Here is a 70953-nt window from a genome sequence, read left to right on the forward strand (position 1 = left end):
GACGCCTGTTCGCAGACTCACCCTGCTCCCATTTGACAGCGAAGGTTAAAGGAGGCGGCGGCCTTCGCATCTACAAGAGGAACCGTATGATTGTGACCAATCCGGTGGTGTCGCGCAAAGACCCCACCTTCAACACCACGACGTACGTCTGGGCGCCGGCCGGCCTCAACCAGACACTGGTGAGGGTCAGCGTGGAGTACAGGAGGTTGGTGGTTGGTGTGAAGCTGCAGTAGGTTGGTCTGCAAAGGCTTGCGGAGTCACATTTTACTCGCCAGTTACCGTTTTGTTGCTGATATGAGGACACCATGACTCTGCTGGATAGAGCTTCGACAAAAATGTACAAAATAATCCCAAAAAATAATCAGGTTTTAAACAGACTCATAATGTAATGCCCTGGGGCAGACCATGTTGCATACGATAGCAAACTTTCTACTGGGATTTACCAGAATACTCATTTTATTTCTTTTTTACTATTTTAGTTTAGTTTCTACAGCCCCCTCTGCATGTGGGACAGTCTAGACCGCCCGGTTTCCATTAAAAACAAGTATGTTTCAGGTTTCACAACCTATAATTATAAGGATGACTAGTGATTATTGTGCACTGCAGTGTGGTGGGGGAGTTACAGGGGACATTACTGTGGTTCAACTTGTAGAGACAGATCCAGATCCAACACTGGGACCACTCTCCAGATCGGTCTCCAAAACTTTTCAGCATGTTGTTTGCTGTGAAATGAACGCTGCAGCACGTAGAGTCTGCTGGTACAGCTCTAGACTTCTCGTACTCTGGTGCAGTCATCTGACAACACACAGATGTGTCACTGACCACACCGGGACAGTGAGATGACAGCTGAAACACAGACTCAGAAAGTCTCCTGAACATTCCCTCTATGCTGAAGTATGGCATCCAACCACGTTAGCGAGAGGTAGCGTGGTCATATGTCTTCAGCATGTTTTCCACGCTACAATGTGAGACCAGTGTTTTCTGATTTATTTACTACAGAGTAGGGCAGGATGATTAATCGAAAAATAATCAAAACCGAAATTCGAGCCTATAACCGACATCATTTTACCTCTTTTAATTCTATTAATATTTCCGTGGCCGCCCACTGTGTGTTAATGTACTTTCCATTTAAAACATATTACGGCCGCTGCGTGTGTAGTCACGTGACTCCGCCCCGTTTACATTAAAACTTAAATTACTTTTTTATTTTTATTTTATTGTAAAATCTACAGTTGTAGATTTAAATTCAGTTGTTTGAAATATTTAATAAATAAGCATTAATTGCTATCTGTGTGTTGTTTCCTTATTTTAGAATCACAAAGATAGGATTATGCACTCTTTCATTAGAAAAAATAACCGTGAACATATTTACAGTATAAGAAAAGAAAACATTTTTTTAAATAATCGTTCAATAATCGTAATCGAGGTAACTTCTTCGATTAATCGTGATTATGATTTTAGCCAAAATCGTCCAGCCCTACTACAGAGTGTTAAACAAGGTGACATGTCAGTGGTGAGAAATGTCAGCAAAAGTGCCGAACTGAAGAGAAAAAAATAAAAAAGTGAATTGATCATGCAGTGTCATGAATATATAAAGACACATGTAGTGTATATTTCCAATATAAACTTAGCTAAAAAGGCAAAGAAAAGAAAGGCTGAAGCTGAAAAAGCATTGACTAAAAAGGCTGCAAAGGCAAGGCTGAACCACGACAGCAGGGGGAGCCCCGAGGAGATGAAACTTTCAAATCCTGCTAGCTTTTCAACATTACCAACCCTGCCTTTAATTTGGTTTCTGTTTTTTTTCAGCTTTTATCCACTCTGTCTTGATCTTAATGGTCCCATGACATGGTGCTCTTTGGATTTTTTTTATATAGACCTTAGTGGTCCCCTAATACTGTATCTGAAGTCTTGTTCTACAAAATTCATCCTTGGTGCAGAATTACAGCCACTAAAGCCAGTCCCACAATTAGCTTTACTTAGTATGTACCATTTCTGTGTCTGTAGCTGTTGAGGAGGAGAGAGGGGGGGGGGCAAGGTGGAGGGTGGGGGTGTGGCCTTGACCAACTGCCACTTTGCTCGTTTGAAAGCCATGATGTCTCTGTCTCTCTCATGGGTGGGCCAAATTCTCTGGGTGGGCAAAGCAGAGAAAGGGGAGGTAACCTTGCTCCTTATGACCTCATAAGGAGCAAGATTCCAGATTGGCCCATTTTTGCCATTTGCCCCAGTTACTTTCTGTATATTTCTCAATATACAGACTCTGGAGACATGAGTATTACAAATGGTTGTTCGAGCTGATGAGGTGGAGGTCTGTACTTTACGTATAACCATTTTATTCTATTCTTTATTTCTACTTTACTACATTTCAGAGTATTGTACTTTTAATCAAACCTGGGGTCCAAAGTCCTGCAGTCATTTAACTCTCTTGTGGGTGGTGCAGGTTGGCAGTTGCAGAACTGATCTCATAATGACAACAGCTTGTGTTGAATCTGCAGCCTGATAAATGTGAATGAATGTGAATTATATCTCAATATAACTAATGCTGTAGAAATAAAGGTAACCAGAATTAAAATGCCCCTGACGCCCTTCAGGCCATGCAGTACATGGAGCTCATCCCAGACAGTCTACGTCCCATCTCGGGGACAGATGGAGCATTGGAGCGACGCAGGCAGCTCTTCAGTCAGCTCCCTGCCTACGATCAGGACCCCATGAAGTGTCAGAGCCTTGCCAGTGAGGACGAGGTACAGTACTCTGCCAGGACCCAACATTGATTATTATTTAAACAGTATGTTAGCTAACCAATATCACTTAAATCAGTTTTTATGGCTGGAAAACAACTTCCACATAATGGAAAAGTCTGATAAAACAATGTTACATGATGACTCGTATCTCTTACTTCTCCTACATTCTCTTGTAGATGTGTTCCATGCTGCTGTTTGTGAAGAGCTACAAACAGGAGGTGCTGGGAGTTGGGGAGGTGGCCTTACCTGGTGAGGGCGGAGCTCTGAGGGAAGCAGCCAATCAGAGGACAGCAAAGGAAGCCAAGGAACGCAGCAACATTGAGACAAAGGATGCTCTGCAGCACCAGGACCACGGCTCGACCAGCAGCAGCACTGCCTCTGCTACTGGCTCCACTAACGGGACAGATGACAGCACTAAGACTGGATATGTAAGTAAATAAGGTGTCTGGCATCTTCACAGTTTAAATCCTGCTAATGTCGATTGCGCCCTCGAGAAAAAAAACATTTTGCTCTGAAAAGCATCAGGCAGATAGGAAACATCAGCAGAGGCACTTCCATTCCAATCTAGTTATTCTGGTCCAGTTTTTTCGTAGGTTTCACTCTCTTATTAAATATTTGTATTTTGGTTGTTGCACTGCTAAAAGACTGTGCAAAGCCTGAAGTCAGTTGAATTTACAACCACAGCATTTGGTTCAGTATTTCTGAAAAAGTTTTCTGTTCTTATCACTTCAATGGCCCAAAACACTTGCATTAGGAGATATGTGCCGCAATTACAGAAACGACAAAATGTAACTTATGTATCAGAAGTTAAAGTACGCATAATGCAAGGTGTTTACTGTCAGTGATACTACTATATGATTGGATCATTATCAATGATGTATTATTTTGTAAGCGGTACTTTGATGTTGTAGTTGTAACTCCTTCATGTACTTTCGGTAGTTTAATCTGTGAAAATGGATCATATTTTATAATCTGATTTCATGTTTTGTAAGTAAAATACGTAATGTAAAATAAATGTGGAAAAGTAACTTATAGCTATAGCTCTTAAATGACACATGTAATAAAGTAAAAAGTACAATATTTCCCTCTTAAATATAGTGAAGTAGAAGAATAAAGTTGCATAAAATGGAAATACCCAAGTTAAGTACAAGTCCTAAAATGTCCACCTAGTTTCTTTCCACCACTGGAACTAGATCCAGGTAACTTATTTTTTTCAAGTGCACTTTTAAAAGATTATGGACCTCTTAATGTTACCCCACATAGATTAACGACCCCACCCAGCTCGCCCTCTTTTAGTCACTAAATGTTGCACACTGAAGGTTCCCCCAGAATGCCTCACTGTAATGTTTCTGACACCACTCATTTTAAACATAAAGTTTGTTGCAGTAGTTTGGTTCACGGCCTTCTCTCACTTTCATATTCCGTCTTCTAGCGGTGCACTGGTTGCCATGGTGATGTTGCCAAAGAGAGTCCAGCTGTTTATGCTGAGCGTGCAGGTTACCATAGTGCCCTGTGGCACCCAACCTGCTTCGTATGTTCAGAGTGTGGCCAGGGATTGGTGGACCTCGTCTACTTCTGGTCCAATCAGAAGCTGTTCTGCGGACGACACTACTGTCAGACGGTGTGGCCGCGGTGCTCAGGCTGCGATGAGGTGAGATGACACGGAAGACTTTTAATAGACACTGTTGATATCAGACAGAGGAACATTGTGATCTGTTAGGGAGATAGACTGTGAGGGGATGGTTTGCTCCCCACAGGATAAAGCCTAATGACTTTGTGATCATCTGACTTTTCCTCTACCGCCACTCGGATTTTCATTTTGTCTTTCACTTTGGTTAAGGACTAATAATATCTGTAAAACTAATGACACTCTGAATCAGCTTTTTTTTGCAGTGGACATTTTGACTGGTCATAGTACAGTAGGAAAAGCACAGGTGTATTTAACATAAATGATGGCTGCATTCCACTTAGGTCCTGGTATTGTGCATGCTGGCTCACTGGAATAGCTTAATGGAACTGGGCCATTATTAATGTTATCAATTTCACCTCTGCATGTCCTACAATGACATGACAAAATGTCTGCTGTGAAAAAGGTCTATAATTCAAGTATGTGTTTGCATACCATGTACATACACAGAAATATACATACAGCTAAAAACATACAGTACTTGATTCACATCAGTACAAAGTAGGTTAATGGTTTTTTTATTACCTTTGTCTAGCTTTGCTGTCCTTGTTTCAGACAGAATATATATATATATATATATATATATATATATATATACACACACACACACACACACACACACACACAATTGGTCAAAAGTTTGGGGTCACTTAGAAATTTCCATTCCACTCCATTATAGACAGAATACCAGCTGATCTGAGTGGGTGGCTGATCTCTAATGCAATATCTACGTTGCCCATTATCAGCAACCATTCATCCAATGTTCCAAAGGCCCATTCTGTTTACTAATCTGATATCATTTTAAAAGGCTAACTAAGAAAACATTCGAGAACCCTTTTGCAATTATGTAAGCACATAATGTAATCTGAAATCTGCTGCCCTGCTTAAAAAAACAATGCTGAGCTGCTCAGCTGGTATTCTGTCTATAATGGAATGGAATGGAAATTTCTAAGTGACCCCAAACTTTTGACCGGTAGTGTATATCAGAGGTGGGAGTAAGTCACACGATTTGCAAGTCACAAGCAAGTCATAAGTCACTGTGGTCACAATCAAGCAAGTCAAGTTAAGGCCTAAGGCCTAGTCCACACGTACACAAGTATTTTTATAAACCGTTTTTCCTCCTTCGATTAAGAAAATAATCTTGTCAACACAAGGTTTAAAAATACCTCCGTCCACATGAAAACATAAAAACACTCTATCAAGTGCTGTATGGAGCATGCCAAACCAACAGCATGCCAAACCAACAGGTGGCGATTTAACCCTAACCGTTAAGCCATATTGGCCAATCAGAAGCCTGAAGTTTCCGTAGAGGTCCGACCGGGTCTCGTCCAAAACCAGCGATGATGGCAGCGAGTTCTGTGTCATTGGAGTGTTTTCATAAGCAGTGACTATTGTATTCTGACACCTCTGTTTCCGCAATATAATGGGAGAACTGTGTGCATGTATCTGTATAAATGTAACAAGCCTTGTTAGCACAGTTGTTAGCAGCAATATCTTAGCTACGTCCACTACGTTAGCTATTGCAGAGATTTGTCTCATGTAAACAAAGGTGATAGCAACGCACAATCTGATGTCAAACTAAGGAGACAGTGCGCACTCCAACGTCACAAAACAAAATCACGGTTTCACCGGCTACACGATAACAATGCAACCGGAGTTTCTAAAAATCTTCAACCTGGCAAGAGTTTTCCGGTTTCAGTAACCTTTTGGACGAACGGCCTAACCTTGTAGAAAAAGCTGCAGTTTTGAAAATATCTGTGTTCGTGTGGACAGGGCCTAAAGTAGATTAAAAAGGAATGTTTGCTTTCCAGCTACCATTTAACCAGCCAATTAATTAGCTAAAAAGATGCATTCATGCAGCTTTCTTGACGGATGAAGTTAGATGTTGAGGTGGTCGTGATTTTTAACTTTCAGACCTTGCATACCGCTGTTCTCTTTTTTAAACAGTCCACTACATAGTACTTGAATACAAATTGTACTGTTTTTGGCATACCCCCCTCTATGATGGCTGCCTCCTGCGTTAGCTTCTGCTGGTCTGCCGAGCTCTGGAAGGTTGCCAGGTCGGCGCACATTACACAAAACAAATCACCCAATTCTGAAATCATCAAAAACAAAAATGTAACACAATATCTCAAAAAAAAGCAAATATTACATTGTTTTACATTATTAAAAAGTCCTTTTGAGTCATCTGTCTCAAGTCAGTCAAGTCTCAAGTGTTGAATACCTAGTCATAGTCGAGTCGTTTATCAATGTAAGCCAAGCTTGTCTCAAGTCCTCAAATTTACGACTTGAGTCTGACTCAAGTCAAGTCGTGCGACTCGAGTTCCCCACCTCATATATACAGTATGTATAGCCTATATATTAAAAAACCTAACAATGAAATATGTATACAGTAAGACAATTTTATAAACCTCCTCAGCTATATTTTGTGTTTACTGCTAATACGCAAATACTAGCATGCTTACAGGCTAAACTAACATTGTGAACATGGTAAACAGTATAGCTGCTAATGTTGTGAGCATGTTGGCATGCTGATGTTTTATTGAGCTTGAAGCACTGCTGTGGTTAAGTAAGCTACAGCTTTACAGAGTTGCTAGCAGTGCTGTAGACTTGTAGTTTACGGAGTATACAATATTAGCGTTTACCCACTGCTAGTACCAGCTCTGCTCGGCTCGGCTTGACTCAACTCGGCCGCGGTGCCCCATCCGTTTTCTATTGCAGATTCAGTACCGCCTCATGGGTGAGGCGAGCATAGCTGGTCGTCATAGCGACGCCGCAGGAAACTGCCGTGACCTAATGCGACACACACACACAGGACGTCGAAGGTGTTTTTGATTCTCCGCTGTTGCCACAGCCAGAAGACACATTTAGTTTCAAAAGAAGCTGGAGGCAGCAAAAAAACCCACCGCTGGCTAAACTATTTAAAATTGGCGGGTTTTGTTCAGGACACCCCCAATGATGACGCAGTGATTAGTGACGATTTGGAGGTGATACTAAAAAAAGTATCTGTTAGCTCGTGCCAGGTACTTTTTTTCATAATGGAAAAACAAAAATGACGAGTAGAGTCGAGTCAAGCAGGTACCATGTAATGGAGAAACACCATAGTTATTCAAGTCATTGAAACATTATAAGCCAAAAAACTATATTTATTTAGGCTATAATTATTTATTTAATAATCTCTTCTCCCCATCCTGTTCTCCTTCCTCAGTTGATCTTCTGTCAGTCTTTTCACACGGCAAAAGATGGACGCACGTGGCATCATCATCATTACTGAGGCTGGAGGTGTGGACAAGACCTCCATGCACCTTGTCAGCACTAAGACACTCACTCTATATAGTGTCCGACACAATATGGTGTTCAGTTTTAAGACGGTTTAGTACTAAAACAGAATTACAAGGATGGGACAAGACAAAATAAAAACAGTAAATCTAATATGGGATGGCCTCTAGCTCACCCAGTAAGAGCGTGCGCCCCATGTAGGCCAAGTCCTTTGCAGCGGCCTGGGTTAGAGTCTGACCTGCGGCCCTTTGCTGTGTGTCATCCCCCATCCCCCAATCTCTCTCCCACCTTTCCTTTCACTATCAGATAAATGGAAAAGACCTAAAAAAAGAAATTTATATTAACTGTGGTTGGTCAGCTTTTTTTATATGAATAAAAGAAAGACGTAAGGATTAAATAATACCAAGTAAGTAGCGCTTAAAGTCTTTCAATGACATGTTTAGTTGACATTAAGAATTACTCTAGTGGGCTGACAGAGATGTTATTCTCTGTTTTCTGTCCAGGGACTACAGATAAAAAATTAGCTTATAGCTAGCTCTGGTACTGCTAAGGAGCTGTGCATTGTCTCTGTCGAGTAGATAAATAAATAATTGAAAATTATAGAAATAGTCCAAGTCTACATTTTGTTCTGTCCAAGGCCCTTTCTCAAGACACGTAGTAGTGGGACATAGAACGGACATTACTTATCAAAACAATATAGCAGGATGGACAGCGGCGGCCATTTTAATGTGTAGCGTTGCTATTGCAAACAAACTCATTCTATTTCTATGGTCAATGCACAGTGCTGAGCGCCAATTTCTTTTGAACTAGTCAAATGACCATGGCAAACAGTTCCGTGTCCATTCTACACTGATTCTATTTCTATGTTTAAAATATTGCATCCCACAAGTCCAGTTGATATTTTCAATATTTTAAATACTTAACACATCTTGCTGACGTTGAAGTACTCAAAGACTTCTTCACTTGAGCCTACTGGTGTTTCAAGTACTTAAGGAGATGTTTTGTTGACACAAAAGTGTTTAAAGTACTTAAAGAAACATTTGGTGGATTTATTAGCACTTAAAGTGCTGACAGTGACTGGAGCCAGATGTGCTGGTTTCAGATACAAACAGCAGCTTCCAGGATGAAGGATCGGACCTGACAGTTAAGAAAACAAATGAATAAATGAAATGGTCAAATAAAATGAGAAATAAATATATTTTGTTAACGCAAATAGAAAAAGGTTGACTTTCTGGTTCCAGCGCTTTCAACCACGTCACACAGTCTTCACCAGCAGATGGAATACACTCAGTTATCATGAAACTGGTGATGTTTAAAGTTTTTCTGAGCACTGTTGGGGTTTTCTTTCCCCTGTTGGCTCAAAAGTTGAGTTTAAAAGTTCACTTTTGACTATGGAAAGAGCAGTTTGAGGAAACAGTCTCAACTCATGATCCACTTACTTTCTCTGGAGTTTTTGACTGTTATTACACACCGTCTTCTTCATCATCATGATTCTATGACAAATAAGTAAACTCCATCTGCTAAACTAAACTAAATTTGATTTGATTTATTTCACAGGATTTATTTTGCCCTGCACAATGTAACTAAGAGTTTCTCAACTTGTAGGATAATTCAATGTTGGGTCACTTGAATGAAATACAGTATAATGTATTTGGGACTCTCTTATGGCTTTTTAAAACCAGATACATTTGTATAAATTCCCTTGACGACAGTTAAACTGTGCGGCTCATGAAAGTATTGGTTCTTAAAAAAAAAGGTTCAAGGACCAGAAAAGGTAAAGAAAACCTGATTCAACCCTGAAAGGCCTGCTTCATAATGTCATGGATTGTACATTGAAGGGGCATGCTGCAAAAAATCTCTTTGCTGTAATTGAACCTTTAAATTAAACATATTTTCAATAGAAATCAACTCATGTTTAAAAACTTAAGTCAATATACAGGAAATTGTAATTAAAGGTGCAGTAGGTAAGACTTATAAAACTAACTATTTGTCATATTTGCTGAAACTGACCGTATGTTGGAGTAGAACTACATGAAGCAGGTAATTAAAAAACAAATCCAGCTCCTCTGGCACCACCTACAGCCTGTAGGGTGGGTGTCTACCTGCGTGTCAATCACTGCTCATGCACACGCATTCATTCTCTCTTGTGGGGTGAGGGGCTTAGGAGACCATTTTGGGCTTTAGCGGAAAGGGGGGGAGGGACTGAGAAGTTGTTGATGTTCAAATTTTTTCGGCTATGTCCTGGATCTTCACAATCCTACCTACTGCACCTTCAATTGAATCTGTTCATATTTGTGTTTCACTTTTATTTCAGACAGAAATAATCTAATTGTTTGTATTAACCTTAGAGAACTGGACAGGCAGAAGACTAGAAAAGGCATATAACTAATTAGTCATTAATCATAGTTTGCTGGATTCTTTTTTAGTGTTTTTACTAGAGTAGATTTCGACCCTCTGCCTTATAATATCCCCCCACTGAAGTTGGGTCGTGTGTTTGTTGTAATTATTCAAATAGAAAGTATGGATTTTGCTTTTATTATGCCTTTTTTTTCTCTCTCTTTCTGTTTGATGTGTTATTTTAGTCAAACTACAGATCCATGTTCATTAGCATGGATCTCTGCTGCTGCTAAACACTATAATGTGTTTTAAGTTTTTTTTATTTTGCTACTAAGTTTTCTGGCTGCAAATTTAGTATTTTACAAAGTGCTAAAATCCCTAAAAAGAAGTCAGCCAGAAATAAAAATGTGCGCTAGACAGAAGCAAATTAGCTTTACTTTTGTTCCATGAAATACAATTTGAAAATACAAGCAGCTAGCATAACATCAGCGAATATGCTCGTGTTTTTTTTTTTATCCTTTGATCACTTTTTAAATTGGATGCTGTTAGCAACGCTAATTGTTTAGAAGCGACGACAATATTTAAGCTAGCAATATAGTTTGACGCGATCAGCTAAATATGTAGCATATAGACAAGACTACTGTTCAGTACAATGTAATCTGTGAAAGACAAGATGGTATGTTTTCGTCAGTTTAAAATCTTCACAAGTCAGAGAAAGTGAAGAGTAAATAGATTCTCTGCTGATCATGTTTTGACAGCTTATTTGTTTGGAATTAAAGTCACTTCTGTTTGAACTCCACTTGTCTGTCATCTTTTTGGACACAGATTTCATCTGTAAATATAGATTTACTAATTCAAAGTTTATCACATCATTGACATGCACTTTGACTTTACAGTGAGTGGGCTTTGCCAATGCATGTTTAAGTCAAACAGTAGCCGCCAAACAATAGTGTTTGTTATACATGATGACATATGTTGCAATTATATTTTATTTTATTTTAAAATATTCGGTTACACTTTACTTGAAGGTATCTACATAAGAGTGACATGACACTGTCATGAATGTGTCATAAAAGTTATGAACAAGTCATAAACGTTTATGTCATAACGCTTCTTTTAGGAAGTTCGGTTTTCATTCGGTTTTTGTCATGGTGTCTGGTTAGGGTTAGATTTGGGTTAGGGTTAGGGTTCATGTGTCATGACTGTGTCATGACAGTGTCATTCTTATGTAGATACCTTCAAGTTAAGTGTTACCAAATATTCAATAACCTGCACAACCCAACCTGACAGCACAAATGTGGATATGCTTTAATTGTGTAGAGAACTAACTCACCATATGAAGCCATGTCATTAGAAATAGAACACAAAATCAAATATTTTAGGTAATTTTTTTCATTCTTTCAAGTTCAGACAAATTAAACTTACTGAGGTTACTAAATACCTTGAAACTAATTGTTTAAACTTAATTGTGAAGTTATAAAGCCGGCCAAAGATTTAGATCCTAAAATCATTACTTAAATGTAAAATCTGTAGTTTCAGATCATGTTTTATCTGAATCCATTGAGCTGGAGCAAAACGTTTCACAGAAGCAGAGCTCTGTGTATGTGTGTGTGTGTGTGTGTGTGTGTGTGTGTGTGTGTGTGTGTGCGCGCTGACCTACTCCCAGCAGAAATGTTAAGTATTCCTGTGGTTTCTCGGCCAGCGTTCCTGTTCAGTTGCGTCACCCAGCTGACTGTCTGACAGCCGCTTCCTGAAGCATGAATAAACCCAGAAAAGGATATTTTTAGTCCCAAACTGAGACAAATGTATTTGGTTGCAGAGATTTATTGCCTTTAATAGCACCCAACGTGATCAGGTGGGGGGGTGGGGGTGGGGGGTGTACAGCGACTCTGTAAGACTTAATCAGCACTTCCTCTAATGCTATATGCAGATTATCCAAACAGACAAACACTAAGGATCATTACTTAATCATATATATTATCAATCATGTTTTATATCATGTATATGTTATATAAATGTACACGCCATTTACATATGCTAGACTTGCCGGCTCTGTAGCTATTATTCCCATCATATCACTGTTGCTTTTACCTTGTAAATTTGTCTTGTATCTATGTATTTATTTATTTATTTTTTACTTCTATTCTATTTCAGTCTTATAAACTTTATATTTGATCATTTATGGTTTAACTGATCTGTTTATCTTTATTTATGTATGACCTTGTGGTGCTGCAACAACAAAATGTCTCCTCTGGGCATCAATAAAGGTTTATGTTAACTCTTTGATATCGTTTGTATTGTTGATCTATTTGCAATTGAGACATACAGATGTTGCCAGTGGTGGAGGAGGTACTCAGATCTTTTACTTAAGTAAAAGTAGCAATACCACACTGTAGAAATACAGTGTTGTACTAAAAGTTCTTTATTCGACATTTTACTTAAGTGAAAGTACAAAAGAATCAGCATCAGAATACACTTACAGCATAAAATGTAATGCTGCTGTACTCATAATGCAGAATGGCACATTTTACAATTATAAACATATAATGTACATACAGTATATGTATATATATCATTGCATTATAATTGTATATCCATTAATGTCATTATTTCAATGTTGTGGCTGGTACAGGTGGAGCTAACTAGGCCTATTACTGTCGGGTATCACATCATAATTCATTAGTTGATTGTTGTATTAATCTGAATCTGTAAAAAAATAACTCAAATAAAAGGAGTGCAGTAAAAAGTACAATAATTTGCTCTTTAATTTAGTGAAGTAGAAGAACAAAGTAGCATAAAATGGAAATACTCAACTAAAGTGGTGGTACCTCCAAACTGTACTCAATACTGTATTTAAGAACAGAGTAAATGTAGGCTATTTATTTATTTTCCACAACTGGATGTGTCCACCTAAAATGTAAATGTGTAGGCTAGTGTGTAAAAAAAATAATTGTAAAACAGACGTGAGATGGTGGCGCCCTCATGTGGAGGTTGACACACACACACACACACACACACACACACACACACACACACACACACACACACACACAAACGACTTTGTGATATTTCCGACAGTGCCTGAACGCAGCACGGTCCTCTTGCACTTTACCTTTAAGTGCAGATGAAAGGCTGTTGTGTTATTTGGGTGAAAGAGGAGGAGGCGGTTGAACGGAGGAAGGCGCGCAGTGACAGTTTGCAGAGGACTCGAACAGGTACAGTGCTACTTATGTGCAGGCAGTTATAAACATGCTATAATGAAAATGAATATGTATTCACTTCTGCGGCTGAGTTGTGGAATTCAGCCAATGTGTTTATATCTAGGCTAACCTACAGTGGCCATGTTGTGATCATGTTGAGATGTGATGTCTTCAAAGGGGCACGTAGAAAGTCATAACTATGGGGTAACGTTAGCTAGCCAACATGTATGTCTGAAATGTAATATTGTTATCTGCTGGTTCTCAAAGCCTTCTCTCTACCGTTAAACTTTCAGTAGGCTATAGGCTAACACAGCGGTGATCTGGTTAAAGGGAACTACCGTTTTCCACTACTTTACTCCTCTTTTACACAACGTTATACTGACTACTCACTTTGTGTTATGGAGCTTTACCTTTTCTTCTACTTCTTCCTTCTTTTGCTAAACAATAGTAACTCAATGTCCACTTACTTTCTGGAGCTTTCAACCGTGTGTCACCGTTGTCAGACACCTGTGCCTGCGTTAGTTTACATTAAAGGATCAAAGGTCAGCTTTAACAATTTGGCAAAAACATTCTCACCTTATAGTGTACATGTCCACATATTTACATTATTATCACATTATTGATTTGTGCAGCAAAATGTACACTTTGACAAACTGACCATCACAACATTCATTTACAGAAAACAAATAACTTAAAAGTAATATATAATACCAAATCATGAAGGTAGTCATATTACACGTTTCTTACATTGTTTTACCAAAACTTCATTTTATCAATTCATACCTGCAATATTTATGAAAACAAACTACACACGCCTACTGTGTAAAGCAGAGTTCTATTTTTTTTGTGTGAAAAACTGCGAATCATGTGGATTGTAGCTAAGGGTTAGCCTTCTTAAAGGGGTAGTCCAGTGATTTAGTAGGCTATTGCACTGGGAAAGACATAAATCAGCAACAGAAAATTAAACCATGTAAAACCTATTATGATATAACCTCTAAATACAATTATGAACCTGAAAATGAGCATAATACGAGCACTTTAAATGAAACGTTGTCGATGTAGACTATCAACAATATTACCGCAATCGGCAAGAAACAGTGCCGTTTGCTTTAAAAAAAATTATAATGAAAATTATCTTCTGTGTGGAAGATTCAACCTGACAAACACTGGTCAAGCATCCACAATTCAGAAACTAATCTGACAGCAAATGATAATGTCTGCTTGTGTGTTTTATTTTGAAAGTCGTGTGCAGCGATGGAGCTGATAATGCTATCAGGAGGTATTCTGGCTCTCCCTGTCCTCGCCTTCATCACCTCCTTCCTCTTCTGGCCTGGAGTCCTCCTTAAGGCCTACAACTGGTACACAAACACACTCATACAGACCCGTTAGACTGCTAATTGGTTAGTGTTTACTGGTATTTAAAAAAAAAGAAAAATTAAGTGAGAGACTTTATCCCATTACATCAATTGAGTCAGACTACACAATAGCTGATGCTTTGTTTTAAAAATATATTTTTTTAAGTTTACTAATAATTTCCCCTTTGACAAAACATTTTATATTTCATTAACTTACAAAACACACACACACACACACACACACACACACACACAAAGGTTTGTGGCACTATCTTTCTGGGGACCCAGAACTTACCTAACCCTAACCCTAGCCAATTACCCTAACCTTAACCATCACAACTAAATGCCTAACCTTAACCATTACCCTCACCCTAACCATAACCTAATTCTATCCTACAACCAAGTCTTAACCCTCAAACTGCCTTTTAAACTTGTGGGGTCCAGCATTTTGGCCCCACAAAGCTGTCGAGACCCCACAAGTATACTGGACTCCTGGTTTTTGGACCCCACAAATATAGTTAAACAAGCCCACCCACACACACACACACACACACAGTGCTGAGTCACAGTGATGTAATAGTGGTTTTATCAGCAGCTTTGTGACGTGAATGAAATGTTGTTAGGAAACACTGAAACATGACATGCTATGTGAACAGGGTTAGGGTTATAAAAGAGACACATCACACTTCATGGACAGACTGCCATATGCAGCGTCATCATCACTTTAAACTTATACTTAACTTTCTTAACTTACTTCAAATATCAGCATGTTAACACAGTGTTTCCTTTAGGATTTTTGTTAGCAGTGGGGGCAGATCTGTTGGCCCCCTGGGGCCTGTTCCTTAACACTAGAACGGCCAGGACGGTCATTTTTGACCGTTTTGAAATTGATATGTGTAATAACTTTGCTAAATAAAAAAATACAATCCTGCTGGTACCTGACTTTTCCTAAAAGAGTCTGTATTCTCATTTCAAATTGTTTTTATATACATTACACAAAAGGCAAAGAAAATACAATCACTTCTACCTATTTTGGCCATACACGGTATTGACCGCCCGGATTTTCGCGGTTTTGTTTTTAATCTTTTGCGTGGTTGAAAATGCATCTTGGTTGCTTAGTAATAATCCTAGTCTCTGTCAGAGAAACGTAACTAGCGGTCTCGAGCAACAAGTGTGGGCATCACCGATGGGCCGAAGGCAAAGCCAGAGTCGGTAACGTAGGCTACAGCGTGGATGTGTTCGGTTCTGAATCAGAAGAAAAGCACCGGGCGCTCGCTCTGTGAGAGGCGCGGTGTACACGTAGATGGCCGGTAGCTGTCTACGTGTCTTTATACATGCTACAACTGGCTGGAATCATTGCACACATCCTCTCTAAGGAGTGCACCGGCTGTAAAATGTCCCGGAGGAAGTTCATGCAGCAACTGGCAAAGTAGCTGAGAGCGGCGTTTTATGGAGGAAAAAAAGGGAAGTGGCGCAGAGTCCGAGCAGCGCTGCACACCACAGCAGACACCAAAACGGAGGCAGTGCCAGGTTAGGTTAGGTTATAACATAGCTGCCAACACTCCCGTTTTTCCCGGGTTTCTCCCGTTTTTTAGCCCTATCTCCCGGACCCCTCCCGGTTTGTTATTTCTCCCGGGAAACTCCCGTAATTTGCAGCATGGCCCAAACTCCTTTTAGAAATTATCAGACCAATATGTTTGTTTAATGTTGACCAGTTGCCAGATCTTGTATGAAACGCATCCTATTCACACAATCCACACACCATACACAATTTTCGACCCGTCTGTCACCTCAACCTGGCAACCTATAACCCAGTTGCGCAGTTGATCTCTGCGCAAGCTTCGCGGAAAGTTCAGACCCGACAGCGAGCAGATAAAAAAATGGCAGGTGAAGGTGGTGTTTCCGCAAAGAAATCGTAAATATAGCTGTAAATTTCAACATGTTGGGCGCAACAATTTACATGCATCTTACCTAATCATATCGACAACCTCCGTGCTTTTTGTAAGGTGTGTCGCATTGATTTTAATGCAGTGTACAGCGGAGAAAATGACATTACCCAGCAACTCAGCGGCACCATGTGATTTCATCCTTCATCATGAAAGGACAGACAGTAGCAGAAAACGTGAAGCAAGCTGAACTCAAGATGGCAATGTTGGTAGCACAGACTTACAGTACACTTATCACCCCACAATGGATTAGCGGTCCATCACCTCGTCTGACTTTTTATTACATAGCATGACATACAATATCATTGATTTTTTGAATACTTTTTTTCAACATAATATAATATGACTTTTGTGACATGCTTTACTATGGCTCTTTTCAACATATAACAACATTTTTATCACTTTTTTGACATACTATATAATAGCGTTTTTATCACTTTTTGTGACATACTAAACTATGACTTTTTTCGACATACAGTACAGGCCAAAAGTTTGGACACACCTTCTCATTCAATGTGTTTCTTTATTTTCACGACTATTTACTAGAGATGGCCCGATACCATTTTTTTGCTTCCCGATACCGATTCCGACACCTGAACTTGTGTATCGCCCGATACCGAATACCAATCCGATACCAGTGTGGCATATGTTTTATTATATTTACTAACTGTATACTACTATCCCTGTATGGATGTGATATGATTTCTATCTTTGTGAAACATGAACAAACACAAACAATGAACGCCACAGAACTTTCTTTTATTCTCCAGTTTGACAGTCCGTTATAACGGAAAAAGAACATAAATAATCTACTTTAACATAGATTTTCTTTAGGGCTTTATTACGTGGTATCGGATCGGTGCATAAACTCCAGTACTTCCCGATACCAGCGTTTTAGGCAGTATCGGAGCCGATAGAACATCTCTACTATTTACATTGTAGATTCTCACTGAAGGCATCAAAACTATGAATGAACACATATGGAATTATGTACTTAAGAAAAAAGTGTGAAATAACTGAAAACATGTCTTATATTTTAGATTCTTCAAAGTAGCCACCCTTTGCTTTTTTTGATAACTCTGCAAACCCTTGGTGTTCTCTCAATGAGCTTCATGAGGTAGTCACCTGAAATGGTTTTCACTTCACAGGTGTGCCTTGTCAGGGTTAACTAGTGGAATTGTTTCCTTTTATTAATAAATAAAAGCAAAATGTGGCTACTTTCAATAATCTAAAATATAAGACATGTTTTCAGTTATTTCACACTTTTTTTGTTAAGTACATAATTCCATATGTGTTCATTCATAGTTTTGATGCCTTCAGTGAGAATCTACAATGTAAATAGTCATGAAAATAAAAAGGAAACGCAGTGAATGAGAAGGTGTGTCCAAACTTTTGGCCTCTACTGTATACTGTGACTTTTATTGACGTACTATATTATGACTTTTTTATAACTTTTTTGATATACTATATTATTGCTTCTTTACACTTTTTTCGACATACCATACTATGACTTTTCCAATATACTATATCAGGATCTTTTTATCACTTTATTCAACATAAACCCCCCCCACCCCCCCCCAAATGTTGGCAGGTATGGGCTATAAATGTTCAAATAACATACTTTTAATTGTTATTTGGCTGTGAATTATGTTGAATGAATTTCCCCCAATATGTTTCGGGACATGAATGTATGAAATAATCACGGTTTAGCCTTTTGCGCGGACGTTGTGACACATATCCTGTCCTTAACATAGAGGCACTGACTGCTTGTCTAGTTTTCAGAATTTTATCAGTGAAGAAGGAGGCAAATTGATTGCAGACCTTGGTGGATAGATGTTCCGATGCTACTGATACTGGAGGGTTTTTCAACCTACCGACAGTGGCGAACAAGGCACGTGCATTATTATTGTTTGTGGCGATAATGTCAGAGAAGAAGGATCGCCTTGCATTTCTCAGCTCCAAATTATAAATGCAAAGTCTCTCTTTATAGTGGACTTACCAGAGACAGTTTTCACCTTAATAGGAGCAATGGCATCAATTACATTTGTAATTTTAGAATTAAGATAAGATAAGATAGACTTTATTAATCCCACACTGGGGAAATTCCTGTGCTACAGTAGCTCAAAAGAAAACATGTACACACATCAGAATAACACGAATACACATTAAATACACATAGGACAAAAAATATACAGGAAGTATAAAGTGATGCTGCTGTAATCCTGCTCAGGTACTGGCGCTGCAGGCTGGGGCTGGTGGTCAGCTACGCTCACAGTGCAAGCTACCGCTTCTGTTATACCAGCAGAGGGACGCCAGGGGGCGCCACGCCATCACTGCTGCTGCTGCACGGCTTCTCCGCCACCAAGGACATGTGGCTGCCCGTCGTCAAGGTAACACACACACACACACACACACTTAGAAATGCGAGTGTGCACTGAGTATCTTCGTCAAAGACACTTCTTACTGTAGGAAGTTGTATGGAGCACATTCGGATTTCAGGGAGTCCTGGGTGTGTTTGTTTTCTGCTCCAGCATCTCCCCAGAGACCAGCATGTAGTGTGCGTGGACATGCCGGGACACGAGGGGACGAGTCGCACCGGCGCCGAGGACTACAGCATTCAGGGCCAGGTCCGCCGAATCCACCAGGTGGGTGGGTGTGTGTGTGTGTGTGTGTGTGTGTGTGTGCCTCATTGGATCATTGGGCATTGTCAGAATGACAGCACTCTAGTCCAATGGCAGGGGAATGCGATCAAGTTTCTGGGGATGCCACCTAGGGGTGGGGGTGGGGTGGGGGGATCGCAACGTAGTATTGTGATATTTTCCATGGCAATATTGTATCGATACACGGACACCAAGTATCAATCTTTTATTTTATCAATTGCACATGAAAATGTATCGTTTTGTTATTCGATTAATAAAATCTAATGCTTTTTCAGTCCTCAAGAGGGTGCAGTTAAAGTGAGATGAAAAAACAGAGAAATGTATCTTTTTAGATAAAATATATATATATATAAAATATATATTTTTATCCCCTTTTGGGGACATAATATGAAGTTGGAAAAAAGATAACAAATTGCAGAATATCGTAATATATAATATCGTGACATAAGTATGGTGATAATATCGGATTGTGACAAAGGTAGTAGTTTATTTGAACATGTAAAAAATAATATATATATATATACATACATACATACATACATACATACATATATAAAATTAAAATGACAGATAAATAAGGACATGTACTTCTCAGCCCAATCTACCAAAATTATTATAAGTAATTCAAATAAGAAATTCCCATGTTCAAAAAGTAGGAAGAAGTTCATAAACAAACTTTTCTAGTACCGTGATAATATCGTATGGTGGGGTCCACCCCTACTGCCACTTACAACCCCTATAGACACGCTCCTGCACAGAAGCACTGAACACGTCTCTCTCTCTTTGTCTCTCTGTGTACAGTTTGTGCAGAGTATCGGTCTGGACAAAAGACCCTTCCACCTGGTTGGGACATCGATGGGTGGGAACGTGGCTGGAGTGTACGCTGCCCATTACCCTGCTTGCCTGTCCAGTGTCACCTTGGTGTGTCCGGCAGGTAAGCTCGGGCGGACTTCTGAAGCGGTGTTCAAACCTCAAGACTGTTTGACGAAGCAGAATGACAGCTGCTCTCCTCCTCTCTGTCCTCCAGGTCTGGTTTATCCCACAGAATCGGATTTCATCACTCGTCTGAGGAAGATGGAGGAATCTGAGCAGGAGGAGGCGATCCCTCTGATCCCCTCCACTATCCAGGAGCTGGAGGACATGTTGAAACTCTGCTGCTACGCCCCCCCCAACCTCCCCCGACAGGTACACAGCTGTGCCACCTGCTGTGAAATCTTCACACAACAACAGTATAAATATAGCAGTGCAGCCACTGTTGGTATGCACACTAGTTTTGTTGCTGCTATTTCTGCTGCCGCTGTATAGTACGTAGGGAATACCCATTGACGTGTGTGTGTGTGTGTGTGTGTGTGTGTGTGTGTGTGTGCGCGCGCGCGTGTGCGTGTGTTGCCAGGCCCTGCGGGGTCTCCTTGACAACAGGACCCCCAACAATGGTTTCTACAAAGAAGGTCAGTCTGCTCACATACATCACGAATAGTTTTTCTCCCTCCACTGCCCCTCCCACATTATAGAGCCACCATCTTGAGGTGTGCTAAACGCTTAGGCCGGTTACACACTGGAAGCGTCACGCGACCTTGTCAGCCGCGTGGCGTGTCCGTTTATATTTGGGCTCCCATGTTAACAGGTTAGAGCTTACACGCTGCCTGCGTGAGACGCGTGCCTGCTAGAAATAGGGCCGACGCCTATTTTTCACAAGGCAAAATAGAATAGGAAAATATGTGTATATGTCATTTAGACACGAATGCATATTAATAAATGACATGTTGATGTTTGAAAGCCTCTAGGTTTTGATATAAATGCAGATATATGAATGTAATAAAAAAAAAAATTCTAATATTGCACCTGTCAATACAAAACAAAATATTCTGTAGCCTATTTTGCCGTCAATACTGCTGACGTTGTCTTTGCTGTAATCAAATCAGTATATATTTATGTTTCACATGGTATTTCATTTATTCAATGGGAAACATACATGTGTACAGACAAGGCCAGCAGCAGCAGCGCCGCGTCAGACACGTTTCTGTTTGTTTCTGTGGTGAGCATCTTGAGCTACAGCCCCTCCGTTCCTGCTGAGACCACATGTGTTGGAGCAGCAGGATATTGTCAGACATACTGTACCTTTCCTGTGGTTTCAGTATCCTGTGATCAGGCATAAAGCCCAGTTCAGAACAAAGATTCACGACGGGACGAATTGAAACTTGGCAACTACTCGCAACGCGCCGCTCTGCAACATTCTAAAACGCTTTTTGTCTCGTCGCAAATCTTGGGTCCGAACTGGGCTTAAAGCCGCCTACCCGTGATCGGCGGGCAAAACCGCGAGGGAGGGCGCAGAGCAAACAGGCGCAACTCAGGAACGTTCTGGAATTGGTTGCGCCTTGAAAAGTCAGCAGCGCACGGCGGCAATTTCCGAGCACACCAAGGAGTAGCGCTGCACCTAGTTGGGCGGCACCGCTCGCCGCATAGGAAAACAATGGAGCGGCCAGCGCAGATCTTGTGTAGGCGGCTTGACACACACGTGTTACTTTAAATGTAAACATCAGGGTATTTAGGATCTAGATGAGAATCTCCAGTTGTGTCCTCTGATGCAGTTTAAAGAGAAGAAAAAGTATTAGCAGGTCACAACGCATTGAGGGTAAAGGGGTCCTTCAGTGACGTGTGTGTGTGTGTGTGTGTGTGTGTGTGTGTGTGTGTGTGTGTGTGTGTGTGTGTGTGTGTGTGTGTGTGTGTGTGTGTGTGTGTGTGTGTTCAGTGTTCATGGAGATTGTCGGGGAGAAGTCTCGCCACTCGCTGCAGGAAAACTTGCATCTGATCACATCACCGGTGCAGGTCATCTGGGGGACGGAGGACCAGGTATACATTAATCACAGTTAATACAAAAAAATGTACTGTATTTTCCGGAGTATAAGTTGGGTCCATCAAAAAATTCGTCATGAAGAGGAAAAAAACATATATAAGTCGCACCGGACTATAAGTCGCATTTATTTAGAATTTTTTATTTTTTTTTTAATCTGTCAACTACACAATAGCCCACAGAACAACAGGCTGAATACGGTAGGTGTCCGGTATGTTAACGTAACACATTAACAGTTATTGAACTATACAATAGCACACAGAACAACTAGCTATCCGGGCGTGGAGCATGGATGTATTAAAAGGCGTGGAGACGTAGCTGCACCGTTGACAAGCCCCTCCTGACTCATTCCTCCAGCTCTGGCCATCTTGCTTTCAGCCCGCGATTAGCCAATTAGCTTTCTTTGTTTTCTTCATTGCAGTAAGAGTAACCTTTTCGCCAGTCCCTCACAAGTCTCTCCCTCATTTCAAACTTTCTTTCTGCTGCTCGATTACCGTTTTCATATTTTACTACCTGCAGTTTATCTCTTTTCTTTCTCAGTTTTTAGGAGCAGCATTCTAGTTGTCACAAGCCTAGAGCGCCCTCTCGCTGTAGACGGTAATGTTTTCAGTATGAATTAACATTTAAAAACATGTTAAATTATTACCAGCTGGTGGCGCTGAATGAAAAGTCAGGAGATCAGTCATCAGGATGTATCCTCTGAGGGAACAAACATCTCTGTGCAACATTTATTTGTTGAAAACTTTCAGTCTGCACCAACGTGGTGGACCAACCAACCGACCAACATATTTTATATCTATGCAGCCGTCCTGCTAGCGTAGCTTATAAAAAATTAATCTAACTAATCCACACAGCCATGTCTGCTTAGAACCAAAGGTGTTGCCAAAGACATAAAGCTATCTCCTCTCTCTTAGGTGGTGGACGTGTCGGGCGCGGCAGTGCTGCAGGCGGCGCTGCCAAACTGCCAGGTGGCGCTGTTGGACAACTGTGGTCACTCTGTGGCTTTGGAGAGGCCCAGGAAAGCCGCCAAGCTCATCGTTGACTTCCTGTCTGCGCAGGAAGTCAGTGACGAGAGCGCTAAGAAACTCTCCTGAAGAAACGTTTTGAAGCGTATGAACTCGTTTGTAAATGACGAGGGAACCGAAGTTGATTGTGGGGATGATTGAAGAGTTTTTGTATGACAGCGGTTACGTCCGTGAAAATTCAATAACAAAACAAAAAGTGGCACAGTCAAATATTCCTGAAGTCTTTGTTTTGGATGTTAATGTTGAATGACAACATTCCACGTTGGGGATTTTGCACATTTCTCTTTGAGAAAAACTGTATTTTAGTCTCTTGTTTCATGTGAATGAAAGGTGTTTGATTTTGTGTGAAGTTTCCTGCTGTGAACTGACTGCATATCTACCCTCACAAAAGCACATTCAGAATAGAAAATGTAGGTGAATAAAGTTTGATAAATGAGGTGATTTAATAATGCAGATATACAAAGAGTGTCTCAGGACTACAGAAATAAATAATGGAGTAATACACCAACTTTGTTTTTGTTTTGTTTTAGTAATACACCAATGTCACCATGTCATCAATACAAAAGTTGCATGACAAAAACAAACTGGATCTACTGGTAGTTTAATTTTTTGTTTAATTTCTCCTGTATAGTTTCAGTTTTTATTTCTATTCTTATTCTTTTTATACTTTTCTCAATCTATTTGTACTATTACTGTCCTTGTATACCTGGGTGTCCATTTATTTTATCTTAACTCCGTTTGTCATTCCTGTATGTTCGATATTGTGACAGAGTGAGCCATCTTACTATTTTGCACCTCTTTGACATATCTGGCAGCGATGACTGCGCATGCGTTGTTGTACAGGCATCCCACATGACGCCTGTTTACAACACGCCGTTATGCCTTGAGTTGGTGAGTTAAATGCTGGAAAGCTCTAGTTTTTGGAATATATATATATTATCTTTATTAATAACAAACGGAAGTGCATTTACTGTTAGCTGTTTTAGCTTCAGTGTAGCAGTTGCGAGCTAACTTAGCGTAGCTTAATTTAGCTACTGTTTGACCTGTTAGCTAGTCGCAGGTTGTGCAGCCATGTATTTGACATTTCCACGAGGAAAGGTTAGTCCGTCAGACGTGGCCAGCCTGTAAATGAAATGCGTAATATTGTAGCTGTTCAACCGCTGACTGTAACAGCAAGTTATCAGATTTAGCCTTATGGTTAGCTAGCTAGCTAGCTAGGTATCTCTAGCTAAATTTATTATTTGTTTGAGTGTCTAAACCAGACTGTATTTAAAGAGGTCTAAACAACGTTCGGCTATCATGTGTGCGAACCAAATATTAATGCTTTCCAAAGAATATATTTCACCGCTTTGTTTAAAATGTAAGTCAGACCAAAGGTGCTTTTATTCATCTGTTTTGGTCATGTGACCTTCATATCCAAAAATACTGTAATAATAGCTTTATTTATATAACACATTTTACAAACAAAGTCACAAAGTGATTTGCAGTAAAAAAAAAAAAAGATTGAAGTTAAATGCGTTCCAGAACTTAAAATATAACTATATACAATAATATACATAGTTACAATAAATACCATCGGTTAAGAAAAAAGCCATAATATAAAAGAAGAGAATACATTTTATTATTTTTTTATTTGAATAATGAAAGATTACATTAAAAATGGTCCAGCACAATTTCCCATAGTTCAAAGTGTGATGTGTTAATTAAATGTAACTGATTGTAGAAACACTGGATCTTGTGGCATTGATAAAGAAACTGTATTTGATGTGGCTCGCTTACGATCATAGCGACACCCAGTCCGTTTAAAAAGGTCAATATTGAGCATCAATGACGACATCATAATTGGATCAGATCATCCTTACAAGCAACAGTCCCAAACACAAAGATATTCAGTTTACAGTGATATTAAACAGGAAAAGGCAACACATCCTCAGCTGGAACCACAGAATATTTGACATAAGGCTTAAAATACCAATTATCAGGAATGTTGAATTCTTTCTAATAATCAACTTACTGGTTAATTGTTTTGGCACAGAACATTACTCCTGAGTTTAGTATAGGCAATGCACTGATTTGACTTTTCGCCTTGATACAGATACCCAAACTCAGGGTACCGGCCGATACCAAGTATTGGTCCTATACCAGTGATCTTTCTATCACGCATTCAAAGTCTGGTGTTATTCTGTATTTTTTGTATTGCCAACAAATTTGATTGAAAAATATAGGTTTCTTTTTAACCAAATTACCCAAAAATAACAACGCTCTTTGCAAGTACAATTAATGATCACTATACTTTTTGTGTAGTGTTTTCTTCAAATTTATAGCATTTGAAAAAAACTTAAACGGTATTCTGACTTAACTAACCTTACTTAACTTTGACATACATCAGTCTGTTTTTAGTCAAAATAATTCCTAATTTCTGCTTTTTTGACTCAAAACGTAGGTAGAATTTCCTATAAACAAGGTTTTTGATGGTGAATTCCAAAGATACAGTGGGGGAAATAAGTATTTGACCCCTTGCTGATTTTGCAGGTTTGCCCACTTACAAAGAATGCAAAAATCTACAATTTTAATCATATGTACATTCTAACAGTGAAAGACAGAATCCCAAAGAAAATTCCAGAAAATCACATCATATGAATTTATTAAAATTGATAACCATCTGATGAGGAAAAACAAGTATTTGACCCCCTGGACAAACGGCATGTTAATATTTTGTAGAAAAGCCATTATTGGCCAGCACAGATGTCAAACGGTTTTTATAGTTGGTGACAAGGTTTGTGCACATTTCGGCAGGGATGTTGGCCCACCTCCCTGCAGACAGCCTCCAAATCATTCAGGTTCCGAGGTTGTCGCCTGGCAACTCGAATTTTAAGCTCCCTCTAAAGATTTTCAATCAGATTCAGGTCTGGAGACTGGCTAGGCCACTCCAGAACCTTGATGTGCTTCTTCTTCAGCCACTCTTTTGTTGCTTTGGCGGTGTGCTTAGGGTCGTTGTCGTGCTTGAAACACCCATCCTCGACCCATCTTCAGCTCTCTCACTGAGGGAAGGAGATGTCGGTCCAGAATTCCACGATACATGGCCCCGTCCATCCTCCCCTCAATACGATGGAGTTGTCCCGTCCCCTTGGCTGAAAAGCACCCCCAAAGCATGATGTTGCCACCACCATGCTTGACGGTGGGGATGGTGTTCTTTGGGTTGTACTCGGTGTTCTTTGCCCTCCAAACACGACGAGTTGAGTTGAGGCCAAAAAGTTCTATTTTGGTCTCATCTGACCACATCACCTTCTTCCAGGCCTCTTCTGAGTCGTCCAGGTGGTGAATGCCGAACTTCCTGCGGGCCTGTACATGTTTCTTCTTGAGCAGGGGGACCTTGCGTGCGCTGCAGGATTTCAATCCATGACGGCGTGTGTGTTACCAACCGTTTCTTTTGTAACTGTGGTCCCAGCTGCCTTCAGTTGATTCATCAGTTCCCCCCTTGTGGTTTTGGGATGATTCCTCACCGTTCGCATGATCAGGGACACCCCACGAGGCAAGATCTTGTGTGGAGGCCCAGACCGAGGGAGGTTGGCGGTGGTGTGGTGCTTCTTCCATTTCCTGATAACTGCACCGACAGTTGATCTTTTCTCTCCAAGTTGCTTTCCGATTCTCTTGTAGCCCATCCCAGCCTTGTGCAGATCAACAATCTTGTCCCTGATGTCCGTAGAAAGCTCTTTGGTCTTGCCCATGGTGGTGATGTTGGATGCTGGTTGTTTGGGTGTTGACAGGTGTCTTTTATACAGGTAACGAGGTGAGGCAGGTGTATTTGATGTAGACAATTGGTTTGGATTGGGGCTGTGTCTTAAAGAAAGACTAACTGGCTTGTAGGAGCCAGAATACTTGCTGTTTGTCCAGGGGGTCAAATACTTGTTTTTCCTCATCAGATGGTTATCAATTTTAATAAATTCATATGATGTGATTTTCTGGAATTTTCTTTGGGATTCTGTCTTTCACTGTTAGAATGTACATATGATTAAAATTGTAGATTTTTGCATTCTTTGTAAGTGGGCAAACCTGCAAAATCAGCAAGGGGTCAAATACTTATTTCCCCCACTGTAAGTATAACACTAGTGGTAATAATTCTTTTATTTTATGTCTGTTTAACCTTCAGCTGGGTTGTTTTTTCAGTCTGAAGTCAGCTAATCGGCCTGTTGGGAGTCTGAGTCACTGAGTTTTAATAGAATGAGACGCGCCGACAAGAAGGACGAACCTGCAGTTTACCAACGGGTGGTGTTGAAGAACGCCTCGCCGTACCACTACTTGAAGGTCTGCCTGTAAGTCACTGTGCCCTTTTTTTTTTTTTTTTTTTTATAAATACTGTGTTTATTAGGGATGTACTCAACTCCCGATTCAATACACGCTTTTAAGTTCACAATACAATTTTCTCACAATTTTTTTTAACAGAATGAGCTGCAAATAAATGAGTGAAAAATATTCTTTTACTTATATAAACTATGCAAAAGAACCCGACATGTCCTCTTATCAAAAGTGAAACTGAAATTGTATTTTATCTTAAAAACAGACTTATCTCATAAAGTGGCGTATGTATGACATGCCAATTTGTATGCCATTTTGGCGTGTTATCAAGACGCATAATCGCTTTTTAGCGTGTTTATCAACGCCGTTTGGCCTCGATTGACCTACATTATGTGTGAATTATCGCTGTAGTGAGTAGTATGAAAGGAGGGTTGGGGTGGCAGATGTGTAAAACACAGGACTTTCACCCAGGAGAGCCGGGATCACGCCCTGCGTGTGGCGTTTATCAACCGTTTTATTTTTTTTTAAGCCTTCCCCAATGTTTCTTTCCTAAACCCAACAGTTTATTGTTTTCCTAAGCGTGTGACGTTGGTCACGGTCATGTTTTTGTCGTTTGTTTTGTGTTACTAAAGCCTTTCCCAATGTAATTTTCCTAAACCCAACCTTTACGGCACGTTCTCGCAATAGCGCGATATGTTTACATCCGCTGTATACAGCGTAGACCTACACGTGGTAAGCTCAAAATGCGTACAGATAACACGCGCCATTTGGCTTTAGGAAAGTGCCGTGTATGTTTACGCAAAGTCATGATGCCATGTTGCTTGAAAACAAAAGTTAAATAATACAATTAGGCTTTTTTTATTTTTTTTATTCCACATCCAAAAAACTAATTAAATAGAAATAAATCACTACAAATAAATGAACTAAGAACACATAGTGACGTCTGAAGTGAAATCAAAAGTAGATTACGCCCTAGGATGTTTAAACATCGCATCACGATTCATTGTTTATCTCAGCCGGTTGTAATCTTTACACTTTTATATCGATTTTTAACGGATTCACGATGCATCATGACTTCATAGTATATCGTTTTTTCTTTTCTTTTTAATTGTCTTCATAAATTCTTATAACATGTTTTCTGTGTGTGTGTTCAGTGTCGTGGAGGATGACTCTACCAGACTGAGTGCAGTTGAACTGAAGCAGTTCATCATCACAGGCCTGAACAGCCTGTACGGAGAGGTGAGGTCATCAACGCGGCCGGGTGTCGACGGCACGATTCCCGCGGCGGGATCTGCTCTGATGCCGTGGGGACCCGTGAATGGCGGCCTCCCGAAAACGTCGAGCTGTTTCTGAAATGAACATCAATTCAATCGCCTATTTTGATAATCGCTCGATTTGGTGAAGTAGTTCTTACAAGTTGAAAACACCAGAAATTCCTTTGTTCCAGATTTTCTTCATCTTGTGATTGCAATCTGACTTTTCACTATTTCCTAACCTTTTAAAGCAAATTCTGCTTTATTAAAAAAAAAAAAAAAATGTGTCTGCAGATTACTCAGTGGTGGGAATAATCGACTTTGCAGCCGTTTTTAATGAGAATACAGAATACGGGAAACTTATTTTTTTCTCTCCATTTATTCATTTGAATGTGCTTCAGGTGGGAGCAGCGTTGACCTTTGACCTGTTGAAGTACGACGAAGACACCCTCACTGCTCTTCTGCGTGTTTACAGCAGGTGAGTTTAGCAGCAGCACGATGGGAAGACATTTTCACTTCTCTTACACTAGAGGGGTTTTTAAGTGTGTGTGTGTGTGTTTTGTGTGTGTTTTTTCAGGGGTTTGGTGAAGCTGTGGAGCTCCCTGACTCTGCTGGGCTCCTACCAGAACCAGGCCTGTGCCTTCAGAGTGCTGCAGGTCAGCAGACTTCACTTCAGTCTCCAAAAATGATCTTCTATAGACCTTTTTTCACGGCAGACATGTTGACATGTCCTAGTAGGAAAAGCACAGGCGTATTCAAAACCATCAGTGATGGCTGCATTCCACTTAGGAGAGGCCCTGGTATTGTACATGCTGACTCACTGAAATAGCTCACTGGCACACTGGATGGAACTGAGCCATCGTTGAGGTTATCACTTTCAGCTGTGCTTTTCCTACTATGACAAGTCAACATGTCTGCTGTGAAAAAGGTCCAAGGACAAAACAAGGGTTAATACAGCACCTTATTGCTTTTTTGTACAGCATTTTGGTCAGCTTAAACTGTGTTTAAATGTTCTCTAGAAATAAACTTTACTTACTTTACAAGAGACAGGGTTTAGAGAGCAACTCTCAACAAAGTAAACGGAAGTACTTAACCCTTGTGTTGTCCTTCGGGTCACCGGGACCCGAAGGACAACACAAGGGTTTTAATCGAGTAAGCGGATAAGAAATACTTTTGCTTTATTAAAGAGTAATAGTAACTATACAAAAGAGCGGCTTCCTTTTTTGAGAAAAAGCTCCTTTTTTGTTGCTTAAATTGCATACAATGATATTATCTGTCGAAAAAAAACGAAACCTATTTAGTGCATTTTAAGTGCCATTTCACATTCTTAAAAAACAATTTAAAAAACAATTCTGAAATGCTAAATCAACCTCAAACACAGGCATACATTTAGATACTAATACATAAACATTGCCTTTTAAGTTGTGCAACTTAATACAAGTTTCAACCGAGCTCCAGCTCAGCCATAACCTTAGTAAGCCTTTACTCTCTTCTTGAAAGGCTTTTGTAGGAGGCAAAACAATTGACCTCAGCTGCTCATCTGAACATGATCAATGCATCTGCCATCACTCCGACTCTGTTATTTACTGAAACAGAGGGGAAATGGTAATAATTATAGGTATGTCAACAGTAATAATCCTCCACACGGAAACTCAGCGAGTGGTACACCGTTAGTTACATTGATTACACAAAGCTTGGCGCTGATTTTAAGTAATCCAATTAGTGGAGTTACTGGAGGAATCGTGTCAGCCCTAGAGCTTTTTATGTTCCGTTACAGCTGCTGAGGGACATGTCAGTCGGTGTGTCAGTTCAGAGGCTTCTGCCTTTGAAGTACGCAGCCTAGGATTCACCTCTAGATTTATGGCTTTTGCTTAGAAATGCCCCATCACGTTTTTTTTATTTAATTTTTTTAAAGATTTATTTTTTGGGCTTTTCCGCCTTTAAATGACAGGACAGCTTGGCGAGAAAGGGGAGAGAGAGGGGGAAGACATGTAGGAAATCGTCACAGGTCTGACTCGAACCCTGGACCAAAGTATATGTGCGCCTGCTCTAACCACTGAACCAACCCGGCCACCATCATCACGTTTTTTTTGTTTGCTGCCGATACCAATGACGATTGTTGATGAGCCATATCAGCCGATAAATAGCTACCGATAGATGCCAATCATTTTCTTGTTGTTTAGTTTTAGCAGCTGGTATAGCTGTATTACAGAATATACCTAGGCAACAGTCATTGTTTGTTTGTTTCTTAAAGTGAAAACACACCGGGCGCGTAAGCGCCGCGTATAGCCGTGTAGCGCAGCCATTTTCACGAGACGCAAGGTAATATGTCAAGCCAGGCAGGTAATCACATACAGGAAGACCACAGTGCAGCCGGATACTTTACAAAAATAAAACACATTTCAAAATAAAACACCTAGGTTCATGGTGATTTTGGCTGTCTTGACTTCTCACAGCGAGACATGCTATCAGGCAAACGGAGAGAGACTGACGGACGGACACAGAGTGACACACACACACACACACACACACACACACACAGTCACATATAGGCTACACTTACCAGAGTTTTCCCCACTCATCCTGTCTCTCTCTATCGGAGAGAGAGAGCCGAGAGGAGAAGGATCGCTTTGTGACCGGCGCGGTGAAATACGCGTCTGGGTAAGTGGCCAGGCGCTCGATCAGGCGCGTATCTACGCTTACGCGACTTCTGAAGCGAGTCAACCAGCGGAGTTTAGCTGGCAGGTAAACCCGGGACCTCCGGGGTACTGGCGCCTTTCATCTCAATTCAATTTTATTTCAAGTGTAATATCACCATAAGACATGGTCTGAAAACACCGTACAACAGGGATAGGATCAAAAAAACATACGTTAAAATCATTGCGGATATATAGGTACATAAAAGTGAAATAAAAAGTGGTACAAGGGTAAAAACAAAAGCTAGAGGAAGTCATAATGATGGTCCATAATGTTTGGGAAAAAAAAGAAATGCTTTGAGTTTTGATTTGGAAGTGGTGACTCCGACGTACAACGGAAGGTCATTCCAGAGGCACGGTGCTCGATGGTGGCCTGCCCATATCTTTTTGACCCGAGGAATTTCTAAAAGATTGGAACCCAGGGAGCGGAGTGGTCGTGCGGGGGTGTAGGGGTTAATCAGTTCGGCTAGGTATGAGGGTGCAAGGCCATTCAGCGATTGGTAGGTTAAAAGGAATATTTTAAAATCTGTGTGGGTAGCCAGTGGGGTGAGGGTTAGAGCCCTATCTCCTGGCCCTCGCCAGTACCCTGGCTGCTGATCTGATCTCAATCGTCTCCATGCGTGTCGGTAGCTCTCACGCCACCTGCAGAGGCCCGCGCCACGGTGTCTTGCGCGAGTATTACACAAAGCTTGAGACAATGAAGACAATTCTTTCTCTTGTGTCGCCTTCAGGTTTCACCGTACCTGCTCGCGCTGACCGGGAACAGTCGAGAGCTGCAGCTGGACTGAAGGAGGATGAGAGTCTTCCGGACCAGTTTGATGTGGAGCGGCGTCTTGAATCACCGGCGGCCGTGGCTCCCTCCTCCGTCCCGCCGGCCGCTCCACGTCGGCCAGCGGGCCTCCCTCACCAAAGCCTTCTCGTCCCGCGACGTGGAGCTGTTCGCCGAGCTGACGGGCGACACCAACCCCCTCCACCTGGACCGGGCCTACGCCAGCACCACCTCCTTCGAGACGCCCATCGTCCACGGCGTCCTCATCAACGGCCTGATCTCGGCCGTGCTCGGCACCAGGATGCCCGGCCGCGGCTGCATCTTCCTGTACCAGGAGATCCGCTTCCCGGCGCCGCTCTACATCGGCGAGGAGGTGACGGCCGAAGCCGAGGTCCGCAAGATCAAGATGTCGTTCGCCTTCATCGCCGTGACGTGCTCCGTCCAGGACAAGGTGGTGATGGAGGGGGAGGTGATGGTGATGATGCCCGAGGAACAGCAGAAGAAGAAGGAGTGAGAGGAGGAGGAGGAGGAGGAGGAGGAGGAGGAGGAGGAGGAGGAGGTCAGACGCCACAGCCCCCTGATGTGACAGTTGTGGCAGTGATTTAAAAAATGGTCGCTGCAGCACCAATGTGTAGCTCGGCGTCTCCCAAGATGATTTGGTCGCAGCGGGTTTTTTCTACATGATGGAATTTGCTCCATATCGGCTTCATTCTGTGATTTTTGTTGGTTATTGATCACGTAGTTAAAGGCCGGCGAGAAGAAGTGCGTCGGCACAGAGCAGCTACCAGAGAGGATTTATTGTTTAGATGTTTGAATTTGTCAGATCTGCTCTGTATTTTGTTTAATGTGGAATATTGTTGAATAAAAACTTGAGAGTCTTTTTTTTTTTTAATGACCATTTATCTTTGAATTGATCAAATCCATTCTTACAGCAGTGTTCATTTTGTCTCTACTTTTGTCATGTTACCCACAGCAAGGTGGCAGTGGGTAACATGACAAAAATAGAGGCGAAGACAGCCAATTGAACGCTGCTGGACTTATTAGACTGAATGTGACTTTACTTAATCTGCTGTTTAAATTCACATGTCTGCAGGGATGTCCAACCGTGTGCCATGCAGAGCCTAAATAGGGCTAGGCGATATGGACCAAAAATCATGTCTGTGTTCTTCAGCCGAATGGCAATAATAGACCTGCACCTAGAACAAGCTTATTCATAGAACTAAAGTTAAAAAGTAGATGTACCTATGTATTAACTAATAGTAAACGTTTATCTTATCCTAGTATCGTCTTTACTGCTCACTGATAAAGTCCCTGCTTTTCTGAATGGCATTCGCTGTGCTGAAACGATGTTACTTTAATCAAAACAAATGTCTTAATGTATCCTGATTTAATTAAGTGTCTGCCTTTTCTAGCTTAGTGTTGCTGCGACGGAGCATCTACTTTGATCTCTATGTGTGAGGCCTTTTGTTGTGATGAGAGCCCAGGCTGGCTCGGAGAGAAAGACGCACCTTATCTAAAAAACTAAATCAAATCACGTGATGCTTTGTGGAACAGAAGTGCATTGAGCCTATGCAAATCCACTCAGACCAACTTGAGTTGAGTGTCTTCTCAGAGACTAATAGCTTAGCCCAGCCCACACCTTTTGTTTAGCCTGTTTCCTGTTAAGTCAGTATATATGCTTCTGGTCAGAGAGAGAATCCTAGAGGTTGTTGTGAACTTCTGTCTCCACTATGCATTGAATAAAACATATCTGAACCAGCCACAGAATTGGACCTAAGACAACTTTTTTTTTCTTCCACACTGCTCAGCCCTAGGCAAACAGTATGCTGGTCTTCAGTCCAACCGATCACCTAAACAGGTGATTTCACTGCTGACTTTGTCTCATCTTATTTCTTCTACTTGAAGGGCTGTTAGTCAGTATGTGGACTAATTTGGATGGCATATGTTTGGCCCTGAAATCACCTGTCCTGGGGAAAAAGTGTCAACATGTACAGTGTAAAGCTGCAGAACAATGAGCATATTATTACTTGATGTTGTCAAGTTCACACAGCTCAACTCTATCTGCTGAGGAAGACCATGAAACGTAGTTGAAGCTACAGAAACAAGAAATAATTTTCTCATCTAATGTAATTATTGTTTTTTAAAATTGTTTATTTCAACAACAACAACAACAAAAATCTCCAAAATCCATAATGGAGAGAGAGAGTCAATACTGATGTGACAGAACGGTTCCTGCTCTAGACCAGCAGGTGGCACTGACGCGCCGTGACGTGGTTTCCCAGCCTCTAATTATAACGACAAACTAGCCTGTTGACGTCCGATCGGAGCAGCGCTTCTTCCTGGTTACGAAAGCTAAAAGGTACCAGCTACTATAGTCTGCTTCTCCCGGGCTGTTGGTGTTCCTCCTCTGGTCAGCGGGGCTCCGCCCAAGTGTGCTCCCCGGCGGCTTCAGTCAGTGACAGACGGTCGCTCGCATCAGACTTCCACCGTAGATCCTCCCGGGATGTCTTTCCTGGAGAAGCCGGCCCCCGGCAGGCTGCTGCTGGATGACACCGTGCCCCTGACGGCGGTGATCGAAGCCAGCCAGAACCTGCAGTCCCACACGGTGAGTGTTTACTGGAAATAAACGACTATTTAGCCGTCAACAATCTGCGTGCTTACGGTGTCAACCTTTCATGTGGTTCGCTGCGGGCGGAACGATGTCTCGCAGCTGGTGCGTTTTCAAATATAGCCTAAGTTTTAAAGGGGGGCGTTTGAGTCGATCGCTGCGTCACCAGTTCCATTATCGGACACAGATTTAGAAGCTATAATTTAGTCTCCTTTCCTGTAAATTGTTATACTAACCACAAACCACGTCTGAATGCTAAAGTCAATATAGTTTAAAAAATATTACTATCATGATATCCCGTGAGTCAGTTGACAGTATCATTTTAAGCATCGGAGTTGCACCGTAACTCCAATATCGGACAGGCAGGCAGGCAGGCAGCTGACCCTGGCTCTGTAGTGCTGTCACTGATTAAGCAATTTCCTGGAAGCTGTACTACACACAGCAAAACAAACTGCTGATATAAAGGGATTTGAAATAGAGCATTGACGCTGACTGACTTAAGGGCCAGGTGGCGAAACTACGCTATATGCCTGTAAACCCCGACAACCGTCGTTATCTAGCTAGCTATGGCACTTTAAAGCGAATTTCAATTAAAAGTCGTATTGATTCGTCCTGACAAACGAATACGCTATCTAAAACAATATATGTGGCCGTTTTTAATTTTGAATACACTGATGTAAGATGATGCATGCACCCCCCTCCACCAAATACCTGTAGGGAAAAAAAACTAGTTCCCATTGACAGCAACTACTAACATTGTAGCCCATTATCCGGTTAGAAGTGTTGAGATTTTACATAAACAAATGCTGCTTTCTGCATGTTATCTCTGCCGAATCGAAGAGAGAGTGGTTTTGTTTGCATATAAGTTTAAATGTCTTGTTACAAATAATTCGCGTCTGCTAAAATTCACGGAAACCGTAAACAGTCGGATTTCTAACGGAGTTTGGCGTGGCATCTTTTCCCAGAACGCAACGCTGTTGGGGTAAGCCGTTCAGCGTTACTTTGCGATGAAATGTGTACTTTGAACTCGTGTTTGCAGTAAGCAACGACGTTTAAATCATGTGACTGTCAGCGACAAGGTGTAGGTATCATAAAACTGGGCATGTGTCCTTTGTCCGATAATGGACTTATCTGCGGTGGGTTTGTTGTTGACAGTCCGACTGGGATCAGCTGAGCTAGCCAGTTAGCTTAGCATGCAAATGTCAGACATCCTACCATTGTTCATTGGTGTTGTAACCATTCATCATAACCTTATAGGAGAGACTAATACTGGTGGGTAATTTTATCTCTGTAGCCTATTATATTAACCCATTACATGTATCTGTATTGGTAGTGTTGGTACAGAGTTATTGTTTTTGTTTAGTCCACTCTGGGGGGGGAAGCAACTTTACTGTTATTCGGAACATCATTATTTCAGATTTCCTTGATGCTGAATCTGTCAGACCACTTTCCCGAATTTCTCAACATGTAAGCAGCTCCAAAATGAATGCAGTACTTTGAGGAAAGGCTTCTACACACTACAACACTGTGCTCGGGCAGGACAAAGCTTCACTACACTATTATTATTATTATTATTATTATTATTATTATTATTATTATTATTTTTACTATTATTATTCAGTTAGAATAACCCGGAATGAAAACACTTTTTTTTTTATTGATACAAGTGCTTTCTTATATTTGAAACTTGTAACCATTTTTTTTAATGTTAGTATGTGTAAAAAGTCTCCCCTTTTGAAAATAAATAAATACTGTAAATAAGAAAGTGTTACGTTTTAGGTTTGAACAAAAGAAATTAGGATGAAAAAAGGAGCAGGAACTTTTCTTGTGTGTGTGTGTGTGTGTGTGTGTGTGTGTGTGTGTGTGTGTGTGTGTGTGTGTGTGTGTGTGTGTGTGTGTGTGTGTGTGTGTGTGTGTGTGTGTGTGTGTGTGTGTGTGGGAATGGATGGCAAATAAAGATCTAATCTCATTGTTACTTCAATAGGGATTCCAATAGTTCAACTGAAGGTACTCCTATTTCCCAAGCCTTAAATCTGTAAAGCTCACTGTGTGGAGTTCATTGAGATCAGTTACTGTATAATATGTTGAGTAACTTGAGGCCAGAGGTTACTGTGACACTAAAAACTGAGTCTGCAGCTTGCCCTGACCGAATGAATGTAGCATAAACCCTAAATTACATGACGTTAACTAAGAAAATGCTTTTTAATGTTGAACACCCAATCTACCTAATAATAAGGTCAGTGCTGATGTTGATACGGATCCAGCGTATTGCAGCATCCCTAATGTTTGATATTTCTCTTTTTAACGGCTTCCACAAGCCCAAGACTGTGGCAGGTCAAAGGTCACCAGCTTGACCATCATGAATAAATCATGAATAAAAGTGACATTGTTACAGTGATGTATAATATGTACAAACTGCTGCACTGGGAAAAATGTTATAGAAATTTGCAGAAAGGCTGATGATAGTAATCCTCAACGAGAGATTGTATTGAGTTACAGCAGGTTGACAGGAAGTGGTGTCAGGACTTGTTTACACCGCGGCTGTTTGGGAAGCTGCTCAGCTCACATGAATGAATGCCAGTCCGTCAGCAGGAATTAGACGTCAATAGGACTGAGAGGATTAGATTCAAGGAAAATTCCACGTTTACACAATGGTTCTTGTTCTCCAAATTCTGTCCATCGTTCTTGTCTGTTTTATGAAAGCGTTTTCACTCAGCGGCGTCGCTGCAGAGATCTGTCGAACGCGGTGACACTGTGCAGTGTTATCTTAACCGCTTATTCGGAAAGGAAACCGATAGTGAACACGCCCTAAATGTAAAACCTGTTTGGTTAAGTTCCACCGGGGCCTTTCGTCTGGCTATGACTCGTTTTGAAACCTTATGACTTTATTTCTCACAGAATCCTGATCTTGATCTTAACGTTCATACTTTTTTTTTTGTATGACTTTATCTTGTAATCTTACCACTTAAAGCTGGAGTCTGTAGGGAAAGATTGTTGATATTTGAACTCGATACCCAAAGAAATACACCCCTCCTGTCCGGGCTCCTTCTGAACGTTAGCATGTACCAGAGTTACCATCCCTCTCACTCCCACTGCCTTTCTCTTTATGCCTCCATGGCCTTTCCCCTGTCCTGTGCCTGTATGAGCAGAATAGTGTGAGCCAAAGCAGTGTATTAACACCAGATTTCTTTATCAAGCGCGCGCACAGAATGGACAGCTAGCGGACCGCGAGGAGATATTCGCTGAATTTGACCAAAAAGTGTATTGGATTTAAAATCGCAGACTCCCACCTTTTTTTTCATCTTCTAAAATTACAACTTTTTCAAATGATCTGACCTTTTGCCTCATAAAACTACTTTCTTTCCATACCATACCATTTATTTTTTATTTTGTTATATAAAATCATAAACTTACTTTTGCAATATTATAACTTTTCCAATGGAGTTGTGACTCTATATGGAGTCACCGTTTACTTTTTCACAATTTCTTATCGTAGTACATTTGATTCATTTTAAAAAGCAGCAACAAGTGTTTCGATGGTTGTGTTCTCTCTTGTCTCCCAGGAGTACATTGTCCGAGTCCAGAGGGGCGTGTCTTCAGAGAACAGCTGGCAGGTAAACGCTCTGATCGCAATTAGAATTCACCTGGCGGAGAGACGACAACTCTGAAATACCATTCATTGTTCAGTTTTCTGGCAGAAATGATGAGCAATAAACCTATCCAGGCCGGATTAACAGGCGAGTAAGGTGGTGAATTGTTTGTTTTGCAGGTGATCCGGCGTTACAGTGACTTTGATGTTCTCAACAGCAGCCTGATGGTGAGTTTAATCTTTCAGTCACGCATTCAGTGTTTTAAAACCTACTGATCTTAGGGATGCACAGCAGAGAAGTGTGTCATGGACATTTTGGGAATCTGACAGAGTTCAAGCTGCTGTTCTGCTGTTGAAGGATGAAACCAGTAGTGCCAGGCGCAAATGAACGCACAGATCAACTCTTTTTTTTTTTTTTTTTTTTTTTTTTTGTGTCCGGTATGTACCGAGTCAGCGTACTGAGTGCTCACGAATGCCCAACCTTTCCCACTCCTACTGCTCACTCTCACGCTTCCTGCTAAGGTGGGGCAGTCACTCAAAACAGCGGAAGTGGGACAACCAATGGGACGTCTGCTACTCGCCCCTCAGAAAGAATGACGAGGAAATGTCAGTGACATTTCTGTGTTATCGTATTCAGCTTACATAACCTTACAATACATACAAGTGGGATGCTTAATCAATGCATTCAAATTAATATTTTATGGCGGTAGAGCGTGCAGAGGCTCGGTCCTCGATGCAGTGGCCGCAGGTTCGGGTCTGACCTGCGTCCCTTTGCTGCATCTCATTCCCCCCCTCTCTCTTTCCCCTTTTAATGTCTGAGCTGTCCTATCAAATAAAGGCCTTTTTATATTTTATAATTCTTTTTTTATAAATGTAAATTTATGCATGATGGCATGTACAGTAATTCATTGAGGGAATTGCATGTACTATAGCAGAGTGTCCCAGAGAAACTGGCGCCATATTTTCCAAAAAAGTATTAAAATTCAAAAAGGTTTGATACCACTTGCGTGTATCATCTTGAAGGAAACAATTCTGAGAGAAGAATTGGTCCACCCATTTCTAGAAACAACCGACTTTTGACAGCCCCCTTAATGTTTGATCATAACAGAGAGTGGGTTTTTGATATAGATGACCCCAGAGTCCATGGGGTCAGACACGTTTAACCCTCCTGTTGTCAAAATGTTTCTATATCACAAATTTGGGTTTCTTTCAACCAAATTGTCAAAAAAAAAAAAGGTTCCCTACAACGGTCTTCACAAGTAAAATAATTGATCAGTTTGCTACTTTCATTGAATTTGGATGTTTTCTTCAATTTTTATAGCATTTGAAAAAAAATTGATAAATAAACGTTGAAAAAAGTGACAAAAATGTGAGGAAAAAGCTTCAAAATCGTTAGTGAAAAAAACCTCAAATAAACATTGCGAATGCTCCAATAGTGGGGTGTCCATTGTATTCTCTCCTCCTGACCGCGGTAGACACAACTCACTTGGAGGCACCATTAAAATGTCCATGGTCATCTGCTTTGGAAAATGGGCAGCAGTAAAGTATAAGTGAATTGTAGATAGTTGGCTACAACATAAAAAGACATAAAATGTTAATTCCATTGGTCCACATTTAAACACACACACACACACACACACACACACACACACACACACACACACACACCAGCTTCGTCTTAGCCAACCTCCTTCCTGTTTGGGAACCCTCAGTGGCGGTTCGTTACGACATGCTCAGTAGGGCTGCACGGTATGAGGAAAATATGTGATACCATTGTTAAACGTCGTGAACGATACTAGTTTCGATAAATGGACAGATAATAAAGTGTACTCAGTTCTCAATTCTGCTGCTTTCAGTATTCTGCTAAAATACAAGAAAGTGCTTGTTGAATTTGAAACAAATGAAAGGAAATCATTTCCAACATTCTTCTGTTGAACAAATTGAACATTGAATTGAATATAAAAAGGCACCACTTAAAAAAAAAAAAGAATGACCCACATTTTGAAGTGCAGCTTTCTGCTGACATTTCCTTTCAAATAACGCAAAAAAACAAATCTCTTGAGTGTCTGTCGCAATGCGTTGCAGCCTTTTGCGATGTGATTAATGCGGCAGTTGATATTGCCATGGCGATTTAAAAACGGGATACATTGTGCTAGCCTCGTGAGACCGTCCTGATCTGGCGAGCTCCAGTTTTCCTCTCGCAGATCAGACCGGGCCAATCAGCGTTGGTTTTGAGGTGGGTTAGGTGGTGATAGACAGATGGTTTATCCAATCAGCTAACCAGTATTTTCAGACAGCGGTAGCCCTAATTCTGTTAGCCGCTCGCTAATGCTTTTTTTCTCTTGGATCCTTCTTTTGGAATATGGTCCGGGAACCTGAAATGGTGTCTTTTATTCCTAAATTCTCGTTACACAAACGGCAAATCTCCTTTACCGACATGTTGCTTGCATGCTGAGCTAACAAGCTATGCTTTGCCTGCAGCAGCAGGGGCGGGCTTGTGGTTGTATTTTCATACGCTTCGTGGATCTGATTGGTTGATTTGGCCCGTCTATCACCAACATAGGTGATAGACGGATGGTTCATCCAATCAGCTAACCAGTATTTCCGCCCCTTCCCAAAAGTTCTCCAACGGAGAGTTCCCAGATGGATATGCCGAGCAAATGCGAAGCAATCCATCTGGCGGAGTCAGGTTAACATTGTGCATCCCTAAGGCTCGAGGCTTTGCTGTTGTGTCAGCGATTTTCCCAGAAGCCTCGGCTGGACTTGTGAGAGAGCAATTTGATCATCGTCCGTGTACTGGTTAGCTATTAGTTTTGGAATGAAATATACGGTTGTACAGACTGAAATCTCTCTAACAACTATTGGAGGGATTGCCGTGAAATCTTAACTAGTGTCAGTTGTCATAGTGGCCTAATGGTTAGTACACAGCTCCCAACCTGGAGAAGTTATTGCCTGTGTGAAGTTTTATTATCTAGAAACAAGAATAGCAATAATGTTATTTTCACTAATCTTGTCTTGGCTGGACATCCTGACCTGTTCTAGATGTCTGATCAAAGTGAAAATCACTTACTGCACTGGCAGCCACATTTGCTTGTTTCAAGCTATAGAAAGCTCATATTTCATATTAAATTTAATAGGGCATTTTTCCGTTGTTTTTTTTTTTTTTTTTTTTTTTGCTGTGTGCTTTAGTTAAAAGGATCATATACCAAAAAGGTGGGTCTCAAACATTGGTTAGAATCAGTTCAGGACAGTTTCATATTGATCTTTAGCAAATCTATAAGCAATGGAACTGCATTGTACCAGAGTGGAGCGGATCTGACTTTGTATATCAGATTGTCCTGGTTGTGACCCGTCTTATGTTGAAGTCAAATCATCCCTGGATAACAGGAAGTTAGCAGTTTTTCTGCTGAGGTTTCCCCTGCTCATTTCCTTTTTTTGGGGTCTCACACTGACCCCGACCTCCCACCAGCCCCTGATCCTCAGTCAACATGAAGCAGAGCTGTCGGAAACCTGCTTTCTGTTTCTCTCTTTTTGAATACAGAAAAAGGACAACCGTGGATAAAGGGAAAATGTATTGAATAGTGATTAAAACAAACCGTAAATAAAAGTGTGAACAGTTTTTTCTCTCTCTCTCTCTCTCTCTCTCTCTCTCTCTCTCTCTCTCTCTCTCTCTCTCTCTCTCTCTCTCTCTCTCTCTCTCACCAGGTTTGTGGCATCAGTCTCCCTCTTCCTCCAAAGAAGCTAATTGGAAACATGGACAGGGAGTTCATTGCAGAGAGACAGAGAGGACTGCAGGCCTTTCTGGACTCAATTACCCAGCATCCCTTGCTTTCCTGCTCCCTGACTGTCAAGAAGTTTCTGGACCCCAACAACTACTCTGCCAACTACACAGGTGTGTTCCGTCAACAGCTGTATTTCCACCTCAACCACCCAGACTTTTTAGTCCCAGGAACAACTTTTTGAACTGAAAAGTTCCTTAAGCCCACAGTTGTCTGCGTTTCCACCCTGGTCTAAAAAGACCCATAAAGATTAGACAAATTAGTCCGCTGACGTGTGAAAAAAGCAACATGGGGGGGGGGATGAGGGCTGCTGGTGATCTCAGGGCTGAACACACTCTGCAGCCCCCAGTTCGGTGTGCCTAAAGTGTTTTTAAAACAATTCAAAAGTAAAAATTGGAAGCGTATATGGAAGCAAATAAGAGACACAAGTCTTTGAACTTTAACAGCCACTGAGTACTTAATATTGAAATATTTTACTTTGAAAACCATGTATCTGAATGTCTTTGTTCTGAATTTACCTCTTTGAAATTAAAAAATATGAAAATTCTTAATTTTACATTTTAAAAACCTGAATTTCAATTTATATTTTCCAGTGGTCACAAATTCAGATACAGCAAAAATCAACTTTCAGAATTTCCGAAAAATACATTCCGGTTACTTAAATTTGATTGGTCAAATTCAGATTGAACAATTCAAGTTGAACATTCACAGGGTAACATCTGGGCCACGCAGGATAACAGAGGCAATCGAGCCTGCACCGACATCTGGCCTATCAGAGCCCGGTCTGTGAGTCATGTGATCCAAGAAAGCCCGTGCTCTGATAGACCAGGGCTATGTTTATCCCTGACAAAACATAGCAACACGTTTTTTTTTTTTTATAACTGAAACGGGGGTGCGTTAAACACCCTGTTGTGTGCGCGAGCGCTCTGGCTTTTTATCACCACGAGGTTACAGACACCCCCACCAAACGAGAGAAAACATATCTCAAAGCCCGTTGCACACAGTTTCACACCATTCCGAGGAAACCAGAAAACCGTAGCAAAACGGTGCACACTGTTTTGAGATTGAACGTGCCCCAGAAGTGGGTTTGATTGGACGCAGACTCGCTCAAAGACTTATGTCTCTTATTTGCTTCCATAAGGGTACTTCTTAATTAATCAACTAGGTTTCAGTAGATCCATAAATAAACTAGAAGGGCACTCCGAGAGCACTGACCTCCGCTAAGGCATGCCCTATCTCATGATCTTATTGCAGTTTGATTTTTTGTTGTTGATTATTCCGATACCAAATGAATGCAGCACAAATGCCCTATCTCGCAATGTTAATGAAAGTTAAAAATAATTTGTGTATCCGCCCCGTGATTCGGATCCCCTCCAAAATGTAATGGGTTCTTCTTTGGCCCATGCTACACCCTTCCACCAGGTTTCATGAGAATCATGCCGGTAGTCTTTCCTTAATCTAGCTGACAAACAGACTAACAGAATCAGAAACATTACCTCCTGGGCAGCAGTAATTATAAATAGGGGTGCACAATTCAGAAAATGTCACGATTCCATTCAGTATCGATTTTCGATTCAAAAAACGATTCTCGATTTAAAAAAAAAAAAAAAAAAAAAAAAAAAAAAAACCCGATTCACAGTATGTATGTAATAATGTATTTAAAAGAAAAGAAAATATGAATCGATTTTTGGAATTCTATGAATCCATTTTGAATCGGTAGAACTTGAATCGCGATTCGAATGTGAATCGATTTTTTTTTGCACACCCCTTATTATTAATAAAAGGAGGTCATTATGAATAAAAATAGTTTATTATGTTTGTATTATTTGAACATTTCTGGGGACACATACCATTTTGACCATGGTAGCTGTATGTATATGAACATGATATTATGTTTGAGGAATTTGGTGGGTTTAAATGGATATAAATGCCCAGTCAACATGGACATCAATAGGCGAAAACAGTGTGACCCCTCATGTATAAATGAGCTTTGTCTGTTTTCAAAAAAAAAATAAAAACGTTTGCTTTATACGCTTATTAAAGTGTTGTGTCTGTCTGTGTCTCAGAGATCGCCCTGCAGCAGGTCTCCATGTTCTTCAGGTCGGACCTGAAGTGGGAGGTCCTGGAGCCTCTCAAAGACATCGGTAAGACTCTGAACCTGAGATTGAGAATTGATAACATGAGAACTGTACGTATGTAACTTGAAATGGGATTTGATTTTTGAAAATACTCAAAGTACAAGAAACACAACATACAGTAACGATAGTAAATGTAGTGTGTTACTTCCACCCCCGGGCATGGCTAACAGCCTGCTTCTTGAATAACAGAATAACAGGTTGCTTAACTCTTGTCCACTTGCGTAGTGCTGCTGGTGGCTTCATTGCTCAAAGGAGAATGCCGTAACAGCCACAGGTTGAGGATTTTTATAGCTTCAGTATTTTCGATACTATCAAATGTATAGTTAACAGATATCGTATCATTTTAAAAGCTTGGTATTGAAAATGTATCCAAGTATCCAGGGGTGTAGCACAAAATTCTGGGCCCTGTAGAAAGGCATTCTCTATGGGGCCCCTCCCCGCACCCACAGCTTTTCATTCCTGCATCTTTTTGGGCCCTCCTCACATGAGAGCCCTGGGTACTCAGTCCCCTCCCCCAGTCCGACGCCCCTGCAAGTATCACTACTTTCGACAACCTTAGTTTAAACTAGCTACTGTTTAGCATTTAGCTACAATATTATTGTAACCGCAGCACACTTAGAAAAAAGTCATAAAGTGTGCTCTTATAAGCTACAGGTCATATCAGACCAAGTCAGGCTGTAGCTGCAAACAAAAGTGTTTTTAGTGCTTTATTAACGCCACTTGGAAGCGGAAGAATGTGTTCCTCTTCCCTCAAGAGGTTCATAGTGTTGCTTTTAAAATAATGCAGTGTATTTAAATAAATGTTACATTCTCTGACGTTTTAATTCTTATTGTTACAAATGAAATGAAATGTTTGTTTTTTCAGGCTGGAGGATCAGGAAGAAATACTTTTTAATCAAAAATAAAGAGCAGCCCAAGGAGATGTATCTGCTGAGCTGGGTGAGTACATCAGTTCTGCTTAGTGGCATCAATTTTTAGTGATCAGATAAAAATACCTTGAGGAGTGCATTTCTCTCAGCACATACAGTAGATTAACCCATAAATGGAATACAAGTGTCCAGCATCAGGCCTTTTATTCTGGGTCTTTTAAATCGGGAGTTAGGATCAAATATCTAAAAATCTATACAAAGTTTCAAACATGCATGTTGTGCATGTAAATTATTATAGTATGTGGTTAATGTTTTTTCAAACGCAATTTAAAAAAAAACATTTGCCAAATCCAAATCTGCAACACATTTCAGTAGGAAGGACTTTTATGGAGCAGTGACTAAGTTCAGAGAACAACAACACATGGAAAAGTTTTACTCGATAAATTCTAAATTCAGTCTCTTTTGGAAAGAGACACTTGGAAAGACGGAAAGTTTTCCTCGTTCATTTCTCTCTGACAGTATTCACTCGTTTCCAGGAACTTATTATCCCATGCTGAGTGATCTCCCACAGTCCAGAACAGATCCAGTTTCAGGTTGATTTAAATTCAATCAAATGTAATTAGCTGATGTGAAAGTTATCGTCCAATCAGAAGCAACAGACGTGGATGGAGAAATAAAGTCAGTAAACCGTCCGATTGGAACTTCACTCTGATTTCTGTTCAGCTGACTGAAGGGACTGTTGTTGTTGTTTTCTCAGTTTGGTTGCTTGTTGAACTGAGAACAGACTTAAATGAATTCCTTCAGAGCCTTGAAATGCAAATAAGGATTAAACCTGATTTATTGAAGGAAAAGTACATGAACTTGAATTACATTTGTGCAAGTCAGCTTGAATAGGGGTGTGTGTGTCTGTGCTGTGTCTGTGCTGTGTGTGTGTGTGTGTGTGTGTGTGTGTGTGTGTGTGTGTGTGTGTGTGTGTGTGTGTGTGTGTGTGTGTGTGTCTGTGTCTGTGCTGTGTCTGTGCTGTGTCTGTGCTGTGTCTGTGCTGTGTGTGTGTGTGTGTGTGTGTGTGTGTGTGTCTGTCTGTCTTGTAGGTGGACCTGGGTCCTGATAAGTTCCTGCCCGACAAAGACCTGCAGTCAGCCATGAAGCTCCTAACCAGCCTCTCGGTACGTAACAACTACTATGGTTACTGCACAGGAACTACGTACTTGGTGAAAACCGCACGTTAAAATTTGCAGTAACAATAAAAAGGAGCCCAGACGGTAGTAACAGCACTCTACTTTGGTTAACCTGTGGACTGTTGAACTCGCCATTAACACTTCTACCGCACAGTGACCGCTAAAGCTAAAGCAAGCTATGTCAACTGAAAGCTAGGGTGGTGAGATATCCGCGGCTAAACGCAGCTATTACGCAAACCAAATTTTGTTTTGCCTTGCCATTTTGTGTAATAAAACGTCATGCTGCAAATAATAACCCAACTAAACCTGACGCAGATTATTTGCATAACTGTCCTCTCAGCCTTTGAGTCTAGTGGAACTCATATGGTTTGATGTGGTCAACCGTTTAATCACATATTTAAATCTCTCTCTAAATCTTTATTTCATTCTTTTAATTGAATTAGACTTAAAAACTCCTTCATACATCAATCTATCCTATTGCTAAACCGGTTACATTAAACCCAGTGCAATATTTATTTCAGGGATATACATCTTCAAGACTTTGTCTGTGTGTATGTTTATGTCATGTACTGTTGTTATATATGTTTTCTCTGTTTCCTTATTTTGGAGTGTATGTCATCTGTGGTAATGTCTCATGTATGTCTGTTGGTGTTATTAATCTCATGTATGTTTGGATGTATGTGTATGTCCTCATTTGGATGTATGTGTATGTCATTCACTGTTTTTGGATGTATGTCTACGTGCTCATTTTAAACAAGCTACCCAGGGATGTACAAAGAATTTCAGCCTTTGGCTGACAATAAAGTTGTATCTTATTTCAATGCAAATTTGAATATAATTCAGTCAGAAACCTAGCAAAACAGAGATACATTTGTACATCTGTAAATAATCAAACTCCTCCTCCTCGTCCTCCTCCTCTTCCTCTCCAGACTCCATATCTCTGTCCGCTGTTGTTCTCCAGCACCAGCGAGTCTTCAGCTCTGCTCATCCGGCCGTTCACTGAGAAAGGCTCTCTGAGAGACCACCTCTGTAAGGTAAAAAGTGTGTGTGACGCAGGAAAAATGGTTATGGAATTTTTGCCCAATGGCGCCAAAAATAAAGATCCTACCACAGCTTTAAGTACAAGTATGAGAGTATTGCTTAAAGTACCAAATGTACTCATTATGCAATGGCCCATTTCAGAAAAATATATATTCCATGACTTGATTTTACTTATGATGCATTACTGTGTTCATCACTTTAATGTTGCAGCAAAGGTAGGACTTGTTTCATTTACTCTATGTACTGCTGAGTAGTTAACGTAACTAGTGACTTAGGTTGTCAAATTAATTTAGTGGAGTGGAAAGTACAATATTTGCCTCCAAAGTCAAGTGGTAAGAAGCATAAAATGGAAATACTCAAGTAAAGTATAAGTACCTCTAAATTGTACTTAGGTACTGTACTTGTAAATGCACTTGGTCACATCCAACTACTGTTCTTTGGTAGAAAGTAGTTCCACTGTTGACTCTCTCTCCTCCAGGTGAAGCCCCGAGAGAGTTACCTGAAGAAGTACTGTAACCCGAAGAAGAGTCAGGGTCTCGAACTGCAGCACATCAAACTGTACGGCCGTCAGATCCTGGAGGTATTTAGATACACACAAAACGCTAGGGCTGCTCCCTCTTAGTCGATTAGTCGATTAATCGGTCAAAGTGGTCTTAGTCTACTTAGATTTCTTTAGTCGATTAGTCATGTTTTATGCTTTTTTCATGCTGAATGACTTATTTCCAAGAAACGCACCAGCACATCTCTGGTAAACACAAGAATTAAAGTGGTGCTTTTGCATGACTCTTTGTGGAGAAACTCAGATTTACAGTTCTATCGATTAAATCAACTCATCGATTAGTCGATACAATTGAATGAGTGTTAGTTAACTAAGAATTTCTTCAATCGAGCACAGCCCTAAAAAACGCACACACACAAAACACATGCAAAGAAATATATGTGTGTGTGTGTGTGTGTGTGGTGTGTGTGGTGTGTGTGGTGTGTAGGGCCTAAAGCTCCTCCATGACGGCGGATTATTTTACGGTCACCTGCACGCGTCCAACATAATTGTGGATGACGGCGTGTGTCGACTGATGGACATAGAGAACGGCATGCTGGGAGTTCCCTCGGCACTGCGACCCGCCTTCACCCAGCTCAGGAAGATCAACGTAAGTAAATACAGAAAACGGATAACATAGGCTGTTTTTTGTTTTTAGAAAACTTGACAAAAATATATTTTTTTTCTCAAAGTATAAAAAAGAAAAAGATTCACAAGTTCACTGTCTTACTTATGTTTTCCTTGTTTTTTAATTAAATTTAAATTCATTGTATGCTCTCTTTGTATATGTTATTTTAAATAGCTATATTAGAATACTTGAATTAGCACACAGTATATGCTTTTAATTGGCTGGATTAATGGGCAAGATAATAAAATGTCATCTTAAAAGCTGAGAGAAAAATCGTAGAAAAATATCTTTTTGGATGAATGAGCCTGTGTTGCTGTAAACAACATCTTAGAAATCGACATTGCCGAGTGATCCTGTAAATATACACATACTTTGTTATTTGAAAGTTTATGATCCATAAACCTGGGTTAGTTTACCTGAATGCTCTGTATGTTGTATGTTTGTGTATCTGCAGACCACGGAGAGCATCGACATCTTCTGCTTTGGACATTTACTGTACGAGATGACGTACGGCCGACCGCCGGACAGCGTCCCGGTCGATCAATACGCCGATGTCCCCTACGCCGCTGTGGGTCAGTATATTTATACACACACACACACACACACACACACACACACACACACACACACACACACACACACACACACACACAGATGAACATGGACACATACTGATTAGGGGTGGGAATCACCAGAGGCCTCATGATACGATATCATCACGATACTTATGTCACGATACAATATTATTGCGATTTTTAAAGATATCGCAATATTCTGCGATATATTGCAATTTATTACCTTGTTTCCAACTTCAAATGTTTCCCAATTTCAAATGATGTCCCCAAAAGGAAACTTTTGTCAACATCTGTTTTATCTAAAAAGATACATTTCACCGGTTGTTCATCTCATGTCACTTTTATTGGTGCAAAATGTAATTGTCAAGCAGACAAACTGACCAACACATATATAATAAAAGATCGATACTTGGCGTCTGTGTATCGATACAGTATTGCCACGGAAAATATTGCGATACTATGTTGTATCGATTTTTTTTTTTTTTTTTTTTTTTTTTTCCACCCCTAATACAGATGCTGTCACGTGTCTTTTCTGCCTCCTGACGTTCTGACATCTTGACCTGAAACTTCAAGTTTGCATTTGTCCCAATGTTTCTATAATTGTGTGTGTGTGTGTGTGTGTGTGTGTGTGTGTGTGTGTGTGTGTGTGTGTGTGTGTGTGTGTGTGTGTGTGTGTGTGTGTGTGTGTGTGTGTGTGTGTGTTTCAGCATCCGTGCTGCAGTCCATTCTGTCCACAGAAGCCTGTAAGAGCGGGATGCCAACTCTGTTGGAGCTCATCAATACACCGTGAGTTCAGAGTTTTAGCCTCTCTCCTGTTGTCTTCAGTGAGCAGTGACACACACACAGTCTGTATGCAGACACATTATTTCGCAATGTGTACTCCGGCAGCTTGATTTGAAGATCACATCCACGATAAGCCGGCAAAATCTGAAAATGCACCCTTATCTTTTCATTGTGGCCTTCCGTCCAAACAAAAGCTCAAATTATACTTTCCGTAATCAAGGAAATTGTGTTTCCTGGAACACTATAGACTGGGACCCGTATCAGTTGATTGTATGTTTAGGGAAGTGACTGCACTTTATTTTTTATTTTTTACACTACTGTTAGTAGTTAGTAAAAAATGTCAGTATCATAAAGACAGTTGCCAGGTTTTTATCTATATGACAAACGATTACCTTGGCTTTAATACAACAAACCAACGTTTGGAATTTAAAATGGGACACGCGCAGGAATCAGAACATCAGCTTTTTGTTGATCAGCTGATGAGTCACTGTTTGTGTTTTGCAGTCTGTTTAGTGACGTCCAGCTCCAACACTCAGAAAAACTCCAGATCAAGGTGAGAGGCTCAGTTTGGTAACGCTTCTTAGAGATGGTCTATGCGTGCACAAGGTTCCTACAGAATATTAACTCTGGGAACAAAAAGAGAGCGAGGAAGAAAAATGGCAAATCCCTGAATCCCCATCCCCTCCTCCAGGTTCCCAGCAGGCTAAAAGAGGCGCTGAAGACTGCAAAGGAGAGTCTGGAGAAGAGGCTGCAGGAGGAGCAGAGAGTGGTAGGTCACTACGCCCATTAAACATATTTTTGATTTATAGCACTGAGCAGCTCCACTGGAGATATGTGGGAGGTCATGGGAGTTCTTCAAGGCTCCGTCAACAATTTGCTCCAAATCTTTATTTTCAATCAGTGACCTTCTACAAGGTAAACACAGTATTTGCTGCAGAGAGGAATTTTTGCTGGCTCTTGTGACATAAAAGACTGGGAAAACCTTGCAACATCCACTACCGGTCAAAAGTTTGGGGTCACTTAGAAATTTCCATTCCACTCCATTACAGACAGAATACCAGCTGAGATCAGTTGCATTGTTTTTTTTTAAGCAGGGCAGCAGTTTTCAGATTCCATTATGTGCTTACATAATTGCAAAAGGGTCCTCCAATGTTTTCTCAGTTAGCCTTTTAAAATGATATCCGAGTAGTAAACAGAATGGGCCTTTGGAACATTGGATGAATGGTTGCTGATAATGGGCATGGTAGATATTGCATTAGAGATCAGCCACCCACTCAGATCAGCTGGTATTCTGTCTATAATGGATTGGAATGGAAATTTCTGAGTGAATCCAAACCTTTGACCGGTAGTTTAAATTCCCACAACCTTTTCATGTTGCAAACACATCAACTCAGTGCTGACATCAATGTGGAATTATTTTTGAGCTGCTCTTTCTGTAATGGCCACTGGCTGCTATCACTGGCCTCTGTCACTGTCGTTGCACTCACTGCAGCCGTGCTTCTTCTCTGCTGCTTGGATTATTTCCCCATGCTGTTTATAAAAAGATGAAGTATGGTGAGAGCATCTTGATCCTGCTCTTTAGCAGTGGCGCTCGCACTTTTCAGTGCAGGTTTTATTAAAAGATAGGCAGCTCGTAGCTTGTTTTGAAAGTTTTCTGTTTGGAAGGTAAATAATGTTGTGTATGTATGTTTGATTGAAGCTCCACCAGCACAGGAGGCTAACCAGAGCTCAGTCTCACCACGGCTCAGAAGAGGAGAGGAAGAGGAGGAAGATTCTGGCGAGGAAGGTAGGCGACAGAGTCTCCCACACACAACCATACAAAGAAACCTCATGACATCTGAACATAAACAGCATCAACATCAATATCAACAAGCGTCTTGGCTGGCTGCAATAAGACAGATTATTTCGAAAGCATCTAACAACTACAGCTCAAAATAAACTTTACTATTAAAGGGGTGATAGGTGTGTGTGTGTGTGTGTGTGTGTGTGTGTGTGTGTGTGTGTGTGTGTGTGTGTGTGTGTGTGTGTGTGTGTGTGTGTGTGTGTGTGTGTGTGTGTGTGTGTGTGTGTGTGTGTGTGTGTGTGTGTGTGTGTGTGTGTGTGTGTGTGTGTGTGTGTGTGTGTGTGTGTGTGTGTGTGTGTGTGTGTGTGTGTGTGTGTGTGTGTGTGTGTGTGTGCGCCAATCAGCGTGCAGCTCATTGAAATATTCATGAGCAGACCATATAAGGCAGAAAAGCTCTCGTTTCAGTCCAGTCCCATTTAACAGGGTCGCATTAGGGCCAAATAAAACAGCAAAAGAGTCATTTCCAGCCCAACCAATATTACATACCCTATTAGGAGACCTTCAGGAACAGCGTGAAATACCGTATATAACCATTCTATCACCCCTTTATTTTTGATTCACCTCTGTGGCTGAGGCTCGTGGAATATATTGTCATTGTTTGGTCTTTGTTCAGAAACCCACAGGAACATATATTCAACTGTTTTAGAAAGACTGAAACGCAAGCATTTAATGCACATGACTGTTTGAGGTTAGTGGAACAAAGGCTAGTGTATACACAAGAATTAGTACGGTTTGTAAAAGCAAAATGGTGCCTATTGGTGAAGTAACGTGAACAGTGAAATTCAAAATCATGTTGTGTTTTTGTCTTTGCAGAAGTCCAGACAGTCAGCTTTTGAAAATGAAGAAGACGTCACTGTCAGAAACAACAATAACTCTGGTAGGTCACTGCTCTTACTACCCTCAACAAATACTCCACCTTGTCAGTGTTAGTTAGCCAGTTAGCTAGTCTTTTGTCCATACAAACGGTCAAAAAAAAAAGTCTTGGGCTAACCCTGAGTGCTAAAGCTAATGAATTGGTTAGTTAGCCTGGTAGGTATCGTTTTGGTTAGGTGAGTAGCTGGTGTTTGGTTAGTCATTTACAGCATAGCAAAACAAGTCTAACCATAACCTTAAGGAGTTAGCTTATTAACCGGGTAAGTAGTGTGTTGATCACTGAAACGGTTTGTTTTTGGTTAGCTAGTTAGTTTTGTGGCATGTCAGGTAGTTAGACACCTAGTTGGTCATTAAGATGGTTGGTTAGCCATGTATCTATCTACAGTATGAGTCAACCTTTTTATTTTTTATTAAGAAAATATTTTTTCTGTCTGTCTTCAGGTTCTGGAGCCAGTTCCCCTCCGACATGCCCCTCCTCCCCCACTCCTCCATCCACTACAGGTAGGCCTGTCTGTCTGTCCTCCCATCTGTCCGTCTGTCTTTAAGTCTGTTTGTCTTTCTGTCTTCCCCTCTGTCTGTCTGTCTGTCCTCCCATCTGTCTGTCTGTCTTTAAGTCTGTTTGTCTTTCTGTCTTCCCCTCTGTCTGTCTGTCTGTCCTCCCATCTGTCCGTCTGTCTTTAAGTCTGTTTGTCTTTCTGTCTTCCCCTCTGTCCGTCTGTCTGTCCTCCCATCTGTCTGTCTGTCTGTCTGGGAAAGTATTGGACAGACTGTGCAGCCCCTTCTTGTGGTGAGAACCTGCAGGGCCTGTGGTGTGCGGTCTCAGCACGCTAATCAGATCAATAACAACATCTTTATCATTAACTCTAAAAAGTTCTTCCCTCAATTTTCATCTGAAATGTGCATGTGTGATTATGAAGACTAATCATTTGACTTGACCTTTCTGTTCGTCTCTGTCTGTCTGTCTCTTCACCTCCTCTGTCATCCTGTGATGACCTGATGGTCAGGCAGGTATCGGTCTCTGCTATAGTAGCGTGTGTCTTATTCACTTGGTTGTGACACAGGATGGGAAACACTGATGTTTGATTTGATTTTAAAAAGCATAACTCTGGTTTTCTTATTGATGACAAATCCCACAAAAAGACCCAAACCAACAATGTGTTAGTCCGTCTCTGTAAATCTATCAAACGGCTCACAAAATAAAAATATGGTTTCATATTTAAAAAGGCTCAGTCATTTCCTAAAACAGCTGGTCACTATAGCTTTTGGAAAACGTTATTCAAACAGGAGGACAGTGCATTTGTTGGGGACTAATTTCCGCAGCAGCTCAACACACATTTGGTGCCTTAGTGAGTATTTCCAGCAGCAGGTGCCTGTGCTGTTACTCATGTGTTTTGAGCTCTGTGGTTGCTGGTTGAATGTAACTAAGTACATTTACTCAAGTATTGTACTTTAGTAAAATGTTCAGTTACTTGTACTTGTTTTTTTTTATTGTTATGCTACTTTATTCTAGTCCACTACATTCATTTGGTAACTTTAGTTCATATAAATCTCCTAATAAATTTTGATTTATTATTATCGATTAACCTACCCAGCAGTAAATCGCTTTGCCAGACCTTCCTCCACAGCGCTGAGGAGGAGGGTCTGGCTAGTCCACACAGCATTTCAGGATGGGAGAAAAACGTGCTCTGGTTTATTGGCATTTCTTTAAACCAATCACAATCGTCTTGGGTGGCGCTAAGCTCCGCACGGAGCCGCTGCTAAATAGCCTCGGGAAGGAACTTGTTTTGGTGGAAGATGTGCTCGTTCAAAGTTGTTTTAGTCGTGCAACAGAAAACTCAGATTAGACAGGTAGTCTAGCTAGCTGTCTGGATTTACCCTGCAGAGATCTGAGGAGCAGTTAACCATAGTCCTCAGAAATCCAACACGAAGAAAACGGAAGGTAACGGACATCGGCGAAAAGTCGTTTATCCGGCGCAATTTCCTATGGCACCGGAGCAATCCTGGAAGTGGAACGTCGAGGATATAGATTAATATTTGTTAGAATACTCAATTCTTTTTTGGTTTTGGTTTTTTTAATGGGATTTAGTGACTATAAGAAAAATGCAGAAAATCACCAGATTTTGACATGTTGACACGAATGTGGCATCGGTTTCCTACCCTGGCATTAGTGTCTCCTCTTCTTTTTTCCTCTCCTCCTCCTCCTCTCCTCTCTTCTTTCTCCTGGTGATAATCCCTTTGTCCTGGTGTAAATGCTGATTGGTCCACTGAACAGATAACTGTCATCTCCCTCTCTCTCTCTTCTTCTTGTGCTGTCTCCACCATAGAGCATGCTCCATTTGCTCCGTGTCGTTGGGTAAAGTAAAAGATTTCTAATGTCGATGATGATGATGAAGGTCACTGGTGGTTTTTAAAGCTGTCGTACACCCTGGCTTCCCAGCAAGCTCCCGGTCACAGACATCTGCCTCATGCTCATGCTGTAATGAAAGAATAGACTTTAAATTCAATTTTGAAAATGGATGGAGGGGGATCACGGTGGCGTGGATGTGGATTTAGTGCAGAGAGCAGCACAGGTTTAGATTAGAGCTTTCTGTAAACCAACATGACCCATCCGGTATAACTTGTGTAAGTATGTTTTGCTGTCAGTAATATGGACACAAAACATTTAAAAATTGTCCTGACCACTGGCTGATATTGATATTTGGGAGTTAATAACAACAGATTGCAATATATCATAGTTTTTTTTTTATACTAAACGCATGATGTAAACATACAATCCTGATACAAAACTCTTAGATTTTTTTTTGTTTGTTTACAAGGTATGTACTCAGTGGGACATATTATACAGTATAAAAAAAAAAAAGAAAATATTCATCTAACCATCTTGAGAAGTAGACCGTCTGATAAAGGGCTGATGAGATGTGAAGTGAAGCATCGAGTCACTGCTTGCCTGGAACAGGGGGGTACGCACATCTTTTTAAAAAAACCTCACAATCTGCAATGGTCTCCAAACCTCACAGACAGTCCAACTTGTCCCTGATTCCGACCTGATCTGTTCTCATTGGAGATTGTGATCTGTCCGTTCCAGCATGTCTGTCTGTCTGTTTCTGTCTCTATGTCTCTGTGTCTGCTTCTGTGTCAGATCTTTGAACTTTATTTGTCTTTTGGTTAGAAGCGTTATATGCTATTTCAGTTGCTGTTGAATGTCAATTTTTGCACCCATAATGTAGGTTTTTCCTCCCAGTCTTAAAAAGCTGCTCTACAGTTAAGATCTTAAGAGATCTTCATCTCTTTTGTTCTACGACATTAAATACGTCCGTAAATACCCCACTCGTGAGTATTAAAGCTTGTATGGGTCTATGCGGTTGCCAACAAGTGGCTAAATGAGACTACAAACGTTCATTACACTGAACACACAAAATCAGTTAGCTAGCGGTGGTGCGGCCGTGGTGTAGTTTTGTTTATAGCCTTTTACCTAGGATGATTGCATTTACACTGCTAAAATCATAAAAAGTGGTGTTTTTTTTGTAAAGATTATCATAAACTCTTGTTTGCCACAGAGCAACGATCCAAAATCCAATGAAACAATCCCATTGGCTTTTTGCCGAGGGAACCAGCAGGATGATAGTAACATCCGTGTTGGGCCGGCCTACAGAAATACGTCATCCCTGCAACGCTCTATACTTTGCCCACAAACCTCTTGAAACTTTTTTTGCACTAATTTGTGTTTCTTTACACTGGTAGGTTTTTAATCAGTTACAAATTCTGTATGACTTACATCACTGTTGATCATTTAGGAGATCTCGGCCTGTATATATCAAGCCTCTCAGAGTAGGAACTCTGTCCTGACTGGTCAAAAGTTCTCAGAGAGACCCATTGTTTGTTCCTATTTTTTTGTCCTATTTTTTGTCCTACTTTTAGGACGCGGAGCAAAAACATTTCATCAATTTGCTTAACCAAGAAGGATATACGTAGATCCGCTGATATTTAAGAGTTCCAGACGTGTCAAACCTAGAAGTCACCAGCAGATGGTGTATTTCCCCGAGACTGGGTACAGAAATGCCACTTTTCAACAAGGTGTATAGTTGAAATAGGAAGTTGACACTGGAAGCGATTTTATTTTCTCCACAGCTGAGTCACACAGCTCTTTTTTTTTTTTTTAAACTATTCATAGATTTTCTTCGGCGCGTGACTGAGTTGCATGTGTATTCTTACATTCTACTTTGCAAATGGCTTATTGGAAACGCTATGCTTTTATTTTTGGCATTATAGTTTTGCATAATACAACTTCCGTAACTTATTTGCCTCTACACAAAAGAAGCATACACGTAAAGATGGCTGCTATTCAGCATTTTCTATGTCTTGCTTCATCAATAACTCTCAGTCCTAATCTGAGGTCGGAGTGTTTTAGTCGGGGAGTTTAACTTTCGGCAAGACTTCTAGAAGTGATTCTGTGTCCCTAGACCATTTGTTTTTAGATTGGTTTCCTTCCTTCCGGTCTGCAACTGGTTCTTTATCATTTCTATGAAGGGATGAACTTGCAGAGACTTAAAAAGTAAAAATGTTGAAACCTTCATGCTGGTGTGTACTTTGGACACAGCCTCTATTAATCTGTAGAACTTCTACCAGCCTGTGATCACAGAGCTTATAATAGATTCCACGGTTATTCCCATTAATCGTGAAATGTGGACACAGATGGGCTCCGATCTGACACATCTGATCACAGAGGTCTCACTGGAAGTGTGACTGTGGACGGGACTGAGGAGTCCTCTAAATATTACAGGACTAAAGGTCACTGTGGCTGCTAAATGTAATGAAAGTCACTTTGTTCCATAGCCATCCTGGAGATAATCAGTCACCTCTGCAGGCATTAGTGGGTCTGCAATGGTTCAACTATTCAAATCAAATTTCTTATCTTTTCGCTGTTCACCACAGCCCCACAGACCATTCGGCCAAAGAAATCTCCTCTTCAAACCTGCTACTTGTCTCCAGCAGTGACGGGTTTCTCCAGGTGTGGTTACCATCTGTCAGACTGACAGATGTTCTTTCATTACGTTGCAGATTATTCCCCAGAAGGGTGGAATCTGTGAACTCAAGTCGCAGCTTTTGGCCTCTGCTTCAGCTACATGTTAGACCTCTCCATCGTTTCGCTTCTCTCCCTGTAATCCCTGGGTTTTATTCAGTGTGGGATGCAAAATGGCACAACTGAGAGAGAATGTACCATCTTTAGGTTCAATTCACCATCAGTTCACTCTGTCAATATGGAAGTGATCCTGACAAAGCAAGTACAACTGGCCTGAAAACAGAGTGGAAGTAGATCCTTTAGTACAGGACACCAGAGCTTTAAAGGCACAGCAACTTTTAATAGAGAAAAAAAACTACAAGTCCCAGAGAACATTGCTGTAAGAGAGCTTCGGATTCTGTTGCCATACGGCACATGGTGAGGTTGAGCCTTGTTGGATAAATTCATGTTTGGATCGATCTTTTATTATTCTGTCTCCATAGCAACAGCTACTGAGGCTCATGGGCACTGTAGTTTTTAAGAGCTGTGTACACATATAGAAAAACATAAACCAAAAAAAAAATGTAACGGATGACTGACTAAATGTTTCCCTTTAACACAACCAAACATTTTACTTTAGGAACCACTGGGCCTTTTGACTTCATATTCTTAAATAAGGCTTTTTTTGTTACTGAGCAACATGTGTCCATAGTAACAAAGGCGCCCGACATTACAAACTTCTTCTTCTCTGGGGACTACCAACGTTAAACTTCACAACTGTCTCCTGCTCTCCCTCTGACAGATTAGGTAGAGACTCAGCCAAAGGCGGGAGTCTGGCACAACCACCTCCGATTGGCCAACACTACGTTTCTGTTAACCCTTTCCTTGACTGGGTTATAGGTGCATAGCATCGTCGACAGTGACACAGGATATTAAATCTGTTTCAAACCCTTTTGAACCTGTCATTTTTTGTCCTCCACTAACCGACAAGTTCGCAAACTCTCACTTGAAGCACCAAAATTGAGGGGCTTGAGCCCCCCTAAAAAGGGTCTAAAGTCGCCCATGCTAACAACGCATTGTCTGCAAAACGTGTACACCGTCGGCATCATGTTGTGGTGACACAACTCCGCTTGAAATCCGCTGCTCGTGACCAAAACAGCGGAGTTACAGTTTAAAAAACGCTGCCTGTGGAAACCCAGCGTTGGGTAGGCCTACATGAACTGATGGTGGATTGAGACACTGATCTGCAGGTGCTGGTTTCACAGAGAGAAACGCTTTCTGGAAAATCTGGAAAACCTATGGAACACACAATTAACAATTTTTAATAAAACTGGTGGTAGCACTTTTATCAAGTCACCCTTTATTAAAGGTTCATAGGTTGCAAGTAATAGCTTCGGTAATGCATATTTCACTAATGCTTTATAAATCGGTTAGAAGCCATTCATTACAAAATATGTCTTCAAACTGTAAAGCTCAGTGTGACTTACACTTCCTGAGGATAGCATTATCTCCAGAACATGACATTTTAAAGTTAAAAAAAATCCCTTTATCCTCACATCACACTTAACCTCTTTTTGGCTCTTTCGTGCTCTTCAATTCACCACGAAGACCCCTCCAATGGATCACTGCATCACTTCCCTTCTCGAAAAGAGCTTCAGTGCTTTTGAATTAGGACAGAAACACATTTATTAACAACTTATTAACATTTATAATTGCAGATGACTAGATAACTTTTGCTGTCAGCTCATTAGAAAATGAGAAACCATGACCTTTTTATGAATGACTTCATGAAGGATTCCACTATAAGTAAGAAATTAGGTATTTTTGAGTAAATGATCTATTAACCGTTAATAAACCATTTCTTGTGAAGTGTGCCTTCTAAGAAATATTAGTGTTGTAGACTGTAATAAACTTCTCACAGTGAACCGAAACGAGACAGCTTTCCATTTTAAATCTTCAGCCAAAGTTGCCGTGATGATGAGGGCCTCTTTTGATTAAGTGTTTTGATACGGACACATTTTTCCACCCTCTGCAAGTGTTCACGTGTGAATAATTGCAGTGAAAGTAGCATGGAAGTTCAACGTGACGCCTTACCTCTTATTAAACTCGTTCAAAAGTAAAACTACGACAGTCATGAGTCCGTAGGCCAGTTTATCTTTGTGTAACCAGCACCTGAGGAAACTGAATGTCAGCAGAAACCAGCGGTGTTGTTTTCTCACTGTTTTCTCGTTCCTTTCATTTTTTTTTTTTTTTATATATCCAGGATCCCTGACTACTCCTCCCCCTCCCCCTCCTCTTCCCCCTGCTATGCTGGACTCGTCCTCCCGTGCCCCTCCTCCTCCTCTGTCCTCCTCTGGCGGAGCGGGAGGAGGTCGCACCGCCTTGCTGAGCTCCATCCAGGCCTTCTCCAAGAACAAACTGAAGAAGTCCGAAACCGTCGACCGCAGCAAACCCATCATCTGACCCCGCCCTCCAGGGCAACCTGTCCCCGACCGGGACACCGTCTGGATGGACCTGCTGGTTCTGCACTGTGGTCTGGACCGCTTCACGTCCTCCCTCCCTCCCTGAGATGTGAAAAAGAATCACTAACAACAACAACAAAAAATCCAAGTACCATTTTTTTTTTTTTTTTTTTTTTCGCTATTCCTGCTTTTTCTGCTTTTAAATGTTGTTTTTTTTTTTTTTTTTTTTTTTTTTTAAATCTGTTGCTGTGGTTGGAGAGAGGCTCAAAAACTCTGGACAGTCCAAGGCACCTGAAGGTTTGTCCTCACTGACTGCCTTATCACAAGGAGACATCCACCGGGCTCCAGATACAAAATATTTGTAAGCTCAAACCGAGTCTGGGGAGCTTTTTTTTTGGGGTCAACCTGCTGCTTCAGCAGGCAGACAACTGGCTTCTTTTCTGCTTGTAAAAAGTGGCTGTGGAACATTTTGAAATCTGAAGTTTTGGAGCCACTGTGGATGCTTCATCCTGCTGGATGATGAAGTTGAGTTCCCTGGATCCCAAAACTCTTAACTTCAGTGCTCTGACACTGTCCTGGCACTGCACTGGTTCAAGCTCCAGCTTTTCCCCTTTTTTGGAAATCCTCTCATGACATGTAGCCTCCAGGTTTCACTGCAGGATGTCAGTGACGAAGAAAGACTCCAAAAAATCACTAGAGCTTCTGTCATTTCTATCTATCAAGAACCCCCCCTCCAGTGCAGAATATCTCAATTGAATTCAAGTTTTTTGTTTTAGAATTTTATAAAAAATGTGTCTGCATCTTGTAAAAATAAAATGAGGCAGGTCACTGCATTAGACACAAGGAAAACGTAACTTGCAGGTTTATTTCCATGTGTTTTTAAGATAACTCAATTACAGACATAAATAATTAGAGAATGAAGGATATTTGATTTCAGAAGTATATTTTATACGAAGGCTGTTAGCTGCAGTGTGTCTGTCTGAAACTACACAAACTACCTTTTAATCGCAGTCAAGGTGGGATCCCTCCTGCTGTTGGTTAGGTTTGGTCTGAACCAGAGGGAGAGATTCATTTGACTTTTCTGCATTTTGTGCAATCCGTTCATCCGTTAGAGATTCGGGCACTGAAAGGGCCTTCGTTAAAGCCATGCCATGGATCCTCTGCGCTGTTCACCCCAGTTATGAACATACAGAGAATAAGGCTGGAACTAAGGATTATTTTCATAGTCAATTTATCGATTAGTTGTTTGGTCTATAAAATGTCAGAAAATGGTGAAAAATGTGGATCAGTGTTTCCCAAAAGCCCAAGATGACATACTCAAATGTCTTGTGTTGACCACAACTCAAAGATCTTCAGTTTACTGTCACAGAGGAGAGAAGAAACTAGAAAATATTCACATTTAAGAGTCTGGGATCTGAGAATTTTGACTTTTGTCTTAAAAAATTACTCAAAGCGACTAATCGATTATCAAAATAGTTGGCGATTAATTTAAAGAGTTGACAACTAATCGATTAAACGATTAATCATTGCAGCTCTAATAGAGAAACTCCACTGTGTTCTGTTCAGCTCTGTAAGCATGAGGCGTCCTGATTGGTCAGTTGTAGATTCGTTGTGAACAACTTCACGGCTGTTTCAGACCAAACATGCAAGAGCCAATAGCTTGCACAAGGTAGAGTGCAAAATAAAGAGCAGGACATATAGTAATCCTACAAAGTAGCTAACCCCAATGCTATAAACTACAATATCTTTGTTTCCATCCACCTGTCTCATTTTGCACACTTTCAATTTGTGCATAAAGAAGCTGAGTCGAAATGGCGAAAATGCAAAGTATATATGTATTTAAAAAAGCTTTTACGCTCTGCTGAAGTGGAAAAGTCGGTGTATAGATAAAAAAAAAAAAACCTAATACGGAAACAGACTTGGCTAATAAAACATGACGTACAGTACATGAAGCATGTGTCCACTAAAGAGACCAAAACATCAGATCTGTGAGGAAACAATCCTCAAATAACATGAATGTCATATTTTTATCATATTTTCACGGACTCCCTGAGAGGCGAGTGATCCATTTTCTAAGTCTGATCTAAATTGTTTTCTCTCCTGTGTTTATGACTTTACAACCGGTGGGATCATTTCATTTTATCTGGTAAAACGGGTGAAAAAAAAGTTTTAGCAGGGTTTTTTTTTTTTTTTTTTTTTTCATCTTCAAATGTTTGTTGTTGTAATACTCATTTCCAAGTGCTCCACTACCCCATGTTCTAATTAGAAAGTTACCATATATCCTAAAAAAGACTTATAGAATAGAATAATTGCTGGGGCGTAGTTGACACAAATAAAGGCCGGCCCCCAAATATAGGCCGGGGGAAAAAAACAATGGTGGATAAATACCCCGCTAAGCATAATATATATTTCCATTGCGTTTCATTTTTTTAAATTCAACACTATAATAATGCTATTTTTAATAACAATAATGATTTTTCCGCAACACGTTCCTGCAAATGTTTCACAACAAAAGCCCTGTTAAAGCAACACTAGATAACTTTTCCCGCTTCGAGAGAAAATATTTAGATCAGACTTAGAAAACGGATCACCAGAATTCATCTTTTTTTTTTTTTTTTTCACTTGCGTCTCAGGGCTTCCATATGTTTTCTACATGGATAGTCGCCATTTAAGGTGTGACTGTCATTCTGTTTATTATGCCATCTGCCCACTTCTTCTGCCATGGTATAATGGCCCCAACTGGCGAATCTCTTTTTTGTTTTGTTTTTTTAATTGAATTGTCTGTTACGAGTGACAATTTTTTGACAGGGCAGGCTCAAATGACATGAAATACTAATGAGCGCCACCAACGGTTTATCTTGATGTAGCCTAAGTAACTCCTAATGCCTAATATGCACATAATGTAGTGGATGGAAACGCTTTTTCTTTTGCTGCTTTTCTGGAAATTTACTTAAAATATGTGCGACAATCACAATATAAATCTTCATATCTGGTATCATCCATCATTCTGTTGGTTTTTTTTACAAGTCCCAGGAGGACTGGAGAGTGAGATTACGCTAGAATTGAGAGCAGAACAAAATTAACTTTTCCACCATTCTTGTCTTCAGTGAAATTGTCCCCATCATACTGAAACTGCTCCCTCCACGTCCGTAAGACTTTTGTCTGCTAAACGTGGCAGAAAAATAAAGGTAGTGTGTGCCACTATGGCTAATGCATCTGCTCTCTCCATTAGAAAATAATGGCCTTGCTCTATGAAATGTCAAACTTGCACTTTTGGTGAGAAAGCCTGTGACAGAGATACTGGTCAGACGTTTGTACTGCCCCAGAGCGGAGCAACATGGATCCACAGCGACGTCCCGCTCAGCTCTGATTTGTAATTAGGGTCTGAAATTAACCTGAAATACACGTTGTTATTTTTCCCACCAACATCATTACCAGTACGTTAGATTTGTATGACTTTGCTTCTTTGCACCCCAGTAAATTCTTATTATTCATTATACAGTATATGACCCATACTGCTGCTTTTGCATGTGTAGGCCCATTAACTTGAAATCACATACACTTGACTCATCATTTTCCACATCGTTTTTTAAGATTTAGTTCCTGTCGGACAGCCGTTGGTTTCAGTCGTTTCTCTGAAAATCCACTTGCAGAGACTTGAAACTTTGCTACAGAGTTCAACATTTAGTCACCTTTAGTTTTACTTTATTACTTTTTGAAGTTGTGTGGTAATTTTACAGCTGCTTGCAGGTAGTGTATTGAACAGTCCCTGTACTGGTAATTGAATGTACTGTGTATCAGAGATTAGAGGCCAGAAAGTTTTCGTAATGCAACAAATGACCAACTTCAAATGTAGTTTTCACAGCATCCCCACTTTGCGCATTCTGTGTCTTTTGGATTTGAGCTTTTAAATCCGTAGTTAACAAGTGCAACGCATTTCGGCAGCTGATTCAGTTCTGCCGGTCTGCAAGCTTTTATAGTCTTCTCTTCAGAATAAAAATTCTTTATTTCTCACGGTGTGAAAATCTGATGAGGGCTGTAGTGTAACTGGGTTGAAGCCTTGAAAAATCTAGTGTTTATCATAATTCATGGGAAGGTGTATTGATGAAAACACATCGATGCTAACCTTGAGTATTTTTAAAAACAAAAGATATCTTAAAATAAAGATGCAGTTTCACCCCCACTGTTTGCCCTTCTCTACTTAGCTTGTTAAACAGCACTGGTGACTTTAACATTGTTACCCTCCACAGAGCTGTTTACCTTCATCTGATGCCCGTCCAGGGTTAATTTCAGACCCTTTATTGTGTTGATTGCTGTTATTTTTAAGTGTTTTGCATTTGTTTTAATTCATTTTTTTCCTTTTCTTTTTAAATTCTGTTGTATTTTAATGTTGTCACAGAGCTGAGATTATTTTAATTTTATTGTGCCATGTGGATTCTTGTGCCTACAGAAATATGAATGTTTTTTTTTTGTTAAAATATTGTGACAATACCATACGTACCAGATCATTTGTATGTATAATGCTCTGCCTGAGTATAGTAACACTTTTGCACACAATATGCTATTATATGGTTATTGGCATATGGGGAAAAATGTCCCTAAATAAGCAAGTAATGATTCTTTTTATTACCGTTTTGACTATTAAAATGTCGAAACGTAGTGACAAATGTCTGTCACGGTTGTCGAGAAGCCAAGGTCACGTCTTCACGTCTCGTTTTCTCCGACCAACAAATCCAGAGACATTTAGTTTACAGCAGTAATTATAGTAATATATAAAACGTAGTGGAATCGAACTCTTAAACAGTCAAAGTGGGAGTAAATGTCAAATTCTTGGATTTGGGGAAAGAATGGGTGATTCAGATCCGTCCGTCTGTCTGAAAGGAGAGCTTTTCTCTGAATCTGTACTGTTTAACAACTCTAGGGTCTATATAGTAGCTGTTCTGGAGCTTTTGATCGTATCACATCAGTAGCTTGAGGATTTGGCTCCATTGTTCTGAACTCTATGGACTTCCCAGCCTGGGAAAACCCTGACGAACCAAGAGCCCATTCAAGCCCATTTCCAGTTTTTCCAAATCGAGGCACGAATCGCAACCGTTGAGGCAGGCTTTACACTATGACGATAGCGCAGCGACTGCAAGCAGCTTTTTGTTTACATTCAACATGATGGCCACCGAAGCGCAGCAACCCGTTGATGCCGCTGTCACTGCTACGTCACCCGGATCGTTGGTCTGATTTGTGTCCGTTGGTGGCCCCTTTGGAAATGGGCTGTGAATGAACTTTGCCCAGACCCACTCTCAGCTACAACTGAGAAGGGTCTGGTGTTAACCTGGCTATGGACTTCCCATCCATGGTGGAAATATGACAACTGGGCAACTCCATCTGCTGAGTAAGATGGTGCTATGATATGCAATAGAAAGCTCTGGAACAGTGACTAAATGGACCTTTTTGTGAGTTTTGTTTTGTCAACTTCCTACTTTCAACCTTAAACATGTACTGAATGCAGCGTCACAGTGAATCTGCAGTTAAAAGTCCACCGTTTTTTCATTATGATACGTATTTGATCCGATTGCTGAAAAGAATAGTTAGACATTTTGGCAATTGCACTTATTTGCTTTGGCTAGATCCATATTAATCACATGTCTGTCTGTTAAGTATGAAGTTACAGCCAGCAGCCACTTAGCTTAGCCTAGCATAGCTAGCCTGCCTCAGTCTGAAGATAACACAATCTGCCTACCAGCATCTTTAAACTCGCTCATCTTTGTACACCGATTTAAACAAGCAATATACAACATGTTAACTAGTGATAGGAGCCGGTGTTCATAGGCAGACTTTATTACTGTAAGATGGAGGCAGTCTCCCCCATTGTTTTAAGCCTTTGTGCTAAGCTAACAGGCTTCAGACTGTAGTTTTATATTTAACAGACAGATATGAGAGTGGTATCCGTCTTCTCATCTAACTCTCTGCACGAAAGCCAATCGGCATATTCCCCAAAATGTTGAATTATTCCCTCAACAGTGCGTGTGACTCAGCACCACGAGGCCGCCGGGATCTACTTTACTTGTTAACCTTTACAGAAATGGCACTAAACTGTATTCGGATTGACGGAAGGATCTATCCACAGGAGGCCACACTTGTGTCCCAGTTCTCATTTCTTGAATCCCTCTCACCCAGGATTAGCTGGCATGCTGTGTGCTAAAGTGTTAGCTAGTTAGATTTGGACAGAGCTCCTCTTGTGAATGTTGAGCTCAGGTGACTCCTGCCGCCTGATGACTCTGATCACTACAATCCAGGTTGCAGCACTCGGAGCGTTTGTTTTAAAGCAATGCTCTGTGCTGAAATCATTTAGTTTTATTCTTCAGTGCAATCCGGTCCAATGCGATGGTTTTCACATCTTGAATGGTCATTAAATCGTATGAGTATGTGTCTCTGCAGCACTTTACCCACGAGGGGTGGAAGACAAGAGGTGTGTTTGTAAAAAACTATTCAATTCAGAGTCCCAGAGACGCGCTGCATTACAATTAAATTGGCATTAAAAACAGCACTCCTCGATGTCCAGGTCACCTACAGTCCCCACACACTAGATGCATCAAATGTTTTGTCCCGATGCCACCTTCAATTACTAAATAAATATATATAAATATAAAATAAATATATATATATATATATATAAATATAAATATAAATATATATATATATATAAAATATAAAATAAATATATATAATATATATATATATATATATATATATATATATATATATATATATATATATATATATATATATATATATATATATATATATATATATATATATATATATATGCTCCAAAATGACCCTCCTCATCATTTGTATTCAACTTTTTTTTAAATCTAGTAAGCCTGCTGTGATGAAATGATACCTGTATAAACCGAATAAACATTTAATAAAAAACACAAACGTTCAGGACAATCAAGAGTATGTCGTGTTAATTGCAAATGCTTGAGGTGGACTTAGAACGGACGAAGATTTAAAACGCCTAAATCAAATCAAATCATGGAAATAAAGTGAAATATGATACACATTGTGATATGTTTTTTTCTTTTGTGGTGGTGGGCATGCTTTGCTTTCAGCTGCAGGGGATAGAGGTGTGGGGGTAGAGCAGTGCCAGGTGGGTAAACTGACACAGTGGGTGCTTGTTGTTCTTCTTACACTCTACCCTTTATATGCAGTAGAGTGCTGGACTACAGATGACTGCCACACACACACACATATGTGAGAAGAAAACCCCAGGAAGTTATCACAGCAGAAAAACGTCTCAGAGATTGTAAGGTGAACAGAAGAATTGTAAAGGCCCTGACATACTATAGACAGTAGGGGGGGACAGCAGATGTGGTTCTGGTTGGTCATGAACTCATCTCGCATTGCCAGACCCATCTATACAGCACTGAGTCAGCGCTGTAGAATGCTCTGGCTGCACCAAACTGTCTATTCTGGGAGAGGGGAAAAAATGCTCTGGCTTATTTGTCTTTCTTTAAACCAATCATAACCATCCTGGGTGGCGCTAAGAGCACAATAGCGAGAGAGACAGCGAGATGGGAGAAACGTCACACGCTGGATGTCAGGCTTTATCCTAGCAATGTACATCCATTGAGCCAGACTAGTCTTGAACTAACTTGAGAGACAATATCAGAGAATCTAAGAGTTGAGATTTTATGTTAATTGAGTTCTTCAGTTTATGAAACGGGTCTTTCAATGACATGTCAATGACTCTGACTCCTAGTGGATGAATTTGACCCCTTCCCCAGTTTTCCCTGTTGAAAGCTCTGGAAAAAGCTAGTAAGTGGACTTCTAGTTAAGATTATGTTTTTCCATCCACATGATACAAACCAAGGAGGACACGGAGGATTAAAACAACATGATGGATTCTTCAGAAGAGTTAATTATCTTCACTTGAGTTTCTGTGCAGGAAAGTCCCCGCCACAATCTTCTTAACATAGCCATACTGAGATATATAGCGAGAGTTGTGACGAGCTGATAGTCTTAATTAGCTTTGTAGCAACTCATTTGGCAATGCTTGAATGTAACGGATATTCATTAATGTCAAAAAGTTACGCACTAAAGCTTTAAGGTTTTCAGTGGAAGTGGAGGCGAAACACATTTTCACACATAGGAGCAACTGCCCCTTGACTGGTGCTCATTATTCAGAGATATGTCTTACCTAAGTACTCCAGGCCATGATTACCATGGCTGGGTTTTTGTCTTTGGGTTTAGACATGGCAGATCTGCGTCTTCTACCATTCGGGTTGCAGCTCTATTTTAAAGTTAAAGACAGAGAGAGAGAAAAAGAAGTTGTAGGGTTCGATCAGTTCATGCTTTAGATACAACACTAATCCAGATATTTGTGGACTGAAACTGCCAACAGAAAATATTGAACATAATGCCCTTAGATCTGTCAATTTTGGGTTAATAGCCCTATTAGTGATGTCGGTTGTTGATCACATACTTTAGTGTACGTTTGATCTGGGTCTGTTTATGTCTGGTTGAAGCCCATTAGATCCCAAGGAAGGAAATCTTTAATGCTAGTGTGCTTTCAACTTTGTGGTAGTTTGGGAAACAACCTTTTTTTCTGTTTGAACATAACAATACCCTTGCACCAGATCCATTAAGAAATGATTTTCCCAGTTTGGTGCCGAAGAACTTAACTGGCCTGCACAGAGCCCTGACCTCAACCCCATCCAAGAGATTTGGGTACACCGACAGTGAGCCAGACCTGATCACCCAACATCAGTGTTGGAACGCACTAATGCATGTATTTGTATTTTTGGGAACATACCGGGGCGCAGGAGTTGTTCTCTTTGAGACATAGGTTGAGTCTGCAGTGCAGGTAGATGTCTCCAGTGTTCCCAGAGAACTGGAACATGTTGAAGGAGAAGTAGTTGGCTGTTCCCTGTCCGTTGCTCTCCACCATCACAGTTTCGTCAGCAGGGTTCACACAGCTGCTCAGAAACAGGACAAAAACACACACTACATCACCGGCTGCAGTGGCTGAATCTAGCATCAAATCTTCCCATTCCATCTGAATTCTTTCAGATGTCTCATGTAATTTATTTACGTTTTGCACCTTATTGTTCACAAGCTACTTCCTGCAAACACAATAAAAAAGCTAAACTACTGAGAGATAATGACAACCAAATAGTATGTAATCCTGCACATGGGAGTAGTTAGCCTTCAGGGCTTTCTGCCAAAAGGGTCTATTTTAAATGAAGCTATGATCTTTTCCTCAAGCTAATCACATACTTTTGTTGCCAAAACCATGAAATAAGATTTCTGACAGAAAGCCCAGATGGCTAACTTCTCTTAACAGCATCTTATGTGTTTCCACATCAAGGTAAGGAAGTTGTCTGACTCATTGTTGACGTGGTTTAACTTACTGCTGTCCTGCTGCTATTGGAATATATGTGTTTGTGTCCAACTGATGAATGTAAGTCTAATAACCGCCCTCCTTTTAGCTCCTGTTTGGTGTCCACCTGGGCAACCAGTGGAGAATCCAGGGAATGTCTGGTCCCGACCAAGAAATAGTCTGACACAGAGCGGAACAGAGTTTGAAGTTGAGGGGAAAACCCAAGACTTTCACCCAGAAAACAGGTGTTTGTGTCCCGGAAGTAGGCCTACTTCTTTCATGTTTTTACCCAAACCACACCAAAAATTCTGATCTTAACTAGTCGATTTAGTGCTATTGTGGATTATGGAAAAAATCATAATCACGATTATTTTGGTCAATATTGAAATCACGATTATTTAACACGATTAGTCATTGACTTCTGTAAAGATGATGCAATTATTGAACTTAAAAAACAGGTAAACAAATCAACAGTAAAAACGCCTTGAACTGTGAAGTTTACCTTAATACTTTTCTTGTTGAATTTTTTTTAATTCACCTTAAAATAAATAGTATTAAACATATTTTCAAACGTTTAAATAGTATTAAATAATAATAAAAAAAATTCATTCAGAAAACAAGACAAAATAAGTTTACTTGCAAAACATTATGTGCAAGATAGTCTCGCATTGCCAGACCTTCCTCCACAGTGCTGCGAAGGAGGGTCTGGCTAGTCCACACAGCATTCTGGGATAGGAGAGAAACATGCTCTGGTTTATTGATATTTCTTTAAATCAATCACAATCGTCTTGGGCGATGCTTGGACAGATAGTCTAGCTAGCTGTCTGGATTCACCCTGCAGAGATCTGAGGAGCAGTTAACCATAGTCCTCAAAAATCCACCGGAGTTTAGAATTCCTACACAAAGAAAGCGGAAGGTGACATACATCAGGCCGAAATACGGCGCAATTTCCGGCGACAAAGGAGCAATCCCGAAGTGGAACATCGTGGATGTAGACTATGTTCAAAATAATCATTTTTCTGCAATACTCTGTTTTTGCGATCGACAGGAGCTAAAATCGTAATCGCAATTACAATTTTGATTAATTGCACAGCCCTACGAATTGTTGTGCATAACTTTTTCGTACGATATCATATGAACCCGTTCATGAGAGTGCGCTGCCTCTGTGTGTGTGTATCTCACCCATTCATGATCAGGTCGTATGACAGACTGGAATTGGGTGATGGGGTGTTGGTTTCAAAGCAGGAGTCCGTCACCAAAGCAACGTTTTTATCATCCAGGCCATCGGCCTTTAGCTCAAACCAGACCCTCTGGTTCAGATGCAGCTCGGTGTCCTTACCCACAGCCTCTGTGCGGCCCAGGTCGGTGTAGGCCATCATGGTCACTGTGTAGTTCCAAATTCCGGATGTTACATACGCCACCGAAGAGCTGCAAAACAAATATCAACTCTCTTATGCTCACAAACTACAGAAACCTTTAACCTTTAGAACCTGTGGAGAAAGTAACTAAGTACATTCACTCAAGTACTGTACTCATGTACCATTTTGAGGTATTCTTGTACTTTCTATTTTATACTACT

General features: G+C 40.7%; 5 protein-coding genes and 1 pseudogene across 15 annotated transcripts in view; 5 read left to right on the forward strand and 1 right to left on the reverse strand.

Annotated features, from left to right (window-relative positions):
- lmcd1 (LIM and cysteine-rich domains 1) overlaps positions 1-7902 on the forward strand; it is a 20902-nt gene extending 13000 nt beyond the window's left edge. For all 8 annotated transcript variants that reach the window (XM_028576380.1, XM_028576373.1, XM_028576375.1 and 5 more), the window contains 5 exons: positions 1-179; positions 2589-2738; positions 2915-3166; positions 4171-4389; positions 7634-7902. The exon at positions 1-179 is cut by the window's left edge and continues 77 nt beyond it. In XM_028576380.1, coding sequence (XP_028432181.1) covers positions 1-179; positions 2589-2738; positions 2915-3166; positions 4171-4389; positions 7634-7699 — 866 coding nt within the window. In that variant the 3' untranslated portion in view covers positions 7700-7902. The remainder of the gene's footprint in view (positions 180-2588; positions 2739-2914; positions 3167-4170; positions 4390-7633) is intronic.
- A 5270-nt stretch (positions 7903-13172) lies between these two features.
- Positions 13173-23586, forward strand: LOC114554311 (abhydrolase domain containing 6, acylglycerol lipase). Of its 2 annotated transcripts, XM_028576064.1 has the most exons (9): positions 13173-13256; positions 14484-14599; positions 18773-18932; positions 19074-19187; positions 20004-20136; positions 20230-20387; positions 20596-20650; positions 21952-22052; positions 22968-23586. In XM_028576064.1, exons 2-9 carry the CDS (start codon positions 14496-14498, stop codon positions 23145-23147), a joined length of 1005 nt encoding a protein of 334 aa, XP_028431865.1. In that variant the 5' UTR covers positions 13173-13256; positions 14484-14495; the 3' UTR covers positions 23148-23586. The 2 variants fall into 2 exon arrangements, with proteins under 2 accessions (XP_028431865.1, XP_028431866.1); XM_028576065.1 differs by lacking the exons at positions 13173-13256; positions 14484-14599 and adding an exon at positions 16448-16747.
- A 278-nt stretch (positions 23587-23864) lies between these two features.
- rpp14 (ribonuclease P/MRP 14 subunit) lies at positions 23865-32137 on the forward strand. 2 transcript variants are annotated; one of them, XM_028575830.1, is made up of 6 exons: positions 23865-23969; positions 27246-27391; positions 28529-28613; positions 29029-29105; positions 29205-29283; positions 32055-32137. In XM_028575830.1, exons 2-6 carry the CDS (start codon positions 27300-27302, stop codon positions 32109-32111), a joined length of 390 nt encoding a protein of 129 aa, XP_028431631.1. In that variant the 5' UTR covers positions 23865-23969; positions 27246-27299; the 3' UTR covers positions 32112-32137. The 2 variants fall into 2 exon arrangements, with proteins under 2 accessions (XP_028431631.1, XP_028431632.1); XM_028575831.1 differs by having other exon boundaries at positions 23873-23969; positions 27229-27391.
- LOC114554172 (hydroxyacyl-thioester dehydratase type 2, mitochondrial) lies at positions 32108-32972 on the forward strand. Its single transcript, XM_028575829.1, has one exon. It carries the CDS (start codon positions 32118-32120, stop codon positions 32604-32606), a length of 489 nt encoding a protein of 162 aa, XP_028431630.1. The 5' UTR covers positions 32108-32117; the 3' UTR covers positions 32607-32972.
- Positions 32973-34374: 1402 nt separating this feature from the next.
- pxk (PX domain containing serine/threonine kinase) lies at positions 34375-60152 on the forward strand. 2 transcript variants are annotated; one of them, XM_028575362.1, is made up of 18 exons: positions 34375-34697; positions 38264-38314; positions 38470-38517; positions 41995-42181; positions 44135-44212; positions 45072-45145; positions 46167-46241; positions 47183-47287; positions 47773-47874; positions 48281-48442; positions 48915-49032; positions 49743-49821; positions 50323-50371; positions 50510-50587; positions 51518-51604; positions 52475-52538; positions 52976-53035; positions 59797-60152. In XM_028575362.1, exons 1-18 carry the CDS (start codon positions 34596-34598, stop codon positions 59994-59996), a joined length of 1719 nt encoding a protein of 572 aa, XP_028431163.1. In that variant the 5' UTR covers positions 34375-34595; the 3' UTR covers positions 59997-60152. The 2 variants fall into 2 exon arrangements, with proteins under 2 accessions (XP_028431163.1, XP_028431164.1); XM_028575363.1 differs by lacking the exon at positions 34375-34697 and adding an exon at positions 35649-35682.
- An 8622-nt stretch (positions 60153-68774) lies between these two features.
- The window catches only part of LOC114553682 (uromodulin-like), a 10672-nt pseudogene continuing 8493 nt past the window's right edge, over positions 68775-70953 (reverse strand).

This window comes from Perca flavescens, chromosome 4 (assembly GCF_004354835.1).
Source record: "Perca flavescens isolate YP-PL-M2 chromosome 4, PFLA_1.0, whole genome shotgun sequence".
In the NCBI taxonomy this organism is placed as follows: Eukaryota; Metazoa; Chordata; class Actinopteri; order Perciformes; family Percidae; genus Perca; species Perca flavescens.

Excerpts from the sequence above, each read along its gene's own strand:
- LOC114554311 (XM_028576064.1), top strand. The coding sequence starts at position 14,496 with ATGGAGCTGATAATGCTATCAGGAGGTATTCTGGCTCTCCCTGTCCTC. Across the intron at positions 14,600-18,772 it reads CTCCTTAAGGCCTACAACTG|GTACTGGCGCTGCAGGCTGG; the intron begins GTACACAAACAC and ends AATCCTGCTCAG. Across the intron at positions 18,933-19,073 it reads TGTGGCTGCCCGTCGTCAAG|CATCTCCCCAGAGACCAGCA; the intron begins GTAACACACACA and ends TTTCTGCTCCAG.
- rpp14 (XM_028575830.1), top strand. The coding sequence starts at position 27,300 with ATGAGACGCGCCGACAAGAAGGACGAACCTGCAGTTTACCAACGGGTG. Across the intron at positions 29,106-29,204 it reads CTTCTGCGTGTTTACAGCAG|GGGTTTGGTGAAGCTGTGGA; the intron begins GTGAGTTTAGCA and ends GTGTTTTTTCAG. Across the intron at positions 29,284-32,054 it reads GTGCCTTCAGAGTGCTGCAG|GTTTCACCGTACCTGCTCGC; the intron begins GTCAGCAGACTT and ends TGTCGCCTTCAG.
- LOC114554172 (XM_028575829.1), top strand. The coding sequence starts at position 32,118 with ATGAGAGTCTTCCGGACCAGTTTGATGTGGAGCGGCGTCTTGAATCAC.
- pxk (XM_028575362.1), top strand. The coding sequence starts at position 34,596 with ATGTCTTTCCTGGAGAAGCCGGCCCCCGGCAGGCTGCTGCTGGATGAC. Across the intron at positions 38,315-38,469 it reads CTTCAGAGAACAGCTGGCAG|GTGATCCGGCGTTACAGTGA; the intron begins GTAAACGCTCTG and ends TTTGTTTTGCAG. Across the intron at positions 53,036-59,796 it reads CACTCCTCCATCCACTACAG|GATCCCTGACTACTCCTCCC; the intron begins GTAGGCCTGTCT and ends TTATATATCCAG.